General features: G+C 40.6%; 7 protein-coding genes across 9 annotated transcripts; 2 read left to right on the top strand and 5 right to left on the bottom strand.

Annotated features, from left to right (window-relative positions):
- Positions 1-8,218: 8,218 nt before the first annotated feature.
- On the bottom strand, positions 8,219-15,621 carry bloc1s6 (biogenesis of lysosomal organelles complex-1, subunit 6, pallidin). The gene is made up of 6 exons (XM_058089140.2): positions 15,467-15,621; positions 15,170-15,249; positions 13,394-13,553; positions 12,840-12,927; positions 12,677-12,763; positions 8,219-11,217 (listed from the first exon to the last, which is right to left on the bottom strand). The coding sequence occupies exons 2-6, from the start codon at positions 15,225-15,227 to the stop codon at positions 11,098-11,100; spliced, it is 513 nt and encodes a 170-aa protein (XP_057945123.2). The 5' UTR covers positions 15,228-15,249; positions 15,467-15,621; the 3' UTR covers positions 8,219-11,097.
- On the top strand, positions 15,581-22,864 carry slc30a4 (solute carrier family 30 member 4). Its single transcript, XM_058089139.2, has 8 exons — positions 15,581-15,734; positions 15,981-16,502; positions 17,771-17,917; positions 19,547-19,700; positions 19,851-20,067; positions 20,545-20,650; positions 20,736-20,870; positions 22,042-22,864. The coding sequence occupies exons 2-8, from the start codon at positions 16,088-16,090 to the stop codon at positions 22,194-22,196; spliced, it is 1,329 nt and encodes a 442-aa protein (XP_057945122.2). The 5' UTR covers positions 15,581-15,734; positions 15,981-16,087; the 3' UTR covers positions 22,197-22,864.
- coxfal3 (cytochrome c oxidase associated subunit FA4L3) lies at positions 22,304-24,872 on the bottom strand. 2 transcript variants are annotated; one of them, XM_078795783.1, is made up of 5 exons: positions 24,564-24,872; positions 24,401-24,489; positions 24,260-24,320; positions 23,931-24,002; positions 22,304-23,859 (listed from the first exon to the last, which is right to left on the bottom strand). In XM_078795783.1, exons 1-4 carry the CDS (start codon positions 24,600-24,602, stop codon positions 23,934-23,936), a joined length of 258 nt encoding a protein of 85 aa, XP_078651909.1. In that variant the 5' UTR covers positions 24,603-24,872; the 3' UTR covers positions 22,304-23,859; positions 23,931-23,933. The 2 variants fall into 2 exon arrangements, with proteins under 2 accessions (XP_078651909.1, XP_078651910.1); XM_078795784.1 differs by having other exon boundaries at positions 22,304-23,134.
- Positions 24,873-24,966: 94 nt separating this feature from the next.
- afg2b (AAA ATPase AFG2B) lies at positions 24,967-31,065 on the bottom strand. 2 transcript variants are annotated; one of them, XM_058089138.2, is made up of 11 exons: positions 30,828-31,065; positions 30,157-30,722; positions 29,888-30,073; positions 29,486-29,770; positions 29,238-29,423; positions 28,996-29,154; positions 27,473-27,682; positions 27,162-27,389; positions 26,916-27,050; positions 25,366-25,491; positions 24,967-25,152 (listed from the first exon to the last, which is right to left on the bottom strand). In XM_058089138.2, exons 2-11 carry the CDS (start codon positions 30,673-30,675, stop codon positions 25,015-25,017), a joined length of 2,172 nt encoding a protein of 723 aa, XP_057945121.2. In that variant the 5' UTR covers positions 30,676-30,722; positions 30,828-31,065; the 3' UTR covers positions 24,967-25,014. The 2 variants fall into 2 exon arrangements, with proteins under 2 accessions (XP_057945121.2, XP_057945119.2); XM_058089136.2 differs by having other exon boundaries at positions 30,157-31,065.
- Positions 31,066-31,666: 601 nt separating this feature from the next.
- On the top strand, positions 31,667-45,388 carry nnt2 (nicotinamide nucleotide transhydrogenase 2). The gene is made up of 22 exons (XM_058089493.2): positions 31,667-31,826; positions 32,302-32,451; positions 34,057-34,286; positions 34,374-34,573; positions 34,856-34,943; positions 35,029-35,117; positions 35,182-35,369; positions 35,592-35,725; positions 35,795-35,986; positions 36,425-36,575; positions 37,292-37,453; positions 37,944-38,054; positions 38,138-38,283; positions 38,699-38,894; positions 39,660-39,893; positions 40,340-40,500; positions 41,189-41,368; positions 41,473-41,632; positions 44,262-44,343; positions 44,451-44,569; positions 44,851-44,966; positions 45,068-45,388. The coding sequence occupies exons 2-22, from the start codon at positions 32,322-32,324 to the stop codon at positions 45,212-45,214; spliced, it is 3,216 nt and encodes a 1,071-aa protein (XP_057945476.2). The 5' UTR covers positions 31,667-31,826; positions 32,302-32,321; the 3' UTR covers positions 45,215-45,388.
- Positions 45,389-46,090: 702 nt separating this feature from the next.
- dtwd1 (DTW motif tRNA-uridine aminocarboxypropyltransferase 1) lies at positions 46,091-48,215 on the bottom strand. The gene is made up of 5 exons (XM_078795618.1): positions 48,133-48,215; positions 47,377-47,666; positions 47,087-47,224; positions 46,518-46,794; positions 46,091-46,436 (listed from the first exon to the last, which is right to left on the bottom strand). Exons 1-5 carry the CDS (start codon positions 48,209-48,211, stop codon positions 46,186-46,188), a joined length of 1,035 nt encoding a protein of 344 aa, XP_078651744.1. The 5' UTR covers positions 48,212-48,215; the 3' UTR covers positions 46,091-46,185.
- Positions 48,216-53,717: 5,502 nt separating this feature from the next.
- fgf7 (fibroblast growth factor 7) lies at positions 53,718-63,284 on the bottom strand. Its single transcript, XM_058089182.2, has 4 exons — positions 63,069-63,284; positions 61,983-62,554; positions 54,396-54,502; positions 53,718-54,315 (listed from the first exon to the last, which is right to left on the bottom strand). The coding sequence occupies exons 2-4, from the start codon at positions 62,266-62,268 to the stop codon at positions 54,100-54,102; spliced, it is 609 nt and encodes a 202-aa protein (XP_057945165.1). The 5' UTR covers positions 62,269-62,554; positions 63,069-63,284; the 3' UTR covers positions 53,718-54,099.
- Positions 63,285-68,505: the final 5,221 nt, after the last annotated feature.

The following is a 68,505-nucleotide window of genomic DNA, read 5'->3' as shown; positions in this document are numbered from 1 at the left end:
TGAACAGCAGACCATACCTGAATAAAATATATACTGTACTGTATAATCAAAAAATACATAAGCACTCTTAAATTATTTCAGTGTATGATCTATCATGGGTAGTGTGGTCAAGTAATTTTTTCTGCAACACATTTGGACTTTATAATTGAGTTATAAATCGGATGATGTGTTTGTCTGACAACTTTAAAGAGAACATCTGAAGTGCTGTGAGTCACAGCCTTTTGAGGGAGTGACCTTTCCTTCCCTTCAGTTTTTCCTCATGTAGTAATAGCCACACTTGCCAGTACAATCCATTCCCATACAAAAGCTTAATAGAAATGAAAATAATACTCAGCTTTGGATAGTTGTGGTTGTCGGTGGTGTAGAACTACTGAGCTGTTGCTAATAGTTGGGTATAAAATGATTGAGTTGCATATAAAAATGCATTATGAAGCATATGTACCTAATGTAGTAGCCAGTGAGTTTATATGAAAGTAGGTCAGGGCTTTACTATATGAGTCAGGAAGCCATGATTTTCCATGACATCTATATAATAGAAATCTAATTTCATTTGAGTATGTTATGTTGACATTTCTTTCGAGTGGTCACATGACAGACTCAAACGATATGCCAGTACAGTAATTACTCCACCCAGTTCCTCTGTGGTAGGCTACGTGCCAACTTATCTAGCCGTGAAGGCCTGCAAGCCATGTATCGTACAACAGATGTTATTACGCCAAGTTAAGTAATACACACAGTCTACTGCCACTCAAGTGTCGGGTTTATTCTATTGGAGTTTGGTGGGGTGTGAGCGAGCACAAGTGAGTCAGAGATCACATTACAGCGCCATTCATAGGGGAATGTCCTGCAACCTTCTTTAGTTTCGTCTAAAACAAACCTTCAAATGCTTCTCTATTTATTGTACGCTTCAATTTAACGAAACATCATTTTGAAGTTAAGTACTCTTTTACACCATTATACATTGTGTAATTTTTCACAGAGGCCTGTCCACTCATTTTAACATGGGTGTCAGTACATAAAGCGTGCCAGCTGGTCAGAGTAAACTTGAACGTGTGAGATAAGTGCTTACATAACTTCATGGCTGCACTCTCTAAGAAGAAAAATGGCCTCACACTGGCCCACATCTGCATGAATACCCAATCCAAAATGACTGGCGTCTACTTGTGTGCGTGTGGTTTTTCCGGACTTTACACATGTTGCAATATCGTAAGCGAAAAAAAGAAATGTAATTTAAATCCATATTTTTAGCGTAGTAGGCTATTGTGAACTCATCGTCCTCAGTTATTGTGTGATGCTTGTGTATGCTGGTGGTGACAGAAGACTTCATCTTTTGACACAACAACAAACCCAGCAGTTTGCCTGAAACCACACCAACCACCGCGCTGGGGTTAGGTGGCCTCCAGGACTGGATCTCGCTGGATGGTGTTTGTGTATATGCAGGCCACACTCCTGCTCTGTCTACACACCTCTCTGCACAGTGGATCCAAGCAGCAGAGGAAGCAACAGTCTGCTGCGGTGGACTCAAATAGAGCATATAAACAACGTCATAAATCCTCCCTAAGTTCAGACTTCTCACATCTTCACCTCAGGACAGACACTGCAAACAACTGACTCGTCTTGGCACCTCAGGTGACTGAGTGCTTTTATTTTTTTGTGTGCTACTCGACTAGTGAATCTGCATTTCATTTAAGTACACTGGTGGATTTCCAATTTGGTTTTGCTAATGTATTTATTTATAAACAGTGTGCACGTCACATTATGATTGATGGGTGCAAGCTGCTAATTTCCCTCTCATACCGCATTTAATGTTTCGTAACAGTAACATTTCATTTTCACCTGAGTTTTCAGGTAGCTGCTAATGCTTGATTCAATATTGCCATACAGAGTAAGAAAACATACTTGTTTTCCTCTACAACGGAATCCTTCATTCACTGTCTGCAACAAATGTCCCCCCGAATTCAGTATAAATATTGTATAAAGTATTAATGTTGAAGAAATAATAATACAAAATACAGACAATTTTGAGGCAGCATGTGACAAAATACGATAAAAATATAAACAGTGATTATTATACAATAACTGACCAGATAAAGAAGCAGGAGATAAACAATGTACCGAGTGTACCGAGAGTGAAACAAGAGTTGTATGCACAATAGCTGGCAATGCCGTTGGACTAAAAAAAAATGTCACTTGGCTTTCTGACCCAAAGCAGCCAACAATATAACCAATCTAAGCATTTGCTGACCTTATTCTTTCATCACTGTCATACACAAATACACAAGTAATAACATGTAGGTTTATAGAGTACATACAGTATGGGTCTCACTTTTCAATAACACAAAAATACAGTACTTACTGTATAGTCCAGGGTGTACCCCGCCTCTCGCCTGAAGACAGCTGGGATAGGCTCCAGCACCCCCGCAACCTGAGGGGAAAATGGTAGAAAATGAACTTACTGAAGAACTAATTAGGGACTAATGAGTAGTTGCTGAGGATCTGAGGCACATGCATTTAGAGTAGTTAGCAATGAACTAATGGGCGGTTGCTGAGGATCTGAGGCACATACATTTAGAGTGGTTACCAAGGAACTACTGAGTAGTTGCTGAGGATCTGAGGCACATGCGTGTAGAGTAGTTACAGAGGAACTAATGAGTGGTTGCTGAGGATCTGAGGCACATGCATTTAGAGTAGTTACCGAGGAACTAATGAGTAGTTACTGATGATCTGAGGTACATGAATTTAGAGTAGTTACAGAGGAACTAACGAGGAATTAATTCGTTGTTACAGGGGATCTAAGGCACATTCATTTAGAGTACTTACAGAGGAACTAATGAGTAGTTACTGATGATCTAAAGCACATGCATTTAGAGTAGTTACTGAGGAACTAACAAGGAATGAATTTGTTACAGGGGATCTAAGGCACATGCATTTAGAGTAGTTACCAATGAACTAATGAGTAGTTGCTGAGGATCTGAGGCACATGCATTTAGAGTAGTTACCAATGAACTAATGGGCGGTTGCTGAGGATCTGAGGCACATGCATTTAGAGTGGTTACCAAGGAACTACTGAGTAGTTGCTGAGGATCTGAGGCACATGCGTGTAGAGTAGTTACAGAGGAACTAATGAGTGGTTGCTGAGGATCTGAGGCACATGCATTTAGAGTAGTTACCGAGGAACTAATGAGTAGTTACTGATGATCTGAGGTACATGAATTTAGAGTAGTTACAGAGGAACTAACGAGGAATTAATTCGTTGTTACAGGGGATCTAAGGCACATTCATTTAGAGTACTTACAGAGGAACTAATGAGTAGTTACTGATGATCTAAAGCACATGCATTTAGAGTAGTTACTGAGGAACTAACAAGGAATGAATTTGTTACAGGGGATCTAAGGCACATGCATTTAGAGTAGTTACCAATGAACTAATGAGTAGTTGCTGAGGATCTGAGGCACATGCATTTAGAGTAGTTACCAATGAACTAATGGGCGGTTGCTGAGGATCTGAGGCACATGCATTTAGAGTGGTTACCAAGGAACTACTGAGTAGTTGCTGAGGATCTGAGGCACATGTGTGTAGAGTAGTTATAGAGGAACTAATGAGTGGTTGCTGAGGATCTGAGGCACATGCATTTAGAGTAGTTACCGAGGAACTAATGAGTAGTTACTGATGATCTGAGGTACATTAATTTAGAGTAGTTACAGAGGAACTAACAAGGAATTAATTCGTTGTTACAGGGGATCTAAGGCACGTTCATTTAGAGTAGTTACAGAGGAACTAATGAGTAGTTACTGATGATCTAAAGCACATGCATTTAGAGTAGTTACTGAGGAACTAACAAGGAATGAATTTGTTACAGGGGATCTAAGGCACATGCATTTAGAGTAGTTACCAATGAACTAATGAGTAGTTGCTGAGGATCTGAGGCACATGCATTTAGAGTAGTTACCAATGAACTAATGGGCGGTTGCTGAGGATCTGAGGCACATGCATTTAGAGTGGTTACCAAGGAACTACTGAGTAGTTGCTGAGGATCTGAGGCACATGTGTGTAGAGTAGTTATAGAGGAACTAATGAGTGGTTGCTGAGGATCTGAGGCACATGCATTTAGAGTAGTTACCGAGGAACTAATGAGTAGTTACTGATGATCTGAGGTACATTAATTTAGAGTAGTTACAGAGGAACTAACAAGGAATTAATTCGTTGTTACAGGGGATCTAAGGCACGTTCATTTAGAGTAGTTACAGAGGAACTAATGAGTAGTTACTGATGATCTAAAGCACATGCATTTAGAGTAGTTACTGAGGAACTAACAAGGAATGAATTTGTTACAGGGGATCTAAGGCACATGCATTTAGAGTAGTTACCAATGAACTAATGAGTAGTTGCTGAGGATCTGAGGCACATGCATTTAGAATAGTTACTGAGGAACTAACAAGGAATGAATTCGTTGTTACAGGGGATCTAAGGCACATGCATTTAGAGTAGTTACTGAGGAACTAAAGAGTAGAGTAGTCACAGGAACTGAGGCACATACTGTACATTTTAGAGTAGTTACAAAAGAACTAATGAGGAACTAATTAGTAGTTGGTAGGTTCATTCCTCATTAAAGACATATTTCTGTAGAGTGTTACAGTACCTACATATGCCGTAATAATAGTAATAATAATAGTGTATGCATGTTTGAAAATGTATTTTTGAAAATGGCTTCCAGCGTGTGAAAATCTGAAAATGCTGGCTTGTCGTTTCGACACAAAATATTTTCAACCTGCCAAAAAAAAATACAAATAAAATCCCACAGATTGTTCCCGTATGGATAGGGTCTGATGGGTGTTGAGATCAGCAAGTTCCACTGTAGTACATCTAAAAGTACGAAAGAGTACTTGTAGTTTTCCTGTTATGAAGTCAACCTCAAAGTGTACAAGACGACACATGCATTTAATGAATCCACAGCATGCTGCTCCTCAAAACCTACTTAGTTGTTTAGTAAGTCGCTTCTACATTTAGATATTTTACAACAGTCTACAAGGAACCGACAAAACCAGTCATTTGTGCAATAAAAGCTTTCTACTAGAGTTGTCTCACAAGCTTGTTTTGAAAACGTGACCAGCGAGAGGCCACCGCGCTTTTGGACACAAGCGCCGCACCTGTGGGATTGGTGGGAAAACAACTTCTCACCTCCTGTGGTTCACCAGCAGCGTCTGTGTTTACGCTCCATTGGTCTGCCTTTGGGGAGAAAATAGGCCACAATACAGACACAACAAGACACTAGACATGGGATCAGACATACAAGTATGTTGTACAGCTCTTTAAGTCAAAGTGGTAATAACATATGCTAAATTCAATTCAGCTAACTTACCGCTGTATACTTACATGGAATTCATTGAGTGTTAAGGTGTGTCATTTTGTATTTTGTAGAAAGTCCTTCCAAAGCATGGTGGATAACTGGAGGGGCAGAATTCTGGGGCAAATTGGAATTACTTATGGGATTCGTCTGGAAAGTTATGGTATATAACACAGGGTGATAATTTTTTTTATATACCTTCACATTTTTATTTCATGATTTAAAAGTGCTCAATGTGGCCACCACTGGACAACATCAAGCCGATATGAGAATTCTTCCCAAACAGGCTTCATTATGTCGAGGTCCACAGTGATGATTGCAGCTGTTATTCAATCTATCATATCATCGATATTTGCTGAAACATAAACTTTGTGTTTAACATAACCACACAATTGCTGCACGGCTCTCACAGCAACGAGACCCGAGTTCAATTCCACCCACGGCCATCTCTGTGTGGAGTTTGCATGTTCTCCCCGTGCATGCGTGGGTTATCTCCGGGTACTCCGGTTTCCTCCCACATTCCAAAAACATGCTAGGTTAATTGGCGACTCCAAATTGTCCATAGGTATGAATGTGAGTGTGAATGGTTGTTTGTCTATATGTGCCCTGTGATTGGCTGGCGACCAGTCCAGGGTGTACCCCGCCTCTCACCCGAAGACACAGTCAAGCCACACAGTCTGGAGATCTGGGTTTGATTGTCCGCTTGGGTATCTCTGTGTGGAGTTTGCACGTTCTCCCTGTGCATGCGTGGGTTTTCTCCAATTTCCTTCCATATTCCAAAAAACACCATGCATGTTATTTGGCAACTTTAAATTGTCCATAGGCATGAATGTGAGTGTGAATGTCCAGGATGACAGCTAGGATAGGCTACAGCATGCCCCCACGACCCTAATGAGGATAAGCGGCATGTAAAATAGATAAATGGATGCTTATTAAATTTAATGTACCGTTATCTGCAATTAAATTCATTCAAGAATTATAGATGTAGTTGAAGAATCACATGACGTAGTGTATGATTAACCGTTCTCTCTATTTTGTCTCTCTCCTTGGTGGTTGGTGGTTGGTGCTCCCTTGCTCCGAAGATACAGACAACAAAGGCACTATTGCACCTTCACCTTTATCTGCTTGTTATTGGTGGTGGTGAAGCTGGCGATGATGATGCTAAAAGTGGAGCCAAGCAGTGGATCTGCTGTCTACAATAACGGATCCACTTTTCTGATACAAATGATATATTCCGTTGTAGTTGTACATTATGTCATTTTGGAAAAGCCTGTTGATGACACAGCAAAGTGTTTATATTAAATGTCTTTTTTATAGCAGTTTTGAGTCATAGTCATACTGATGTTGTTCCTGCGTATGAAGTTATATAAGCCGTGGCAGCGAGGAGAGAGGCAAAGTAACCTCATCTACTGCCATTCTGGTCAAAAACACCACTAAGAGATATGTTTTCCAGAGCAATCGGTCAAACTCCAACACAAGGCAAACAACATCGTGTACAAACACGCCTCTCCAACCAAATGGTAAAAATCCCAGGGAAATAATTACACCATGTAGTCGTCATCAGTGCGGGCCTCAGGACCATATCCTGTTATGGTGGGTCTAGGGAGAGGCTTGGTGCTGCCAGTCTGAAGCAGACCACAGCCTCCCACTACTCAGCCGTCTCTGAATCACTGTTTACATAGACAGGAAGAAGGTCTGCCCGCTACAACATCATCTCCTCCTCCTGCTCTGTGTCTCTGACATTGTGGCTTTGGAAAAGGGGGGGCTTGTGTTTTTTTCTGACGGCCAACTTTCTAAAAGTGGAAAGGAGTTCAAACCCAAATGCTTGGAGGAGCACAGCCCAGCCTGTCTACCTCTCAGGCCGCCGCCAGCCACCCACTCGTGCAGGAAGAGTGTCTTATTGACTAATTAATGCCAGTGGTGTTTTTATAGGAAAACTTGTATAGTGCACATACCAGGACATGTACTCTACTCTCTTTACTGGCTGGTGTGTAACAATATATTGGAGACTCTAAATCGCCTGTAGAAGTGAATGGTTGTTTGCCTCGCTCGTGGCCTGTGATTGACAGGTAAACACTCCAGGGTGTACCCCACTTCACCCCGGGATAGACTCCAGCTCACCTGTGAACCTGAACTTTGGCTTTTAAAGAAAAATACATCCATACAACCAAAATACATCCGTCTGTGCATGGGAGAATGATATATGGTGCGTTCAGTGACTGTCAAAGTAGGACAAATGGGGATTTCTAACTAATTGTTACAGTATTCATTAATTCATTTTCTACCGCTTAAGGGTCGTGGGAGGTGCTAGAGCCTATCCCAGCTGTCAGCTGAGGGGCGGGGTACACCTTGGACTGGTTGTCTATATGTGCCCTGTGATTGGCTGGCAAACAACCATTCACACTCACATTCATACCTATGGACAGTTTGGAGTCGCCAATTAACCTAGCATGTTTTTGGAATGTGGGAGGAAACCGGAGTACCCGGAGAAAACCCACGCATGCACAGGGAGAACATGCAAACTCCACACACAGATGGCCGAAGGTGGAATTGAACTCGGGTCTCCTAGCTGTGGGGCCTGCACGCTAACCACTTGGTCATCGTCCAGCCTGTTACAGTAATCAAATAATATTTTCTGTAATACAATTATTAATAGGCTGAACTGTGGCCGAGCTAGGAGACCCAAGTTCAATTCCACCCTCGGCCATCTCTGTGTGGAGTTTGTGAGTGTGAATGGTTGTTTGTCTATATGTGCCCTGTGATTGGCTGGCGACCAGTCCAGGGTGTACCCCGCCTCTCGCCCAAACACAGCTGGGATAGGCTCCAGCACCCCCACAGCCTTTGTGAGGACAATGGTAAAATGAATGAATGAACAATTATCTATGTATTGTAATGACTGTATTTTAAAAACAAATTTATATTACAATGAGTTTGCAATTTTGATTGTTTTATGACTACTGCCTTGTGTTGTAGGTATTTTCATTTGTACATTTCATGAAGGAAAGGTGCATTTTGGCAAATATTTAATAATTACTCAGTGGAACTCTGGTTTAAGTAAATCAAATTAGATTTCTACCACATGGATATGTACATTGAAAGGGTGTTGCTAAATATTATGTAAGATTCTAAACAAGACGCTTCTCCTTCATATTCTAGTGACCCAGTTTCAGCCGGGCAGCTATTCCTGAAGAGTTTGCTGTCATTCATACAGAGTTGAGGAAGGGCATTTAAAAATACACAGAAAAATGTAGCATTGTGTTGACAAAAGGCCACAAATGAAAGAATGTTTTTTCACTGCCATTTGCATGGAGTTGGGTGACATGGCTCCCTGCCTGGTCTGGACCCCTACGTGACCAGTGCGGTGCACTTTTTGCTCCAAGCGGGACTGGGCAGGGGGAAACCACGCAATGTAGGTTTTAAATGAGTCTCTTATATAGCCAAGTATAAAATTGGTGCTGTATGTCAAAACACGCGTAGACATTGGGATGCTGAGGAATGTAACTTTTTCCATAGAAGGAAAAATATATTGAAGACTGGAGCTTGAAAGAAGTTGAAAGCAACTGTTGAACAAACTATTGGAGGCAAATACGTTTAGGAGATGACCTGGAATTCCACAAAAAGCAAATACTAATTTCTCAGTAAGAGCCAAATGATCAGGTTATCAGGCCAAAGTCATAAAAGAAGCACTTGTGTTGTGTTTGATGCCTGGAAAAGAGTAAAAGTTGCGTAAAACTATAATTCTATCACCATTTCTGAAACAGTATGCTTCTTAATACAATCAATTTTGGTTTGGTAAAGTATCTGCACAGCACAACTGGACCGAAAGTCAATGCTGACATCTGGTGGAGTGGCATTGTCACTGCACACACAAAAACTGTGGTAGATTAAAACAGTGGTAGATTAAAAATAGGAAAGAGCTGCAGTTATAGAGGGTCTACAGTGGTATGAAAAAGTTTGATTTTGCTTTATAAATCACTAATTGTTTTGATCAGGCATTTGAGTTAAATATATCATATAGCTGACAAACATACTGGTGTATGAGAAGTGAAATGAAGTTTATAGGATTTACAGAAAGTCTGCAATAATTATTTAAACTAAAGTAACTTTGGACACCCTTGTTGTTTTATTGATTTGATTACCTTGAACACTAATTATTGGAATACAAAATTTGTTTTAATAAGCTCATCTGCATACATAAGTGAAGCCAAACGTGGAGTCCTCCTCTGGTGCGGCGCCACGCCCATCTCGGCGCAGTCCAGTCTACCAAATTACCTGTGCACAGTGGTGCGCTGGAAGAAATTAGCACTGCATGGGCTGCGCCACACTCCGCCACCTTGGGCTGCGCCAAGAAATTAGAGCCCAATGACCCTAAACACTGCTCAATTTCTACTCGTTGGGGTCAAAGTCTATGAGCATAAGGCAGACTTGACAAAAAGTACTGCAAATTGTTGGATTTCGGCCATTGACACATACGTACTTAAAATGAGACACTGCATTTTACTTGCTTGGAAAATGTCATTTTTGAACAGCCAAATCCACCTTTGTGCACTGCATCCATTGTTTTTCTGTTTTCCTATTTTTACATATTGGGCATGTATTACATTAAATGTTAAAGTCACCTTTTTTTTTTTACCCCACACTTAAATAATTCCACACAAAAGGTCTATCAAATACATATGAAAACAATGTAAGCTCTGGAAACAGTCAAAGTTGTAAGACATTTTAAACACATACACAAGGTATATTAACACTTTTTTTCTGAACAACAACAAATACAATACAACGATAGTTCTGCCTTGAATAAAGGGGTCATCAGGGGTTGGAAGTACCTTGATTTGTTAAAGCTATCATCTTTGGTTTAAACAAAATTATTGATTAGATAGTGACTGAAATACACATACAGTATTGTACCGCTTAGTTATTCCAAATAGGAATAAACTACAACCAAAGGTTTATCTAATTAAAGCTTTCTGAAAATGTTGACCAATTTATCTTTTTAAAAAAGTGATCTGAATAGTTCAGTGCTTCTCAAATAGAGGGGTGGGGCCCCCTGCTGGGGCACGGGGGACATGGGATGATTACTTTCAATGTTGTTGCAGACCTGGCAACATGTACCAATATATTGTACTCAACACGCAATTTGCCTTTTGAATAAAAAGCTTGTATGCTTCATAGCACTCCTTTATGTTGCATTTTCTCAATTGTATTTCATATGGTGTGTGTCCGTGTGTGTGTGTGTGTTTGCAAACCTTTCTGTCCCCATGGTTGGACATGACAGAAAATAGCTGATAACCACTGGATTAGATCATGCAAGTACTTGTAATGTGTGCTGTTCCAGCCAGGATTGTTTTTTGTCTGATATTAACACTAAGCTCATAAATATCAAATATTCACCACATCTTCATTGCAACTTTTATGGCCATGAAGCCATTTTTACATGAAATTGTCCTGTGCAATTTGACCACATTATGCCTAAAAGTAAAACGCTGGTAGATTTTAATACAGTGTGAACCACAACAGTGGCTGTGGAGAAGGCTGAAACGCCAAAGCCAACACTGTCTGGTGGTCTCGTGATTGTACTGTACAGTAACCAGATCCTACCTGGTGGTCATGTCATCAAAATCCTTGCCTGACATGTCTTCACTAGTGTCTCCTTCTTTAACAAAGCCTATAAATACTAACCAGTTACCTGTAATTATTCTTGATTTGTAGAAAATAGCCTGAAATATACGAGACCACAATGCAGCAGGAGCTCATGTTCTTTTGGCAGGTTTCGCAGTGAGTTGTCGTTCTCTCTCCAGCTCCTTCTCACGTTGGTGCTCCTTCTCGAGTGCCTCCTTTTGCTGCTGTTGCTGCAGCTTCAAAGCTCTTTTCTGAAATGAAACAGAACAGTTAGAAACATAAGGTTTTACACTCCACAAGTAAGGGGCTAGAAACACAAGTACCGTATTTTCCGCACTATAAGACACACTTAAAAGCCTTTCATTTTCTAAAATTCGATGGTGCGTATAATAACCTGATGCACCTTGTGTGCGTACTAATTTCCAAAACGCTTGATAGACTTGATAGACCTTTTCACGCTGATGCAGGACGTAATGCAATCAATCAGAGAGCATTACGTACTACATACAGTACGTACGCTTACATCCGCCACGCCGGCAACATTGCTGAACAGCCTGACACTGACTCCGACAACGGTAAGAGGGAACCCGCCATGTTTGATAGTGAAATTGCCCGACAGAAGATGATAACTTTCATGGATTTGTGGGAAATGAGTGATTAAAATATGGTAAGTGTATTGTTAAATAGTTCAATAAAGTTCAACTAAATTCACTGTTTTGCTTCAGTTAAGTGTTTTTTTTGTGACTGTGTGTTTTAACATTAACACGCCTTATGTGAGGGTTAAGTATAAAAATTGAGACTGCGCCATTTAATCCGGTGCATCTAAAATGCCATTTTACATGCATATAAGTATGCATTTTACACATATAAAACAATGATACAATTGAGAGATAAAGCAAGTCTCAAGCAAAATGAGTAGATAGAATAGAGACAATGAAAACTAAAGGCTTTACTATGCTGGAGGGTCACAACACCGGTGTAAGTGACACTGGCACACTCAAGTCAAGTCAAGTTTATTTATATAGCACTTAATCACAAAAGAGCGTCACTTTACAAGCATGCAACAATAGACAAATGACATCCCCTGATCTGAACCCCCATCCAGGTAAGAAAATAAAAAAACTCTCTAGAACTGTCACAATATCACATTTTGCTGGTCGATAATTATAAAAAAAATATTGTCAATATTCAATATTATCGCAATTTTTTAAAATTCATTTTAGTCATGAGAGGTGTCATTCACATTTGCACCACTAGTGTACCGTGTACCTGTGAGAGACATGAGCTCGCCTGTATGTGTGTATTTTTTTTGTAATGTAGCCAGCGACACCGTCTACTTGGTGGGTGTGCACCATTTTGTACTGTTTTGTTTATATTTGCAGCCCAAATGCCTCAACAATCGCTGACTGTCAGAACCAAGGCGCCACTGCCCGAGCACCGCCATCTTTACTTTTTTTCCCTCAGTTGAGAAAACTGTCCATACCTGTTGTTTAAAACCAAAATATTAATATAATGCCACAGTGTGCTTGTGGCATTTACATTAAAATTGCTTTTGTGTCATCATTGATGTTAGCGTATGCTGGCTCTATGAGCTCACTGCAGAGGGTAGTCAAGATGTCAGAAGGGCCACCTGCGTAACTATGCTACAGCATAATTCAACCATAAGCCTAAGCAGATTTTGCCATGGTTTGCAAAACACTCAAGAGTTACCTTTAGCTTTGTTGTCCTTTCATGGATGAAAATCATCTCTTTCCTGATGTTGACCAGTTTGTTGTGGTAAATCTTGGCCTCTGTAAACTGAAGTCAACAAAGTGTATGAGGGATGATGAGGACAGCCTTTGAATGGGCAACTGGTACAAGTGGTCAAACATACCAATGAATTTAGGTCCAGTAAGGTATTGCAATCGCGGAACTTTGTAACTTCTTGGTCCAGAGCGTCTAACAATATGAGCTGATTTTGTCTGGATGAGACACAAGTAAGGAGCACAAAATAATGTTAAAATGTGTCTGAATATTGAACAACGTCTTTTTAGCATGTAGGCCTGGGTGATAAACCGAAAATGAACTGAACTATTACATTCATATACATTTTCATTTATAAATTTAAATAATGAGAAAATATCTGTGACCTTTGATGGTCATCTGCAAGTTGCAGATTTTCCATTGGAATTAATCAAATTCCAAAAGCACTGCAATACGTATTCCGGGGGGCATAAGGTGGCAGTGTAACCTTGTTAGACACTATAGAATAAAACAACCTAAAGCCAGTTATTGGAAAACAACAGCAAATGGTGTTGCTAAACCAAGTGACTAACCAAACTTATCACAAAACTAAAAGCAAATAGTGGAACATAATATCAACCCCAGTAAAGACCCCTGATCACGTGGACATTGTGGCATTTAAAGTGTGCATGATGAAGTACTCACGTGACTTCTTGGAGTGTACGTTTAGAATTCTGCAGACTGGGGAGGTAGTGGGACAGCAAGCCCTCTGTGAGTTTGCACACAGCATTCTTATCAACACACACATTTTCCAGAGAGGTGCAGCTCTCCACACGTGATTGCTCCGGTGCTGACAGCTGCTCATCTGAAGGGTGAAGGAAAATGTTTTATTTACTTCAGTTGAAGGCATACTCTGAAAAGAAGATACTTTTGACAGTGCACATGAAGAAGCAAGGCAACATATTGTGGCGCTTCAGCTGCTTAATAGGAAGATGCTCTTTTTATTGGGGGCAATAGTCAGAACGGAAATGGCAACCAGCTTAACACACAATGGGAATAGCTACACATGACACTGGTGGTGACAGATAAAAAGATCAAAAAGATAAACATGTCACAGCAAACTTAACACAAACAGGCGTACGGCACGTCCACATAGCGTTTTACGCACGTAGATTTAAAAAGCAATTCACATTAGAGGTTTCCTCCCACATTCCAAAAACGTGCTCGGTTAATTGGCGACTCCAAATTGTCCATAGGTATGAATGTGAGTGTGAATGGTTGTTTGTCTATATGTGCCCTGTGATTGGCTGGCGACCACTCCAGGGTGTACCCCACCACTCGCCTGAAGAGAGCTGGGATAGGCTCCAGCATGCCCAAAACCCTAGTGAGGATAAGCTATATAGAAAATGGATGGATGAATGGACAAAACAATACAGGTGCCTTTTTAAATGTTCATTGTCCACAAATTAACGCTGAACTATATTATTGTCAATATTTCTTGAGACCAAATAACCCATTGTTATGATAATATATATCATAATCATACAATATTTCCTTTCATATGCCATCTTTCGCTCTGTAAAGTTGCAAAATTCGTGACATGCATTTTCTCGCAGGCAAGTCATACTGTCTATGAAACGTCTGCAGCATTTCTTGAAATGCTGCCATTAATGTCAGTATTAATAGTTCCAGCTTGTAGTTGTGCAATGCCAGCTCACTGTTTTTGTCTTATCTTCTTGTCTCTATCTATTTATGTCCAGGCTACCCACCTGTCCTCAGACATTTATAATTAAAAAAAATATTTAGAATAAAAAATGTTATACTCTGTAGCAACATTGGTAGTTCCATCCCTCACTGTGCCTGGACTGCTGTGTCGTTGTGCAGGTAGTTCGCACAGGAACAGCTCCTCTAACCGCTGGTTGGTTATAGAAGGTGCCATTAATGACTATTGTCTTGAAAAAAAGGCATATATTCTCTGTCTAGCTTTTTGTATCCTTCCCCTTGACCATGATGTTGAACAATCTTTGCTTTCAGGTCATTTGACAGTTGTTTTGAGGCTCCCATGCTGCAATTACCCACCTTAAATACCCTGCTCGTGGTTGGCTTCACTTGTGTAAGCAGGTCAAGGGTTAATGAGCTTACCGTACATATTTTGTGTTCTAATAATTAGTATTAAAAGGTATTTAAATCAATAAAACAAGGATGCCCAATTTTATGCACCTGCCTACTTTTGTTCATTTGCTATATGATATATTTAACTGAAATTGCTGATCCCAACAACCAGTCCTCATACTATAACTGTGCTGAACATAAAATAAAGTGGAGTGCAATGACAATAAAGATCTATAATATTCTATTTTGGTAGATTTGATTGCTTAAAAAATGTTTCTCGTGTTTTGATAGTGTCTGTTTAACTTGAACAGCAGAGACTCTTCGAATGGCCTGTGGTGGTAAGTGTAGGTTTGTTGTCACTGTACACACCGTCTATGTGCGGAAGTTCGTCCTGAGACGAGGGTCCTTCATCCTCCATTCCCTCCATAGACTCAGCCAGGCTCAATAATCTGTAAAAGACGAAAGGAAATCACTTATTTTATATATCAGTTCACTGATATGACCATAACCATGTGACGCGTTACGTGCGTCACATGGCGGAGCATTTAGACAGAGGAAGTGTGTCGCTAACTAGCTAACAAACAGTTAGCGTCTTGGTTGTGTGGCCAAAATGGCTTGTTATCCGCCACACGGCCAACGAATGAGTGTCCCAGTTTACAACATTACCTGTTTCGATTTCCTCTCAGCAGCAACTCCAGCCGTATGGAAATTCACGTTCAGTGGATCAGAAGCAGACAAAACACCGACGAGATTTCCATTATGTCTGCTGGAGATGACAAACATCATGTGACTCGTTCGTCACGTGACCAAGGACGGCTCCACCAAACTTGCTTGCTTTACTTCCGACTACGACAGAATGTTACTGGCACCACCTCGGTGTCCCAGGCGCGGCGTTGATGCTGGCATTAGCGTTCCAAAACAAGTATGTCGAGCGGTGAGTTTAAATTCTGACTACGTAATACGCCTCCCGAAAAGCATTTCTGGAAGCTGCTGACACGATATGACCACTCGCCGGCTAGCTAGCCCGTTACTGGTTAGCTATAGCAACTGTTTTAATAATTAGGTACCTTGTGTCGTCTCTTTTTAGAATGCCACTTTGTATGTATGTGCATGTGTATAACTCATGGTGAAAGAAAATGGATAACCCGGTGAGCAGTTTGTGTTTTGTCATCACTTTCAGCTGCCAATGGAGTTAGAAATGCACCCCATCGAGATGTGAATGATTAGCCCAGAGGAAGCGCGTTTAAATGCAGAGCTCACCGAGACACACCTGGGTTACTTTTGAAGATGTCAGGTGGTAATCTGTTGAGCAAGGTGCGCTCCGCCTTCCGGAGGGAACCGGACGACTGGGATCTGAGTGACACTGCTCCCTTTGACTTTTCCGACGACCTGGTGGAGGATGATACGCCCAAATTCAACAAGCTAAAGGTGGTGGTCTCCGGCGAAATGTCGGATTATTCCGCCGGGGCTCCGTCCAACGGAGTGGCAGTGAATACGCTGGTGGTGGCGGCGGATCATCAACGTGATGATGACGATGACTCCCTGCTAGACTCTTCCTCCAGCTTGGGCAGCCCGGGTTTAAACATGGACCCATGTGACAGCTGCACCAAGAAGAGGGAGACCATCAAGCAGAGGAGAGTGATGAAGAGGCTGGTCATTGCAGCTGTGCTCTACTTTCTTTTTATGACCGCCGAAATTATAGGTAACAAGAGATTACATGACATTGCTCACATGCATGTTTGGCTAATTTGACATGCACAGTTGTCCATAGATCTCAATAGCAGTGTGAATGGTTGTTTGTCTATATATGTGTCTTGTGATTGACTGGCAGCCGGTCCAGGGTGTACCCCTCCTTTCTCACAAAAATCAACTGGGATAGGCTCCAGCTCAGTAACCTGCCTGGTGCAGCCAGCTCAAACAAGAATGAAAGTCAAGAGTACTAGTCAGTGACCTAACAACCCAACCTAAACTGTTAACGCTTGCACCTGGTCATCCTGTTTTATAGTCATATTTCAGTCTTATGCAAGAGCTGCTTGTTAAAACATAACCTTCCAAGCAGAGGAAATGACAAGAGAAGAGTAAATCTGGCTGGACACTCACTGGAGTGGTGCACAATGCAAGGTTTACCTTGGGTACTCCGCATCACAAATAGTCTCATTCTCTTTTGCAGCAATGTACAGTTCCCTCCCCCATCATATTAAGAGGTTATATTACTGACATAAGCATAATGTACAATATACAATACAGTGAAGTCAAACACAATCAGTTCCTGTTCACGGTTTGAGCGGATTTGTTCAGATTATAAACCATTCCAATGTTTGCAGTTGGAAATAATGGAAATCAAAATAATCTCTTTTCTTTGTCAAACTTGCCACCATAATAGCAGAATGGTTTAATTAATGCATTTACATATACAAGTGTAAATGTCAAATTATTGTCTTAATATTAGCAGAGATTAACTGCCGTAAAATGAAAAAAAAAACAATAAAATGCTTTAATTTTCATAACAATAAAGAGCATGACGTCAATGCATGATTGCGGTTTGAGCGCCAAATTTTGTGTGGCTTTAGACAAAATGACATTTATTGACTTTAAACTGTATTTTGATTCTTACTTATTGTTAAAAGCTTTGTGATAAATGATAGTTATGTTATCTTTGTAAAGGCACCTTTGTATATTATGGCCAGTGAGTGTATATTCAGTATGGCTCTCCTTCCTTGGCAAGCGCAGCTGCTTATTTTGAAAGAAAATGCGTGCAGGTAATTACCTCTTTCAATGAGGTTATTCCTTAACCTGCAGCTATGCAGAATTGTGCAATAACTTCAAAGACAACTTTACAGAACTGGAGGGGTTTCAATTCTGATTCTTTTGATGCATTTCTTACACTGGATTACATTAGATGTGGATGTTTACCCAATGTTATGACTTTCGAGTTTATGTGTGTCTGAGTTTGTGTGCTTTTGTTTATAGGTGGCTATGTGTCAAACAGCTTAGCCATTATGACTGATGCTGTGCACATGCTAACAGACGTAGTGGGCATCCTGTTTTCTCTGCTGGCTCTGTGGCTCTCCACTAAACCACCAACCAAGAGATTCACCTTTGGACTTCATCGGCTTGGTAAGGTTGTCATTTCAAATTTGCACAAAGCTTCACTGTGCTCTCCCATTTGTTATTTTTTTGAAAGTGATTACCAAAACATCCCTCAAACTAATGTGCTGTAATCAATACATAATGTTTTTTTTCTATTCAATGCATTTCACAGAATAAACACTGCAAAATAAAACCAATACTGCAATAAGCAACACAAGTTATAGCAAAAATGACGAAACACTGTGTGTGATTCAGAGTGATTTTTCCTGAGATGTGATATTAGATTAGATTGAAGGCAGATTCCTTCCTACCCTATTGCATAACTAGCACTCTGTCATGTCTTGCATGGCAGGTTGGACTTAAGTTTAGGCTTTTCTGAGTTTTTATGTAATTTCCTGTTTTTTTTTCTCTGCTTTTATTCTGTTTTTTCTTTTCTATTTGGTGCAATAGCTATTCCTATTTGCTTTATGGTCAATGAAAAGCTGTGTAACAGTACCTGTTTTGTAGTAACCGCTGTTATGGATTAGGTGAAGCCACACTACACTGTAAATTGCATATTTACAATTAGGAATGGGGGATATAAACGATATAAATTTGGCCCATGATAGAGATTTTGCCTATTGCCCTATCAAGCTAATGCATGTTGGCCACATAGTCTAGCCGCGCCTGCAAAATTGAGCGCGGCAAGCTGCAACAAGCTGCAGCACATCACCAATGATCCCAATAAAGGCACATAGTCAAACATGCTTTTTAATCTTTATTGCCGGCCTACATGTCAACAACAGCGCTCGGGTCCAACACTGTATTCTAAAATTTACACACACATTTCTCAGTCACTAGCAACAGCAATAAAAGACACGCTTCCTTATTACCCACCATGTTAGCATATCTTACACCTATCCAGCCTGTTCTCTATTATTTTATTGTTAGAACTTGCCTTCCATGAGGATGTAATGTCGGTTTTGGTCAAGTAGTTTGTAAAATAAATTAGCCGCAAAACATGCAACTTATAGTCCAGAAAATACGGTAAAATGTCTAATACTGCATACAAAAATATTCTCAAAATGACATACTATGTTAATTTATTGAGAAATAAATCCAATAACAGTTTGGCTTTCCTATGTAACCTGTTCTGAAATGGTTCTATTATCATGCAGTATAAATGATGTAGGCCATATCACCCATCCCTATTTACAATTCAAAGGCGAAACATGGAAATAATTTTGACTACTGGGTAGTTATCACCCAACTGAAGTAGGATACACACTGAACAGGTTTAACACTACACACTCCATTTCACAGTTTGGTACCCCACTATACTGAGAGAAAGGGGAACTAAATGATTGTTACGGGAAGCAGATTCTAGAGGGAATAGTTTCATGCATTCATTTCCTCCACCAAGGACGTACTGTATTTATTTTCTTTGCTGTTTCTTGATTAGGATTATATGAACGACTAAACTAATTTCTTTTCTTTTTCCTGCTACTCGCACACACCAATACGCAAATCTTGAAGGGTCAGATGGGTGTCTATAAAAATGTACAATCTGGTGAAGTGCATAGTCTTTGCAGTGATGATATTTTGGTTCCAACTGGAGTGGTTCTCAGTAGTCAGTAAGAGTGCTACCATGTGATCATTGATCTTTTTGTGGTGCAGAGGTGGTATCAGCGGTCCTCAGTGTGGCGCTCATCTACATCCTGACGGCCATACTGCTCTTTGAGGCGGTTCAGAGAACAGTACACAAAGACTTTGATATCGATGGTGACGTCATGCTCATCACGGCAGCTGTGGGGGTGGCGGTCAACATCATGTGAGTTTTTTTTACATGTCCTTTTTTGATGTGAACCCACACAGTCCACTAAGACAGTGACACCGTTCTCTTTGTGTGTTATTGTTTGTCTACAGTAGTGTTAGATGGACATAAGCCTGTGTAATGTTTCAATATAATTTTACTTTTCAGAATGGGCTTCTTATTAAACCAAGGTGGTCACCCTCACGCTCATGGCCATGGTCACTCCCATGGCCCCGCAACTGTGTCAGGGTCACGGTGTGCAGGGTCGGAGCAGAACCAAAGGTCACATGGCAGTCTGGCTGTCCGAGCTGCCTTCATCCATGCTTTGGGCGATCTTTTTCAAAGCGTTGGGGTTCTCATAGCTGCCTACATTGTCCGCTTTAAGGTGCCTTCTCTCTCTTGTACTTATGGCTTTATTACTGTTATTATGAAACAATTGTTGGTTTAGAACAGGGGTGTATAAATATGAGTATTTATGTACATATATACTATATCACGGGTGCACACACATTTTCAGCATGTATGATACAAGTCAAAATGATCTACTCCTAACATACATAAAACTTTGAAACTACGATACTAAATGCTAATGATTAGTATTTTACATTTAGTTTCAAAGTTTACAGGTAATCTAAATAGTTTATCATTCAATAATTCACAATGAAATTCAATTAATTCCTCAATAATTTTGTACATAGCCTTAGTACTATGTTAGTTGATATAGTTAGATAGCGTTCATGAGAATATTTAGTGGAAGCAGCATTCTTGTCTAGCACGGCCTTAATCCTCTTGGGCATGGAATTCACCAGAGCTGTGCAGGTGTTGAAGTTGTACTTAGTATAAATGTATACTCTCTTCACAGCCCGAGTACAAACTGGCAGACCCCATCTGTACGTACATCTTCTCTGTTCTCGTTGTCTTCACCACAGTCCGCATCATACGCGACACTACAATCATCGTGCTGGAGGGCAAGTGTCCCATTTTTTAATTCAAATGTGATGCCTTGCGTTTTTGCCAGAGGATTCAAGTAGTTTTCACTTTTTTTGGGTCCAGGTGTCCCCAGACATTTAGACACTGTGCAGATTAAAGAAGATCTCCTGAAGCTGGAGGACGTCCAGTCTGTGGATGAGTTGAATGTTTGGGCACTGACTACTGATAAGACTTCAGCACTTGTGCATCTTCAGCTCGGTGAGTCCTTGAACACAACATGTATGCATCTAATGTATATTGCAATTTCATGATTAGATTCTGCCATAATAAGTAAGACAAGGTTACACATTTGAAGCAGCGGAGTCTTTGACATAACATTCCAGTGTGCGTTGATTGGAGTCCTCTGAACAATTATATTAATTATGTATTTGGATTCAGATATTTATGGTATGGAGCTTTTGGTTAGGTACAGAGACATACTGAAATCTCACGTATTATGCTTTAAAGTGAAAGATTGAAATAATGGATAGGGCTTGTGTGCACTGTGTAGCGCTCATGCGCACAATTTCTTAAGTCATGTATTTCGCCGTGGGGGCGGAGAAACTGATATGAAGGGCACCTCACAAGCCAGGAGAGTGAGGGAGTGGATGACCGAAGTGTGACACCGGAGGACATATGCGAATTGTGGCTTGTTTTTTTAGGTTCCCATAGTACAATAAATCAAACATTAAAACAGCAAAAATACATAATGTAATGTAAAGTATGGATACTATAGCTAATAACACAAATGCTAGTCTTTTAAATGTATGTATGAAGGTTGCCTTTTTAAAAGAATTATTTTTAAGTGGTGTCTCGCATTTTCTATGCGATTGGACAGCCGTGACGTGACATACCCCGACAAAGACCAGATAAGAAAATACCAGTTAGCTGGCATTGTTCAGCGACACTCTTTAACTCTAACTTTTAATGCCGCACTTTAGCCAATAAGGAACTCGCATATACTAAAAATAAAATAATCATTCACACTGTTTAAACTTTGTTTCTCGTTCCTCAAAATAAATATTGTAAATCATATTTGTTCTTATTCAGGTTTTCTTCATTGGATAAGTAGGTTTACTGGTTTGTGTTGTAAGTGAAATGTGAAGTTTAGTCGCGTTTCTGAGACTCTGATATTCTTCGTTTGGACTCTGACCCGGAGCTTTCATTTTTGATCTGCGTCAGTGCTATTTTTGGCATATGTTACTGACCTGTCAGGAATGGGCAGGTGAGATGTTTATCACTTAAAACAAGCCGTCTGGAATGTAACTTTGTCTGTTTTTCATCTTTTGGCTTTTAACTCCTATTAAAAGTGTCACAATTACTCCTTGAATTTTAAGACAAGTAGGATTCTTCATGAGCTTTTTTTTCCCATTCCCACATCAAATCACAGCGCCCTCCAGTGCCAGCAACTGGGAAGACGTCCAGGCAAAGGCCCGTCACCTGCTGCTTCACACTTACGGCTTGACCAGATGCACAGTGCAGGTCCAGACGCACCGACAGAGGCCAGTGCGCACTTGTGCACAATGTCAGCAGCCTAGTGCCTAAAGACACATTCCTACATTCACTTCCTCTTTATGCATTTCCGTGGAGCTACGTGGCATCAAGGAGTCGAGAAGTGGCTGTTGTACCTCTCTCACAGCTCATTGGCAGTGCAGGAACCTAAGGAAGCATAAGTGGTGCTAAAAGAAACCTGAAGAGTGGAGCAATATCAGTAAGACGATATAAGGATCACTGCAACCTGTGAGGACTGAATGATCTGCAGTGTTGGAAACATTCTCTTAATTCACCATTATTGCCTATATTTAATCTCTATTTACTTATTTTACTTTTTGATTTATGGTGATCGCCACAGCCTCATCATAAGCATCTTATAATTTGAATGTGTTTGTCGACTTATTTTTACCAGGAATGTACACACAACGCTCACTGACTCACTCTTTAGTGTTATGTTAGCCTTTAACCAGAATCACTTTTCTATTCATAATACTGTAAAAGTAGATTTGGTTATAATTTCCATAACAGTATGGCTGAGTATGATAAGAGCTGCTTTCACCTCAATGGTGACTGAGTATTCTAGTACTGAGTGGACTCTCCTGCAATATTTCAAAGTAAACAATGCTGTTAAGACATTTTGAGGAGGGTCTACCCTCTGATGGGACAGAATCATATAAACCGAACTCACTGCTTTCATTTGTAATAAAGTATTTTATTTATTTTTTGTTTCATGTCCAGTGCTTAAATGTTTACTTACATCATATTATGACTACCGTGTGACCGTGCATGTCTGCTGCATCAAAAATAAATGCTCAGTTTTGATTGGCACTATTAGGATGCCAACATGTCAAGTTTGCACTTCATACCAAGGCTCCGTTGGCGCCTTCTGTGGTGACATTTTGTATCTAGTGGGCCATCTTCCCCTCCTTTGTGGTTTCATCTACCTTCTCACTATGGTGGAGGACCATCGGATAGGCTGAAGCTGTGCCCTTTTCATGTGTCACGTTGGAGGTCACCAAATGTGAAGATACGATTCAGAACAAGACAGGAATTGAGGATAATTGGACTTAACTTGCACCGAACAAAGCAAGGCACCACCCCTCGGTTTTTGTTTTAACTTGTGGGTCACCTCATTGTGTTTACTACTGTGGTTGTAGTATACAGTCATGTTACAGTAGCATAACATTACATAATGTAATATATAAAGCAGTGTAATTCCACATCACAGTGAACTGAGTTGTTTAGTGGTAATGTCCGTTCTCGCCACTAGATGGTACACTTTTATAGTAGCTTCTGTGTGACTATAATGAGATAGAATGCATTTGCAGATTACAGTTTGGCCTCCCACTTGTCAGCTCTTCACCCGGAGCATATGCATGCAAGAATATGAAACATTTAAATTGTTTTATGTTTCTAACCGGTTGAATTTCAAATACAGAAAAGGCCTTTGTCACAGTACAGATAATAGGTGTATGTTGCCATATAGTCGTTTGTCTGCTGATAAACACAATTAACTGATAAGGTCTACACAGGGAGTGTCTCAGTTTCCAGGCAACAACTTTGTGACCATAAAACCATACTGTGTGTGTTTACACACACTGACGTGCAGGTCGAAATACAATTTGTCATATCACAGTTTATAACATGACAAAAGTAAACCATTTAGGTGGACTGCTGCCCTTTTGGTGTGCAAATACTGAACAGACAAAAAAACCTGTGGAACAGAAGCATCGCAGTTTGCGCAGAACGGATTCTATTAGACTGAACGGTGGAAGGCTGGCTGACCTTTCACTTGGTGAGACTCTTCACCAACTCCAGTTCCTCCACTGGCTTCCACTGCTGATTGATGGTGATAAGCTGCAAAGAAGGCCAGAAATAAAATGAGCCCATAGGTTGCAGAAACACTTAGGAGGCCCCAAAAGTAGCAGCTCATTGGTGTGCAGACACACACACACACACACACACACATCAATATCCATTTGGTACTTATTTGATAATGTTTCTCCCTCGGTGACTCATCAAAGCTGACCAGCAGTCCGGAAAATTCTGCTCATGTCGCAGCATTAATTTGAACAAACGGCACACAAAAACCAAACAAACTGTGATGGTTTCACCTTTTGGGGCTTGGATGGATCCACTCTCTCCCATGGTTCTGGATTAGAGGTCTTATTCAAACTGAAAACAATAAAAATACTGCATGACGAGTAAAGTAACTGGAAAAAAAATCACGGCTTTGATAATAACAGTACACTCACATGACATCAGATTTGGTTAGAAGAAAGTAGATGGAAGCTGCAGTGGCCCCTGTCGCAGCAAAAGCCATGAACCCGATCAAAGGGATCAGCTGCATGCAATGTCATGAAATAACTGAAATTGTCATTTGAAGTTTCACAAAAGAGCATCAAAAGTCAAACTCACCTCTTTTTTCTTTTTCAACATTTGGAAAAATCCCCTCATTTTTTTTTAAACTTCTTTGATACCTGAAAAGAAACATGCCGTAATTCCACTTGATGTGCAGACAATTAAGTTTAAAATGTCATCTCTGTGTAGCAGCTCTCACCTTTTGTCACAGAGAAGGTCTCAACCTTGTCTTGTCAGGGGAGCATCCGTCCTGCCTGCTCTCGGCTGACATACGTTGGAGGAGAACGAGTACGAGGTGAAAGGCACGTAGACGCGCTCTGCTTCCTGTACTGCTATTCACCAGTGGAGGATTTGTCAAACAGATTTATGCTGCTGATCAATACAATACTGAGTCCACAGTGCCCCCTTGCAGCACATAGATGGAAGTGAAAGAGTGACAAGATAAAAGACACTCAAGCTCTGGTTGAACTGTTTTTAATAAAGTAATTTTATGTTTTCTAATGAGAAATTATCTAGAAGCTGTTTGGTATGTCTGGATTTGCTGGGCTGTGAGAGAAGGTCTCATTTTCTTGAGGGACTGCAGGAAGTATGTGTGTTTTATGGTAGAAGCCTCCATGTTTTCTTCTAACAACGCCAGCAGAGCAGCCTGGAAAACAATACCATGTTTTGAAACATCCTATGTGTTCGAGGAAACCGGGAAGTCGTACATTTCCAACATCCGACAAGGAAAAGGGTAAACGTTCAAAGTTGGAGCCCCTACACGTGGCTGCAGTATTGATGTGTCATTCGCGTCCACTACATTAACTATATTTAGTTTTATATATATATATATATATATAGAAAGAAGCCCCGGAGTTACCTCTTTACAAAGATTTTCCAAGTCAGCTCCAGAGTAAAGATCAGTTCCGGCAGCCAGCTCCTCCAAACATACGTCAGGATCCACAGGCATGGACTTTGTGCACACCTTCAGGATGGCAAGACGTGTCTAAACACAAAAACAATGCACACATATAAATGGACGTGCACTGGAAATCCTGTCAGCAACACTAAAACATTAAAATTAAATAAATGAAGGGCTGTAATTCTGGTCGACACTAATGAGGATAAGCGGCATAGAAAAGAATGAATTGACGGATGGAATTCTGGTTGACACATCACATTATAGCATAACAACAGGGGTCTCAAACATGCGGCCCTGACACTAGTTTGAGGCCCCTGCCTTGATATGAAAGTTTAATGTTAGTGCGGCCCGCACAAGTTTAATATGGATGCTGTATGGTATCATGTACCCAGAAAAAATTATTACGTTTGATTAATGTTCATGTTAAAGGTTAAATAACTGTTAATAGTTATCCTCCCTATCCGTGTGGAAGTGGTAAGTTTTTGGCTATTTAAGTTTAAAGGAAATAACTTGAAGGCTACCGTTTAGGTCGCTAGCTCTCTAGTTTGAGAGTTAGCATGTGTCACAAGACCCTGCAGTTGCGCAATATGTTGTAAATAAAAAGAGTATAAATGTGACTATAGTCGTGTTTTGTCATGTCTACAGGGCTCTAATAATGCTTTGTTAATTTTAATCTGAAAAAAATAATTTGTCTACCCACCAACTATATGTGGTTTCTTAATTTTTAATTATTTGCCGTTTTATTATTATTATATTTATTTATTACTGATTGATTGATATTCTTTATTCTTGATCTTATTTTGTGTAGAAAAATAAAAATTAAGATATTTGAGAACAGTGGAATGTTTTATCAGAGCTTTTCTTGTAGAAAATCGGAACAAAAGCAAAGTTTATTAAATGTATATTTAATAAATGCTTTTTTTTTTTTTTTTGGAAAACCTGATGCGGCCCAGCCTCGCCCAGACCCTAGCTCCAGTGGCCCCCAGGTAAATTGAGTTTGAGACCCGTGCATAACAACATTGAGTTATGCACTTTTGCAAGATAAAGCCAGATCAAATCTCAGCAGATGCTTGCAGAAAAATGTATTATTTTTAAAGCAAAATGTATTTTGGCTGAGAAAATAGTTATATAGTAATATCAAGATATCAAGATATACATGGATCCCATTATATGGACTATATGGCTGCGCTATAATGTAACAAAAACTAGAAGAATTAAACCTATGCTATCATATCATAACAAAATAAAGACACCATGCAATGAATGCCGCTTCGGGGTTGTGAGCAGCCTCAGTGATTATATTAGCAATCTTGGACACTTAGTAAGTGCTGTGATCTTCTGGTGATGTCATGCATCATCTCTCTATGATCTTGCCCATAATGAAGTAAACCACTGGCAGTGGTGCTGTTAATAGGTGTTCTGAATACTAGTGGAAGAATGACAAATATGGGAGAAAAAAACAACATTATGGAGTCATGTCTGTTATTAAGACAGGACAAATAGCTAACCTGCTGGTCAGGTGGTGGTACATAGATAATATGGTCCAATCTGCCAGGCCTCAGTAGAGCACTGTCCAAACAGTCTGGCCTGTTTGTGGCGGCTACAACCATCACGTCTTTGTTACACACTTCCTGGCAGTCCGTCTGTCACAGAGCAGAATATTTAATAGTGTCAACTGTCTGTCATAGAGCAGAAATATTTGTTTACTGCAATGATTAGCAGTCCATTAAAACACATTTAAAAAAATGTCTAACCTGTTCTTGAGTGTGGTCTTCCTCTGCTCCGTGTCTTTGGAGGATCTTCTGCTCTCCTCTCCTTTCCAGCGTCTTCAGTCCCACACCGTCCATTTCATTGAGAAGCACAGACAAGAGTCGAGTCTGAACAGTATTAGCTGCCTGACTGCTGGACCGAGAGCCGATCAGAGAGTCTATCTCGTCAAGGAACAAGACACAGGGAGAACAGGCCCGTGCCTGGCGAAACAGCTGTAGATGTTGCACATATGTACAAATAAGTTTGCAGAAGACACAAATACAGTAACAGTCTCAAAAGTAAAAAGACACAGCACCTGTGACAGAGCCTGTTCTGAGTCTCCCACGTAGGGAGAGTAGAGGTCAGCACCACTGACAGACAGGAAGGTACAGCGAGAGGCGGAGGCTGCTGCTCGGACCAGTGTCGTCTTTGAACATCCTGGAGGTCCATAGAGAAGCACACCACGAGGCCGACCCAGACCAAGACGAGAGAAGGCCTCGGGGTACATCATCGGCCACTCGATACTCTTCAATGAACACACACAGAGGAGTACATAAGAGAGAATATCCAGCAGCACTCACAAGACAAAACATCAGGTAAGAGAAGCATTGTTGGAGACGACCACAACATATAGACTTCTGGATTTTTTTCATACAACACAAATTTCCATTCCAGTTTTCTTCAAACTGAACAGAAAATTCAATGTGTAGGCTGGGGCAGAGGATGACAGAGTTTCATCCGGATGTGATCCAAATTACACATGTGGCTCTGAAACTCTGAAAATGCTGCTGCAGTATCCATGGATCTGACAAAAGCCTGTGATACAATCGATCATGATATCCTAATAACTAAATTAGAAAGGTACGGAATCAGAGGATGTGTCTTGAATTGGGTCAAAAAGCTACTTAGCTAACTGGAAGCAATATATAAAACTAGGAGAACACACATCTACAAGTTTAAATATTACACGTGGAGTACCCCAGGGGTCAATTCTGGGACCAAAGAAGAAGAGTCTTGAACAGGTCATTTTCATTCATTCATTCATTCATTTTCTACCGCTTATCCTCACGAGAGTCGCGGGAGGTGCTGGAGCCTATCCCAGCTGTCTTCGGGCGAGAGGCGGGGTACACCCTGGACTGGTTGCCAGCCAATCACAGGGCACATACAGACAAACAACCATTCACACTCACATTCATACCTATGGACAATTTGGAGTCGCCAATTAACCTAGCATGTTTTTGGAATGTGGGAGGAAACCGGAGTACCCGGAGAAAACTCACACATGCACGGGGAGAACATGCAAACTCCACACAGAGATGGTCGAGGGTGGAATTGAACCCTGGTCTCCTAGCTGTGAGGTCTGCGGGCTAACCACTCGACCGCCATGCAGTCCAACAGGTCATTTTATGATATGTTTATCTTGTTTATTATTTATCACCGTTTTGATTGTTATATTTATGATAATTATTTATTATGGTTGTGAAAATCATCAAGCTTTGCTTCTTCCTAATCCTTTTGGACATGTGGAACTGTGAATTGAATTATGCTATGTATTCTATTGTAACTTGATGCATGTTCAAATAAAATTAAACCATGACCAAAATCATATGCTTATGTCACACCGTGTCAGGTTGTAATTTGTGATTTGTGATGTTAAAATGGAAAGCAATATTAATGATGTATTTTGGGCTAAACAATCATTAATCAGTATTGAAGAGCTCTTAGATACACAGTGGCCATAATGCAGTTGTACATCACTGCAAAATATAACCACAACAATAAATATATGGTTACAAATATATTACATCTCAGTCACAATAGAACATGTTTGTATTTTACCTGTCTTAGTTTCAGTTTGATCTCGTCAAGGCCTCCGATTTGTTCCCACGTTACTGGAGACAGGTCTGTCCGCCCCAGGCTACTCCGCAGGCAGGAGGGCTGCACCAACTTCAAAGCTTCTAGGAAATGCTTCATGTCCACTATCTGCTCTCCTGAACCCTGCATACAATAAAACAACTTCAGTTTGATGACACCACATAAAGATGTAAAGAATTCCCCTCTTGATGCACCATTGGTATAACCTTTGCATTTTCTCGCATAGCGTGCATGGCGGCCTCCCTGCACAAGGCGCTGAGGTCCGACCCAACAAAACCTGTGGTTCTTTGTGCCAGCTCTGCCATATCCATGCTGGGACACACTGGCATCTTTTCACACAGAACAGACAAGATATCTGCTCTCTGCTGCAAAGTGGGAACCCCAATGATGACCTAAAGAAAAGACACAATTTCAAAAAATGCATGTATTATTTTGTAATTTAACATTCGTATACCTCTCTGTCAAATCTTCCAGGCCTGCGCAGTGCTGGGTCTAAGCTGTCCGGCCGATTGGTGGCGCCGACAACCAGGAATCGATCCGACTGGTCCACCCCGTCCAATAGTGTAAGGAGCTGAGCCACCAGGCGGTTCTCTGGTGCAGATGTGCCAGTTCTTCTCGGACACAGAGAGTCCAACTCATCTAAGAACAGCACGCATGGACCCTCCTCTGCTGCAGCACGAGCCTGCACAAACATTGCTCGCAACATCTCCTCGCTCTCACCTGGTCGGGGCCGCACCACCTGGAACAGTCAGGTACATTTTTTTAAAGCTTATGAAATGCAGAAATTCACTTACATTTGATGTATCAAGCATTATACAAAAGCATAACTGAGTGCCAGTATATATATACAGTATACCTCTGGCCCTCTGACCACAACAAGGCTGGCTCCCACTTCTCCCACCACTTTCCGGACCAGCTGGGTCTTCCCAACACCTGGAGGCCCAACCAGCAGTATGCCCCTGGGACAAGACACACCCAGAGAATTTAGGGTTCCTGGATAGAGCAGTGGCAGTTGCAGCATCTCTCTCAGCAACGCATTCACCTAAGCAAAAAGGAAAACTTCACTGTACAGTTATATGCAGTGTGGTGGAAAGCAACACATTATTCAAGTGTGTGAAGGCTAACCTCCTCCAGACCCCCCAGAGGCACCTTTCGCTGGTCCTGAAGATGGGCTTGGAAGTGCCTGACAGTCTGGATATGAGCAATCTCCATAGCAGTTTTGGAGGTGACAAGTCCAGCCGTGTTACTATCCGGATAGATGTTTTCTATCACAACATATCTTATGTCTGTGTCGAAATCCTCAAGGTTCACAACATGGTTCCTCTGCACCAAGACACCCTTCAGCATGTCTTTCAAGAGCTCATGAACAAATCGAGGAGGTGTGTTTCTTTTAAATTCAACACTCTGGACGACTACGCTTAACTTCATGCCTTTCAGTTTGGGACAATGTACGTGTGTGAGCTGCTCAGGCTCCAGGGTTAGGCGTGATGGTGGAAGACGGACCAGACCTGGAGAACAGCACTTCATGTCCACCTGCAGGAAGCCTTCAGCCAGGTCAGGCCGAGGCCACGCGGTACACAGACAGCTTCCCCCAGGAAGAGACACCAGCAGCGGGGAGCCCAAGCTCAAGCCCAACGCTGACATCAAACATGGTCCTAGTCTGCATCTCTGCGAGCCCTGATCTGACGTGTCTACTGACAACAGTTTCAGAGACATTGTTCAGATCTAACGTTGGAGACTGGCATGTAAACGTCGATGAAATTTCACAATCCAGAGATGGATACATTCACACGTACCGAGGTGGTAAACTCCGGGCTTTGCTGTGCTACTACGAGCTAACGGAAATGGCTACTTGCCTCGTCGAAAATGTCGTCGGTAAGAAACAGTTTAAAAGCTATGATAGTGCTTCATACAAATTAAGAGTTTATTGATATTCGCACATTATACAGATTATATAGTTTACGACATACATACTACAGCGCCGACAGCTAATGTTTACTACATCCATGTGGCGTACAACTAGATGGCCAACAAAAACATTTTCCTGTGTCGATGTCGGTGACTTCCGTTTTACATATTTTAACACCTTATGACGTTGAAAACCATAAAAAATCCCTTATTTCTAATTTATAAAATGTCTAAATTAGTCGTGTTATTCTAGAAAGAAATGTACGAGTAGTATACTCCTTAGCATTTTCCAAATTAAAACAAAATGATGTTATTTTAAATATATATTCCGGTTATTTAGGTATCATTTATTGTTGATAAATAAACATCACTATTTGAGCGTTATTTCCTAAAAACAAAAACAAAAAAAATACAAATTTCGGTTCATGGTTTGTTTATGGTTGGCCAACAGGATATGACTCGTGTGTCACTTCGGCGGCTTGTCTCTTTGTATTTAAGAAAAACTCAGCAAACTTAAAAAACTAAATACGCTCAAACAGCAATTGTATAACACCCAAATAGCCTGTCGGTTTAAGAGTTGTAGAGATAACTAAATCAAGACGGTTACTTCATGAGTTTTGACTGACGCTAAACCTTTAATTGGGATTGTATTATGGTTGTATTAAGCAGCGTGTGTTTAGCTGTACTTGCAGGGGTGGTCATGAGTACATGTCACGTGGTTTGCTATTTATATATAAATAGACTCAGACAGCGGAAGGTCGTTGCGTCTGCGTGTACGTGCAGGGAGGTGTTTAAGTCGAGTGTGGCAGCAAGTTGCACGGCTGACCCTGCTCCTGTGAGAAAGTTGAACTATTAACCCCGGTCTTCTTTCGTGGAAATACTATAAGGCAAGTCTGACAATAATAAATATTCTATGCAGATTTTGGGTGAATTAGTGCAACTCAATGCAACCCGACTATAACATTGACGTGACGTGTGAAAGAGTGAGCGCATTCTGCAAAGAATAAATGACATTTAAGCACAGCATTCGTAACATATTTCTTGTTATACATATACTTCCATTCAGGTCATTGTGATAGCTCAGAATCAAATGTCGGCAAAACATTTCACTTTTTGTTTGTGTTGGCAAGTGTGTCTGTGTGCGCGCGCCGTGTGTGAACCCATTTGATTGGCACATTTGATTTGCCTGCTTAACTTCCTGCCCACTGTGTGTGCGTGTCGTGTCCTGCAGGGGTGAAATATAACTCCTGTAGGCCTCGTGGAAAACACACGCATCCATAGTGTGTGTCAGGGCTATCAAGTATTGTTAATTTATCAACCAAATCAGTGTCATCTCTGGAATTGACCTTGTTCCTATCAAAGGAGTCTGAGGGCAGACGGCCATGACGACCCTCCTGCACTGCATCTCCAGCTCTTCTCTCACTTTGCTCCAACGAGGGGTTGGTCGGACATTACCAGCAAGAAGGAATTTCAGGACTTTCCCTGTGCTATGGGACCAACAGGCCTCCAAAGGTAGGAATTGCAAACATATCTTTGGATTTTCCTTTACAATCTAACTTTAGCAGTGATAGTTCACTCAAGGACAAAGTCACACACAAATGCCAATAGTGTGGAAAACCCACTGCTCCCTGAACGGGAACTGTTGTAAAGTAGACTGTTGCTCTGCTAACATGTGAGAGGTCAGATAAAGGTGACCTGTAAAAAGTCTGGCCCATTCCCACGGCCAATTTGTTTGTTGTGTGATCTGTGTCGGAGTATTTATTACAGAACATTTTAAGGTGAGTTAGACAAGTTTTCCCCAGAGCACTTTTAAAAAACTTATTCAGCTGTCTGTGTGAGAGTGTTGTAGGAGAGTGTTGTAGGCCTGAGCCACACTGGCTGTGAGCCAGTCACCTGCTAATAGTGTCTCCATGGCAGCGAGGTCACTGTACCATTTATGGAGAGAAATGTTAACCTGACACTTGTCTTAGCCACTGAGGCACCGCTGTTCTCTATGGTCAAGGAAACACAAAAAAACGACATTATTGTTCATAAGTTGTGTTGTGTAGATTAGCATGTGTGGTTGGTTAAAGTATAGCCCAAATGGCTACTGCGGGAAAACAACCATCTGTTTATTTAATATATATATGTACATTTAAATCATTGTTAAAATTTGATTGCCAACAAAATTCAAACAGTTGACAAGATAGTTATGAGGGCTACAGTTAATGTAGCCAAGTCCATGCCAACCATAATCCAACTCCAATTCTTTGCACTGCAGGAACCTGTGATTTATATTTATCATTCCATCCATTATCTGTGTTCTACTACTCGAGCCTGAGTCGCACACAAGCTAACTCCCGCTAGCTTATTGCCAATTCAACCTGTTTAGGTTGGGAGGAGATTGTTCAGTGTTTTATAATGATTCATAATTATTTGAAACATGAACACATTTCTTTCCCTTTTCTGTGCATTCTAGCATGCGAAAGTGAGTTAATATGAGCTAGCTAACAATGGATCATAGCTATTTTGACGTGATGGCACTCACAAAAAAACTGACCCTTTTACATAACTGACTTGTATATTAGCAAAGTTACAGCGATATTATTGTAGCAGCTAACGTGAAAAAGTATTTTTATCTGGAGGACTAACACAACCCCTTGCTAACTCCTAGTCTCAGCATCCTTCAGACGTAAGAGTGGACACCTAGCTCTCAATTTCGCTGCAAAGACTCCCACAAGATCATAGTCGAAATATGACATGTATTGTTGGGTAGCTCATATTAATTTGTTTTCTTGTGTTATAGTACACAGAAAAGGGAGGAAATATGTGTTCATGTTTCACATAAGGATTGTTAATGATGGGGGAAAACTGGTGCAATTCCCCTTTAAAGATGCAGGCTGCAAATTGGCTGCACTTTGGACACTCCTGCTGTAGACATACAGCCATTCACATTCACTGTCATCATAACCATAGAATATCTGTCTATAGCTGAGACTTGTTTGGGTATTTCAGTTTTGGGCTAGTATTTTGTTTTTTTTAATAACTTGAGAAATCCACATGGACCAAATAAACTGTCATCTACGGGGATCCAGTTCTCTAAGAAAGCTTTATTAATGGTCTTGATCAATGTTCAAGGCGTGCTCTACAAGGAATTGGTGGTTGGCGTTCCTAAGGAGACGTTCCAGAATGAGCGCCGTGTGGCGTTATCGCCTGTTGGCGTCCAAGCGCTGGTCAAACAAGGCTTCAGGGTGCAGGTGGAGAGTGGAGCCGGTGAGGACTCAAAGTTCTCTGACCAACAGTACCAAGATGCAGGTGCCAGCATCACTGATGTCAAAGGAGCCCTTGGATCAGACCTGGTCCTCAAGGTTTGTAGATCTGCACCATGTGATCTTCATTCAAACAGAATTGATCTCAATAATAAAGTTAAAGTACAGCGTTCTCTACTGTTGTAGGTCCGGGCCCCCAGTTTGAGTGAGGTTGAGCTTCTGAAACCAATGTCCACTCTGGTGAGCTTCATCTATCCGGCTCAGAATCCAGAACTGATGAGCAAGCTGTCTGAGAGGAAGAGCACTGTGTTAGCCATGGACCAAGTGCCCAGAGTCACCATCGCTCAAGGCTATGACGCTCTCAGCTCCATGGCCAACATCGCTGGGTGAGGGTGAAGAGAAATTAAACTTACTCTGATGACATCAATATAAAAAAAAAAATCAATTTTTGTATTACCATGAACTCTAATCAACTGGAAATAAAGGATGTTGCTGCCATCTACAGGGCATGTTCCAATACCACAAGAGTCATTGTAAAAACAGGATCTTTGACACAGCTCTTGTATCTAATCCCATTACATTGTGTAGGTGTGCATTATGATGGCTATATTTAAGACATGTGATTGTTCAAGAGTTTCTGTCAGTGATTTGAATGTCTTGGTTTGTAGGTACAAAGCTGTGGTTCTGGCTGCCAACCACTTTGGTAGGTTTTTCACTGGCCAAATTACTGCTGCCGGAAAAGTACCACCAGCTAAGGTAAATGCAACATTGAGGTATTGTCTAATTTAAAGTGTGAAACATTTAAAACCGTATCGTTCACATGAAATGTTGCTGTTTTCAGGTTCTTGTCATTGGAGGAGGCGTAGCTGGTTTAGCAGCGGCAGGAGCAGCCAAATCAATGGGAGCAATAGTGCGAGGATTTGACACTCGGTATGAGCTTGAGACTGGCTGACTCTGGACCAAATGAAAAAAATTTTTTTTTCATAACTCTCAGACCAGCAGCTCTGGAACAATTCAAGTCTTTCGGGGCAGAGCCTTTAGAAGTGCAAATCAAAGAGTCCGGCGAGGGAGTTGGAGGCTACGCCAAAGAAATGTCCAAGGAGTTTATTGAGGCTGAAATGGAGCTATTCGCCAAGCAGTGTAAAGAGGTCGACATTGTCATCAGCACTGCCCTGATTCCAGGTTGGTCTCGGAATCTGGTACTAAACTTTATCTATTTATTGTGTGATTATTTCATTTACTATCATCCCAGGCAGAGTACCCACAATACTTTATCCTGAGCGAGAAATCTTGTCATGTTTTAATCTTGTGAGATCCCTACTGATCACTCACAGGACTGACACGCAGCCAGTTGCCTCAAATATCTGTTCAAACCATGTCTTATGTTTCCTGTCCTGTTTTTAGGGAAGAGGGCTCCTATTCTGATTAAGAAGGAATTCATAGAGTCCATGAAGGATGGTTCTGTGGTGGTGGATCTGGCCGCGGAGGCTGGGGGCAACATTGAGACCACCCGGCCAGGAGAGCTCCACATTCATAAGGTAAGGTTCTCTCCTGACAAGTTTTGTTTAGCATTTCAAAAGGCATTAATATTGCTTTTTCTGGGAAAGAATGTGACCCACGTTGGCTACACGGACCTGCCCAGCCGTATGGCCACCCAAGCCAGCACCCTGTATTCCAACAACGTACTGAAGCTGCTGAAGGCCATCAGCCCCGATAAGGAGTACTTCCACTACGAGCCCAAAGAAGATTTTGACTATGGAACAATGGATCACGTCATCCGTGGGACGCTTGTGATGAAAGTGGGTTTAATTTTCACTCATTCCTGTTTTTGACTGAGATGCTCTCATGCTAGCATACTTTGCCAATACCCACCTAGGAAAAGCTCACCAACAAGAATGTTATAAATGATGCATCATTTACTTTTTCCAAGAATGCTGCCTTTGACACATAGTTTATGGCAGGCAAAGCGTGCAACCTCATTGTTATATATTTGCTTACCCATTTGTATAATAAGCACTATTCAGGCCGTCCCACAGAGAAAATTTGTCTTTCAAAACCACTGCTAAGTACTTCTTGATTGCCATTTCTTCATGTTGGTGTTTGGAGTACTACCACCCTTCAGGCGAGGTCTACCAAAATACAAATTGATGTTGCTCTCTCACGCAAAAACTGTTTTGTTTTGGGTTTTTTTTCGTCATCCACTCTCACACTATTGCATGTTTGTGGTGCATACACAGGACGGCCGGAATATGTTCCCGGCACCCCTCCCTAAGACAGTACCACCACCCCCAGTGAAACAGAAAACCGTTGCCGAGTTGGAAGCTGACAAAGTGGCTGCAGTTTCTCCCTTCCACCGCACCATGACTTCGGCTGGTGTTTACACTACAGGTTGGGAAAGGACATGCAGTGCTGAGCACTTGTGTTGATACTGTAGTATGAATATGTAAATCATGTTTTCTTCATGACTAATAATCATTCTTCCTCGATACTCGCACCAGCTGGCCAATATACCACTGAAGGCGTCAAATCAGACCATTATCATTAAGTATAGACTCAACTCAAACAGTCCTAGTTATGCAAGAAAAAATACAATTCATGATTTTTAAAATTTATGATGTTGACTTCAAGAGTCTGTTAGGAATTGATGTTTGCATTGACTTGGTCAGGGGCGTCGAACTAAATCGCACATGGATTACTTACTGATTCTATTTATGATGATTCATTGGTTGTGTATTGTTAAATTAGGGATGGACATTTGACCTGTTTATAAACATTCTATAGTTTTGATAAAATAGCATTCTCTCTCTTTCTGAATGTTCTGAACGCCCATTTCTACACCAGTAGTAAGAAGATAATGCTGCCTGGAGTTGTGCCATAGTGGAGTCTATAGTGGCTATGTCTCAGCTTGCCATAGCTGATGTCATAGCCATCTTTAGAATGCAAACCAGTTGTGACAGCGCCTCTGCTGGTTAATTCAACAATTGAGTTAATTGTGCCCATCACTAGACTACACTCCTACTTGATATGTTAATGGTCTTGTGTGTATGTGTGTGTATTTATGTATATGTGTATATGCTTTAATGCTACTCTCCTGATCCCTGCAGGTCTATCCACCTGTCTGGCCCTGGGGCTCATCTCTCCCAACGCAGCATTTACACAGATGGTGACAACCTTTGGGCTGGCCGGGATTGTGGGATATCACACTGTGTGGGGCGTGACCCCCGCCCTGCACTCTCCTTTGATGTCTGTCACCAATGCCATCTCAGGTCACCATTTTAGCCTTATCACCAAATATTAAATGGGCGGGGTGTTAAGAGATCTCGCAATACTAAAACGTGACAATATTTTTACCGTTGGTCAAATATTTTGTCGGATCAAAACATGGTCACTGTATAATACTTCTATCAAAACATAATAGCATCTATATCACTACTTCCTGTGAGAGCACTCTTAAGCATCACACAAACTTTTACATAAGCACATCAACATAAGTGAAAAGTAGCAGCAGCGACCACTGCGGTCATTATTTTAACTTTTTTTATAGTTGTATGTGTTTGTGAGGTTCAGCATCATGCAACATTTCAAAGCATTGTTTTGTGACTTAGTAAAATAGTCTTTGTCCAGTCCTATATTTTGTTATTGGAATTTTCTTAAAAGTAATGTCTCATCTTATGAGCTGAGTTTATTGTAACACCATGAATAAATGGTGTTTAGACTTACTACTTTGATTCTTACTGTTGTTGTGTTTTATAACAGGTCTGACAGCAGTCGGTGGTCTGGTTCTGATGGGAGGCGGTCTCACACCTTCCACACTGCCTGAGAGTCTTGCCTTGGCTGCTGCATTTATTTCATCCATTAACATTGCTGGTCTGACCTTTTTTTTTTTTTTACCAAAACCTCAAACAAATATCCACACTTTATATACAGCATATAAATATGTAAATCTTCAGGTGGTTTCCTGATCACCCAGAGGATGTTGGACATGTTCAAGCGTCCCACTGACCCCCCTGAGTACAACTACCTGTACATGCTGCCTGGGGCCGCATTTGTTGGGGGATACGGCGCTTCTGTAGCAGCTGGATACAGCATTGAACAGGTGAGCTGTACTTGAGCGATGCTCTATAGAAGATAGTACATTGTATAGTACTCTTATAGGACATCAGTCAGCTTTAAGTGTCCCTCCCCGATTCGCTCTTGCTCCCTCACAACAGTGATGACAGATGACTCAAACTATGCATGGAGATGCAATTTTCATCCTTATTATTGGAATTGTAGATAAACCAACTCAGTGGTAAGATGCCTATATTGGTACCAAAATTTATTCACTTGAAAGAAAAAAAAAAAGTGAATTGCTTTGCTTTGCATCATGAACTGAACTATAGAAGTGTGTGTTTAAAATTGTTTCGCAGAAGTATATTTGGAAATGTTCCTAATGTTGCACATCTTGAATTTGTTGGTTTGGTCTTCATTTCCATTAAAGAAGCACAACATTTGTTTGTGGTCGTCCTCAGATGATGTACTTGGGCTCGGGTCTGTGCTGTGTTGGTGCTCTGGCTGGCCTTTCCGCACAGGGCACCAGTCGTCTGGGGAACGCGTTGGGCATGATGGGAGTTGCAGGGGGCATCGCCGCTACCCTCGGTGCCCTCAAGCCTTCACCAGAACTGTTGTCACAGATGTCCTTGGCCATGGCCACTGGAGGAACTCTGGGTAGGTGGCTTCTTTCTTTCATACTGACCGATCTACAGTAGGCAGCCCTATTGATGCGTCATGGTCCAGATGTTTTTCTTTTTAATATTTAATGGGATATTTCTTGAAAGCTATGGAATCAATCCAAGTTTGAGTTTCATGTAATCATGTTTGTGTGCCTCTCGCTGATCCTTAAAGTAAAAAATGAAAATCTATAGAGAACATCAGTCATTCTACACAATGAGATAGGTGTGTTCCATCACTCATTCATTCATTTTCTACCGCTTATCCTCACGAGGGTCGCGGCTGTGCTGGAGCCTATCCCAGCTGTGGGCGAGAGGCGGGGTACACCCTGGACTGGTTGTCAGCCAATCACAGGGCACATATAGACAAACAACCATTCACACTCACATTCATACCTATGGACAATTTGGAGTCGCCAATTAACCTAGCATGTTTTTGGAATGTGGGAGGAAGCCGGAGTACCCGGAGAAAACCCACGCATGCACGGGGAGAACATGCAAACTCCACACAGATATGGCCGAGGGTGGAATTGAACTCAGGTCTCCTAGATGTGTGGCCTGCACGCTAACCACTCGAGCGCCGTGAATATTGTAATAGTATTCAACACAATAGTCAAGCTCATATTTTATTTGTTGTGAAACTACTTTCATAAATTTAAGATTTAAGTTTGAATGTTCTCAATACTGGCCAATGCAGGAAAGTTATCATGGTGACATGTAGAGCTTTACTGAAACGTCTGAACTTTTCTCTGCTGGCGTGCAGGTTTGACAATCGCCAAGCGTATCGAAATCTCTGACCTGCCTCAGCTTGTGGCGGCGTTCCACAGTCTTGTGGGGCTGGCGGCGGTTCTCACCTGCATTGCCGAGTACATGATAGAGTTCCCCCACCTTGATGCCCACCCGGCCGCTGGTGTGCTCAAGACGGTGGCGTATTTGGGCACTTACATCGGAGGAGTCACCTTCAGCGGATCGCTGGTGGCTTATGGCAAGCTGCAAGGTATGTAACTTGCTGTGTGTGTGTGTGTGTGTGTGTGTGTGTGTGTGTGTCATTTGAAGAACATAATCACATTGCTTATTTTACATGTCAGGTTACTCTTTTTGATTTTTGACACACAATCAGCATTCTTGTCGAAGAGAAATGTCTGGTCTTGATTGCTGCTTTCATCATCCCAAAGCCAAAAAAAACATATTTGAGGAAATCCAGGGCTGGATTGTGAGTTTGTAGCAATGGTCATATGTTTTCATTGTTGTGTGACTGATTTTAAAAGGAACACATGGGAAGGTTGTGTCTGACTTGTGGGTATACTAGATTAGACCATTTGCGTGCATTTAGACACTGACTAAAGAGCATGAGATGTTGCATTTCATCATGTTCTTCCCGTCAGACATGCAGAGAGAAACATCAGTTCCAAACCTTTTTGATAAAAACCTATGTATTTATAGGCATCCTGAACTCTGCTCCTCTACTATTGCCGGGACGTCACATGATGAACGCCGGACTGATGGCAGCATCGATGGGAGGCATGGTGCCCTTCATGCTCAGTTCTAGCTACGGCACTGGAATGGGATGTCTATTGGGGGTGTCTGGTCTGTCCACTGTTATGGTGAGTGTCCACTAACTGGCAGCACTGGAACAAATAATTGCATATTCAAAGTTGGTGTTGAGAAATGCTGTTGCTGATCCTAAAAACCTAAGAAAGAAATTGAGGACTATCAAGCTAGTGAATACATAGCATGTGAGACACAGAGGGGATTACATCAGCCCAACCTGATTGGGCACTTTAGTGAACGCTATCCTCTTCTAACCCACAATTACCATTACTAACAATCATATTGTTTGTCTTCAGTCATGCAAATACAAGAATAGGATCCAAAGTAAACCCTGGGGACTCTTAATGTTACAAATACATGTAACTACATTGCCAGATATCATGCACAAATATATATATTATTGTGTATAATTATAACATTCGTGCTGCACGGACAAGGGGTTAGCACGCAGGCCTCACAGCTAGGAGACCAGAGTTCAGTTCCACGCTCTGCCATCTATGTGTGGAATTTGCATGTTCTCCCCGTGCATGTGTGGGTTTCCTCCCACATTCCAAAAACATGCTAGGTTAATTGGCGACTCCAAATTGTCCATAGGTATGAATGTGAGTGTGAATGGTTGTTTGTCTACATGTGCCCTGTGATTGACTGGCAACCAGTCCAGGGTGTACCCCGTCTCTCTCTCCCTGAAGACATTTGGAAGCATGGGACAAGAAGCTTTAATCTGATTCCATGTCCTTGCAGGGTGTAACCCTGACAGCAGCCATTGGAGGTGCAGACATGCCAGTGGTCATCACTGTTTTGAACAGTTACTCTGGTTGGGCTCTCTGTGCTGAAGGCTTCCTACTGGACAACAACCTCATGACCATCGTTGGTGCTTTGATCGGCTCCTCCGGTGCGATCCTCTCCTACATCATGTGTGTGGTGAGTACACACCCATGGCACTAGTTTACTCATATGCTTTTACCGCCATCACACTACTTTTATAAATCGTCATAATGATAATGATGTTCCTCCTCTTTTTCAAGGCAATGAACCGCTCACTACCCAATGTTATCCTGGGTGGTTATGGTACCACTTCCACAGCAGGTGGGAAACCCATGGAGATCGTTGGCACTCACACGGAGGTCAATGTGGACCAGACGATTGACATAATCAAGGAAGCCAGTAACATCATCATCACCCCAGGTACAAAGCTCTCACAAGTTTAATTTGATTTGTAGGAACTTGCAGGATTCTCCATCATTCATCCAGGTACCCGGTTGAGGGGTGTGTGTCTTTATGCAGCTCCAAGCAATATGAAAGTGGGGGGGCTGGAGTCGATCCAACCAATCTCAACAGAATATGCATGATCAGGGAAGAAAGCCACAGAATCTGTGCATTTCGGCCAATAGGAAAATAATGCATTTTATTTTAGTACTTAGAAGTATTTTATTAAAATAAACTTATCATAGTGGCCTTTTGGGCTCTAATATAATTTTAAAGACCCTAAAATGAGTAGGATAGGGCCTTTTTAGACTAGTCATGCCTGGTTGTGAGCCACATGGGGGAGCACTTAATCTGTAGTTGCACTGTAGCCTTCCAGTCTGTAGTACCACCCCAACTTACATACTGGGGTTGGGCGATACAAAGTATTGTAAATACCAAACTAGTATTGCTGATAATACTTTTTGCTTGAAGGTAGGTAGAATAATTGAATGATGTTGAATTATGCTTTTAATTGTTGCTCATGATTAGAATCAGAATAACACATTTTGGCCACAATATATTTTGTCAACAAATTTGTGAACAATATATGAATACAGTATAACAATATTAAAAATAATACAATTTGGCCTACTAGCTCATCTCCTTTTTATTATATATTTTTGCAAAAAATAAAATCAGTCATGCAAAATCTCATTAAAATCAGTTGACTTTTTGCCCCTCAAAAGCCTCCAATGTCCAAATATGTATTCCGTAGGTTTGTAAATAACACAGACTCAAAGACAAAAGGCCAATTTTTCCTCAAATATTGTTCACAAATCTGTTAGTCGTTGTCGCCATCCACCTCACAGGTGTGGAATATCAAGCTGATTAGACGGCATGATCGCTACGCTGGCCACAATAAAAGGCCACACCAAAATGTTTAGTCTTACAACACACCACAATGTAACGGATGCCACAAGTATTGATCGGGCATGCAGTAGACTTCACGCTGACTTCTAGAATGTCCACCAGAGCTGCCCATGAATGTCGTATTCTGTTATTCTCATTGGAGGGAGGGGGGGTCTTACCAAGAATGCAGTTTGTCATCCTAACCAATTTCAGTGGCTACATGATCACATTATATGGCGCCTGGCACTTTGCAGGGGTGTTCTCTTCACTAATGAACTAATGAAAGCCAGTTTTCACTGTACAGGACACATGACAGACTGTGGGTGAGCAGTTTGCTGATGTCAACATTGTGGAATAAATGACCCATTGTAGTGGTGGGGATATAGTATGGGCATACACAAACACATTTTATTTTATTGATGATCCTTTTGAATGCTGAGAATGCCCATTATTGTGCCATTCATCCTCAAGTAGCATGACAATGCATAGCCCCATGTTGCAATAATCCGTACATAGCTCAAAACATGAATGATGAATTATCTCAGGCGGTTTTGTGAACAATATTTGAGTTGAATAGGCTTTTTGTGTTTATAGCAAAACAATTATCTTTCAGTTGAGCTCACAAAAGTGTGTTTTATTGTAAATGTATAAATGTACCAATATTGTATTGTAACTATTGATTGTCCTGTGGGACCATGCAGCCAGTTTTATCATCTTGGAGATACCACAGTCAACTAGTCCACTAGCCACCGCAATTTGCTTTTGTCAGTGTCACTCAGATGTCTATTTTTCCTGCCTGCGGCACAAAAACTTTGCCAACCACAAAGAATAACTTGGCTACACACGACTGTTCTCCTGTGGTTTTTAAACTAAAACATGTACAGATGTGTGGTCCAACATGAGGGTTTAATTTTAGAAGGAGGAAAAAAAAAACAGTGAAATGTCAAACTTATGCAAAGTCCGTGTTGGCAAAGAATGGCGGTGTTGAATGAGAAGGCTCCAGATTTGAAAATATATTTTCTGATAACTGGAAATGCACGATTTTACATGAGCACAATATGTCCCACCAGGCAATTTTCCAATAACACTGTGTGTGTGTTTTTTTTTATCATGGCAGATTCCAATGTAAAAAAATAATAATAATTCATAGTTTTATCTTTTAAACTCTGCATCAAAATTTTGCCAACATTTTCAGTTCTATCAAGCGACTGTGGCATGGATGCTTCTCTCCGGGTCACTAATACCGCCCTCTTCCTGGTTGCGACCATGTTAGCAATGCCTCACTAATACACAAGCACGCAGCAAAAGCATATTGTTACAAAAGTAGTGTTTGGAAAGGCATATAGTTTCATCCACCAGCCTTATAACCGCAACGGGTATATAGCAACAATCATAGCATCAGTTTTTTAATCTTTTCATTCTTGAAGATTTATTATGATGTGCATTTGTGAGACAGCCCTGATTGACAGATGTCGTATTTGGCCCAAATGGCAATTTAAAGAAAGTCTGTTCTATTAGTAACCAGTTGGTGGTATTCTATTTTTTTGTTTTTAAAAAAATAATAATTTTGAGTCAGTGACATACAGCAGGTATTAGGTACTGAACACCATCCAAATAACTGCCAACTATAAATCCTGTGTATATCCTGATGGTATACAATTGGCCAAGAAAATTTGTGAAAGTTTATTTTTTGTGTTTTTTTTTTTTTTTTAATATTTAGGTTGGGGGTTATGTGCAGCAAAAGCCCAGTACCCAATTGCGGACATGGTGAAGATGTTGAGGGAACAAGGCAAGACTGTCAGGTGACTATCATCACACTTGCTGCATGAGCATATTCTGATACGTTCCCTCTTTAGTTTGCAATAAAGTAATGTATTTGCAACAATAATCATGTGCATGTTTTCCTCAGGTTTGGTATCCATCCTGTGGCTGGACGTATGCCAGGCCAGCTGAATGTCCTCTTGGCTGAGGCGGGTGTGCCGTATGATGTGGTTTTGGAGATGGACGAGATCAATGAAGACTTTCCAGGTAAGCTTTTTCATAGTATACCACAGGGGTAGACTGGTTGCCTCTTTTAACAGCAAGGTGTTGACTAAGTTTATATGAATTTTGTAGGACTCGCCACATTTTTTTTTTCTATCTTTCCTTTGATCAGCCTGTTGATGCAAGTAATCAGGGTATCCAGGCATGCTGTGAGACACATGGTTGTGTTTATGACAGAGCTAAGTTAGTGCAGGGGAATTTACAAACAGAGCGTTTCATCTGCGTCGTGGTTTGCGTGATCTCATCTAAATGTCTGTGGCCCATAGAGACGGACTTGACTCTGGTCATTGGTGCCAACGACACTGTCAATTCTGCTGCTCAAGAGGATCCAAACTCTATAATTGCTGGTATGCCGGTTCTGGAGGTGTGGAAGTCCAAACAGGTTGGTCCAGTTTTAAATTATATATTCTACTTGATAAGAATTTCTCATTAATCATCTCAGTGTGTATCCTAACCACCATATTTGTTTTCCTGTTACTTCAGGTAGTCGTGATGAAGCGGACCTTGGGTGTGGGGTACGCTGCAGTAGATAACCCCATTTTCTACAAGCCCAATACATCTATGTTGCTGGGAGATGCTAAGAAGACATGTGACAGCCTCCAAGCAAAGATTAGGGAGGTTTACTACTAGGGAGCCTTCACCAGAGGACTACATGTAGTTCCTTCTTTCAAAACAAATATTTTTGCTTCCATACCTCAGTATTGGCTCTCTGTATGAAATGCAATTGATAACAGTGAGATGTACAGTAGATGAAATTTAATGAACAAATGAAGGATGTGTACTGGTTTGTAAATAAAGATATTTAAATGTATAAATCCTGTGTGCTTTTTAAATTTAAATGGTCATATGGACCCAAATAAGACAAGCCTTTTTCCAAGGCATGATTTTATAAATATTTTTAAAAATTACAGTAGGACCTCTGTTTACATTCTGATCCAACCAGAAGTGGAGCTAGGGTATTAAGTGGGAGGGGTAGATCGCTATTGATGGAACTGCTACTACTGATGGGGATGCCATACAACTTCATATCAGAAAATCCAAACTCCATAACAAAGCGGGGGCACCACTTCCACACTGAATATGAGAACTTATTTTCACTCTGACATGTTACGGCTGACTACGTGCATTGACAATGTGATGTAATGCAATGACTCAATAGTATACAAATAAGACAGGTGGGTGGGTTCGGTATGAGAAAATATCTTGAAATGATATTGCTGCTTTTGGTATATTCACACTTCTAAAGAAAACACTTTTTCCTGGGGTTAAAGTTTAATTGGTCTACTGTATTTTCCAATGAATTTTAGTTTGTAATCAGTTTTTCTTAGTCTCTCAAATTGGTGTAACTTGCAATTTGGTAACAAAGATCATTTAGTACGCAATGTGTTTTGTGGTTTACAGAACCAAGAAATAAAAATAAGCTACACAAATAGCACATGCAAGTGTTAATCCAAAATTGTTCACTCTCAAAATCTGTCTCATATTCACATAACCAGGCTTAGTACATGTCATTGTAAATCCTCTGCATTTTATTCAACGACTCAACTCAAAGTTACTGTCCCAAACATGAAAGGAAACTTGTCCAAAGGATTTACCGTCTCTTACTGTTTTTCCCTTCTCTTCACAGCTTCCTTCTTTCTATCCATCGACTTATTGACAACTGTGTGCAGGTAGGAGTAGAAGAAGAGAAGGTTATCATATTCTCCGTTGTACTCTTGAGCAAGGCATTGCTCATGGAAGTCCTTGAGAAAATAGTAGATGGCTTCAATCGTGGCCAGGTATGTGTCTGGTTTTCCTTTCTGAGAGCGCCAGAAACATGTTTTCCTCGTCTTCAGCTCAACTTGGAGCAGGTCTGAAAGGCCAGAACATGGTGTGGTGATGTTAAGACTGCTGTGTGAATTTACCTGTCACACAAAAACTATCTTAAGAGTACCTTGTAACCGCTCATCTGTGCTGATTTTGTTGGTCTGGTTCCACGTGCTGTCAATGAAGACCACCCTCTGGAGGGGATGTGCACTTGATTCTGAGCTCTTTCTTTTATCTGCGGTCCCTGACTCATGGTCCTCTGCGGTGTGTGTGGCAGCTGGTGCATTTTCTATTTTCCGTCTCTTTAACCAAGGTTCACCAGAGGGGTTACGTGTCCTCTCGTGCAAACATTGCATCATGTCTTGCACTGTGACAGCACCTGGTCCAGGGAACACCAACACAACCTGAAAAGAGTGCATTAAATTAATGACTGTTTAAATCGGACAACTGTCTAAATCTGTAAAGAACGCAGAATTTAAGGATATACTGTAAGTTTATGGTATATGATACTTTGTCATATTCATCCCATTTAAATATAGCAAGCAATTATATGACATTGGCAGCTTGAAGAGGAAAAACAGATGCAAATTAAGTATGTCTTGGAACATCCACCATATGAACGACAGTGGACAAAAATTAAATGTGACAAGTATCCCACATTACCGTACTGGCCAGCAAGTTAAAGTGGCAACAAACCTTGTCTTTATCAAACTCTGGAATGCAGGGGTATGTGTATATGGTGACATCACCGGGTGCAAGAATCTTGGCATGAACAGCAGTGCTCTTGCCATCCGTCTCATTGGGGTGCTTGATGATGTCTATCTTCACTGGAAGCTAAAAGACAAGCCATGTCATTCATCCTCACCCAATGCGCCACTAATAGAACTGACTTAACTCTCATAACATTTCCAGTATATTACAACCATCGTGAGGACTTTTGCTGAAGGCCACAAAGAACAAACAACCCCAAACCTTTTTATACCGACCTTGACGTCAGGAATTTCTTGCAGATTGATGTCCACTAATAAGCAGCATGTGTAGCAGAAGAACATCCTTGATCCTCCGCATTTAGCACACTTTGACCTGCCCCTCTGCTGCACTTTCTCCAGCACTGCATGTGATGCTAATTTCAGTCCTAGAAGAGGTTGTTGCTTGGAGAGCTCCTGAGTGTCTGCAGAATCACCGGAGACTGTTGTTTCATCACAGCAACAAGCGTGAAGACTCAGGCCTTGAGCCAAGCTGCTCATGCTTGCTCTTTTTTCCAAATATTTAACTGCTGTGCAAGAGGGACACATTTTGCTTTCAGTTGACAGACTTACACACAAAACTGTATATGAAGGCTACATTCTCACATTTTTACACAAGTGGGTGATTTATGCTTTGTCATGTTGAAGGAATTTAGCAATACGGAAAATACACACTTTAAAACCATATTACCAATGCATACTTGTCTGATGAATGATTGAGGCTATGTAAATACAGAATTAGAAGTAATGATAGTGGCTAGTGGTGGCTGTATATGCAGCTGAAGCTGAAATACAGTCGCCTACATTCACAGTGCATGCTTATGTCACTGTTTAATTCCACGTTGAAGAACAAACATAAAGCCTACTACACTACCAGAGTGGGTCACATTGGGCTAGCACGGTCAGCTAACAGCATGGAAAAACGCATTTGTGTGACGGCCACGCTGTCACTGGCGCACGTCACAAGAGTGTCTGTCACAGGCGTGTTTCACTTACTTGTCACACAACAAACCACGAGGTAACACAAATCACCGCTCAAGATGAGAACGTACAGCACGGCATCTTCGTGTACCATAACTGTACACGACTTCCGGGTGCACTACGGTGGCCGGGAAATGCCACAACACTACATAAATATGTAGTGTAATATGTAATATGTATATCATAGATATGACGGCGAACATAATAGAGCAAGCATGGCCTTTTCTCATATCATACAGAGAATAGAGTCACTCTTTTTGAACAAAAAAGGAACTTGAGAGGACGAATGACTACGTTTACTGAACACAACAACACTGCCAAAAAAACTCCCGCCAAACTTCCTACTACAGTCGCATTACCTTGACGTCATCCGTGCACCCACTCTCCAGGTACGACTCATCAATTTACACCAAATTACACGACTAGTAAGTCCCCGGATGCTCCACATCGTGTTTTCATGTGTCATCGTTTGAAACAACGTTAAGAGGTAATTTTATGAAAATTATTGTGGATATGAGTGCATTTGTCCAGACAAGTTGTATTAGATAGTTATGATTTAAACTTAAACTACAAATTGCATTAGGCTACAAAGTTAGCTAACACTTTGTGAAAACAAATCTCCTATTAGTTTATAGCCTTAGTGTAGGTTTATGCTAAAAACTAATGTTTAACATATGTATTATAATGAAATGTTGATTACTATTCTAAATTGTCCACAGACTATAAATAAGATAATAATAAGAAAATATCAGTGAACTCCAATTTTTTTATTGTATTTTTTTGTTTTGTTTATTGGATCTAGATTTGAGCATAGCATTTCACATCTTATTATTTCCCCCCTCAGATTATTCAAAGCCTAAACAGATCAGTTCAATGAAAACAAGCGTAAAATTTTATTTCATGGTACTGTTTTCCAAAGACATGCTGGTGGGTGTCAAGTTATTTTGGTCAAAAGCCAGCCTCCACTTGCAAAGCCTGAGAAAACCATCAAAGATGCTTTATCAACTCAACTCCAGTAGATTTATATAGCTTGAGTTTTATTTCACACTTCAATAGTTGTTTTATACCAGTAATCTTTCCGGTCACCACATCTGCTGTGGCGACTCCGTAATACTCACGAAAAAAGCAGAAAGAAACAAATTTATTCTGTACAACCACCTTGTGTCATATGGTGATAAGTGACTTTTTGCTGTCTTGTGCACAACCAGACTTACAGAAACACTGACCATACATTCACATATTTACCCTTTTGAACAATTAGATGGAATGTAGAAGAAAGTTGGACTACCTGAAAAAAACAAACTCCAAACTCCACACAGAGATGTTCCAACAGAGAGTGAAAGTTAGTTAAATTTAAAAAACACATCAATTTTGAAACCTAAATGTGTTACCAGGCTCCAAAACACTGCTGTCATGAAAAACATGTTTAAATGCAAAATGGCAGCTATACTTTACAGCAGTTTAAAGTGTTTGCCAGTGATAGACTCACAGTCTTGTAAAAAGATATAAAAGGATCATTTTCACACACAAAAAGGGGCAATTTTTCACTGTGGGAGAAAGTGTGATTTTTGTGGTTGTGTTGCTGCCTCTTTCACAATGCTTTGTTGTTCTGTAATACAACCCCCCCATGTTGTATAACCATAGATTTCTTGAAATTAATGCCCTAATAAGGCCCTTATTTCAGCTGTCCCCCAGCCCGCTTTTCCTTCGCCCCTGCCTTTCCACCGCTGCCCCAACACCACCTCTCCACATTGCCCCAACACCACCTCTCCACATCGCACGAGACTCAGCGGCCTACAGCCAAGTTGATCTGCACTTGCCAGCACTTTCACAACCCCCCACTTCCCAGGTCTCCATGTTTGTCTCCCTCCCTCCCTCCCTCCCTCAATCCCTTCCCAAGGTGCTGCTCACCGTGTCAGACTGCCCTTGTCTGCACAGGCAGTTGGTAATAAGGACCACATGTGGCTCTCAACTTTCATGCCTCTACACAAATGCTGTGATACTTTGTAAATCTATAATGAGTCATTGCTGCAGCATCATTATTATGTAACCTCAAAGCATTAAAAAGCTCTCAAGATGATTTGTTGCAATGAACACAAGAGTTTCAACCTCTGACACTTTAGTATTTAGAAACACTTAATGTATTTCCTATTGGAAATAGTAGAGACAGAAATAATTTATTTCCAGCATAAAAACCTAGGTACCACATGGGGTGTTTTCTTAGTTGATTAAGCTAGTAGTCGTTTAAATGAATATGAACCAATCAACTAGCGGGTTGGTCCACAGCATATCAGTAAAGAGGCAAAAACAGCAAAAATGTCAGTCACTGTTTTCCAAAGTCAGAGCTAGCTTGTGTAAATATCTTGCGTATTCAGACGTTTATCCAGATACTCACCAAAATGTAATGGGGTCTTTCTTGGACTATGTGCCATCTGGGGTTTTCTCTTGTGTTTGATTTACCGTCACGTGATTTAGCAGCAAAAATGTATGCTACTTGAACAAGGAATTAGCTTTAAATCTTTTACAATATTTGTATTATTCATTCATTCATTCATTTTCTACCGCTTGTCCTCACAAGGGTCACGGGCATGCTGGAGCCTATCCCAGCTGTCTTCAGGCGAGAGGCGGGGTACACCCTGGACTGGTCGCCAGCCAATTACAGGGCACATATAGACAAACAACCATTCACACTCACATTCATACCTATGGACAATTTGGAGTCGCCAATTACTGGCCCTTTATTTACCTGGTATCGGATCGATACTAAATCTCGCACTATCGCACACCATTACTAATCAGTACAGATTATCCTTTCGCATTGTTTTGAACAGCAATCGGTAGTAGCGTGAGGTGTAGAACGCGCAGAAAAGAGAAAGACGTGGTCATGTTCCACATAAGGATTGTGGATGATGGGCAAAATTCCCCCCCAAAATAAAGTTTTCCTTTTCTCTTTCACTGGTGCTGGCTCAGGCCGCTCTTTGGTCCACTGAGAATACACGGCCTTGAATGTGAAATGTGTTTACATTTTAAGTATGTTACTAATTATCTGCTAAGACTAACTTTGCGTGACTTGGCAGATGGCTTCACCTTGCTCAGATGTTGTTTGGGTCAAATTTATTTCAGAGGTTTGCTTTGTCAATTTGATTGTCTTTATCTGACAGGGGTCCTCCGAGCCAGATGTGAACCCAGGCAAAAGAGGTAAAACTATGTGCATATGTGTGTGTTCATGCATGCATGACGATGGATGGTGTGGGAACTCTGCCAGTATGCCTGTGTTATTTTGCTGCCCTGACAGGATGCAATGTCATCTAAACTCTGCAGGAATGAAAATAAGAGCATGCCTCATATTTGGATCCTAGATTAATTGATGTATCCTCTAATCATATTTCAATCTCCCCTATCAAACTGAGAGAACATGTAATCGGTCTGCAAGACTCTAAAGCCAAAATGTTTTCCCACATGTTTCTTACCAAGTGCAATAAATTGGATTATATTAAAAGACGATTTGATTATCTTGTCCAATATGTCACCTAATCCGAGAAATCTCCAGAGAACTTGCTGAGTGCTTTTGTCTTAATTCAATAACCTAATCACAAAAAGGCTTTGGATCAATGTCAAATAGCTTTTTTCATGTGATGACAAATCACTCATTTTACTATTCCCATATACTGCAAGAATTCAAACCAAAAAATGGAATGGCCTGCAATTATATGATTGTATTCAAAATCAAGTGTACGAAGTTACGTTCACACACACACATATATATATATATATATATGTATGTATAAAAAACAATATCATACAAATGATTAATTACTGTACCTACTGAAATGTACTAAAGCCACCAATCAAGTTAAATTGCACTAAAGCAGTCGTGTGCAGATACCATCTTGTGTGTTACCGTATAAAACTAATCTGCTCCCGGCCATCGGAATCAGAAGTGCTGGTCAATGTCAATTAAAACACTGTTTTACCAAAAAGGTTTCAGATTCGTAGACCAGGTGCAGCCCCGCCAAATTGCAAATTTGGTGAGCAGCGCAGTCTGGCGCAGCGCCGTGCACCCACGCCTCAATCAGAATGCTAAGCAAATAACCTCAAAAAGTAATGGAACAAGAAGACAAGCCTTTGTCAGCGGTGGAAAACACCGGGTTTGCTCTCTCACTTGGAGCCCACCTATGCGCTGAACTGGAAGCCCTGCAAGAGTGCTACCAATGTACTCAATCCCACATCCAAAGTCTCCTTAAAGAAGGGGTATCACCCTCTGTAAGTTTCATGAGTCTTGTATGTTCTCTAGAAAACATAAGTCAAGTATGTTTTGCCTAATTTGGCTAAACAGGAATTCTATTCGCCCCTCCCCTTTTTTTATTAATCATAAACATTTATGATATAGAAAATTATATACAATGGTGTGGAAAAAGTGTTCCGGACTTCTTATTTTTTTCCATGTTTCTCACACTTAAATGTTTCAGATCATCAAACTAATATCAACTAATGACAACACAACTGAACCTCAAATGCTTTTTTTTTAAATTAAGCTTTTTATTATTTAGGGAGAGAAAAATACACACCTACATGGCCTCCCGGTTAATATCTAACATAACTGAGATCAATTCAGATCCATCAGTCTGGAAATGTTATGAAGGTCACGAAAGACCCCACAACATCCACACAACTGCAGGCCTTACTTGCTTCAGTTAAGGTCATGGTTCATGACCCCAACATAAGATCTCAATTTTCTCAACAGCACAGATAAAGAACATCATACCAACAGTAAAATATGGTGGTGGTGGTGTCATGGTCTGGGACTGTTTTGCTGCTCTAGGACCTGTAAGACCTCTGGATGGCTGAAGAAAAACAAAATAACAAAAAGACTTTTGCAGTGGCCTAATTAAGATCCTGACCTGAAACCTATTTAGATGCTGTAGCATGGCCTTAAAAATGTGGTTCATGCAGCAAAATCCTCCAAAGTGACTGAATTACAACAATTCTGCAAAGATGAGTGGGCCTAAATTCCTCTACAGCACTGTACGAGACTCATTGCAACTTATTGCCAATGCTTGATTGCGGTTGTTGCTGCTAAGGGTGCCCCAACCAGTTATTAGGTGAAGGGGGGCAATCCCTTTTTCACACAGGGACATGTAGGTTTGGATGTTTTCTTTACACCCTTAGTAATGGAAAGTTTCATTTAAAAACTGCATTTTGTGTTCAGTTGTGCTGTCTTTGATTAATATTTTAATTTGTTTGATGATCTGAAACATTTAAGTGTGACAAACATGCAAAAAGGTAAGAAATCAGGACACTTTTTCACACCACTCGTAGTCTAGTCAGATGTGGGATTAAGCATTTTTCTGGCCTCTGGTGGTAGAAAACTAAATGTCAAGTCCATGTTACTAATTCTGACTCTGCCTTATGTTGAATGAGTTTTTTGTATTCACGGTTTGTGTGTGTTGTTCAGACAGATCCCCGCCCCCCCCCCCAACCCCATCTAGCACATTCTCTTTGTAAAGGATATGGTCCTTAGGGAGTGTCATTGTAACAATACACACAGGAAGCTATTTTATAAAGAAATATAACATTTAATTAAAATAACAATAACATTGAATAGTGGCTTATATAAAATGCTGTCCTGATGTGTCATTTCAGTTTGTCAATATGATCTTTCCCTTCTTACCCATACTGTACACTATATGGACCAATGTTGGGACACCTGGCCATTACAATCACTGGAAGCGAATTCGGAAGGAAGCATGGAAGACAATGGGATTTTTTTGTCCAAACTTCCATATCAACCGAAAATTATTCCATTCCAAATCCTGATTGATTAAATAAGAGGTGTGTCCCGAGTTTGTCCATATTGTGTATAATAATAACTTACACAATATACATCTTGAGAAGAGTGGAGTGTGGTTGGTGATACTGTATGTTTAATTATCCATTAACATATTTGGTAACAGAATTCATACAAATAGTGAGTCCTCTGTCTCAGTCCGTCCGTCTCTCCTCCTCCTTGCATTTCATCGGGATGAAGTGCGATGCTACGTGCTCCCTCCTCGTCTTCTTCCCTCGCATTGGCCGTCCTTTCTGAGACAGCGCTATGAACATTTCTTTGCCATTTTTAGTCCACTTCGTAGAGGAATATGCATTGAAGTAGTTTTCTAGGAAAACCTCCTTGAAGTTGCAGTTGTCGTTGTAGATCCTCTGTAAAGGGTCATATAAGAATGGCAGGTTAAGTTCAAGCCCGTGCTGTTGTCATAATCTTTTCAACATTGAAGAATTACCTTGCCTTGCAGCTGTCCAGCCTTGTTCATGGAGATGTAATGCTGACTTTTTACGCCTTTAATAGCCAGTATACCCCCTTCAGACACTGTTCTGATCTCTAGGATGCCTATCAAGCAGTATGAAAACAGACAGAGGACAGACTAGGTCAAATGTTTTAGATATCCAGCGTTCCTTCCTAAAAAAACCATTCCACACTCATCATTTGTCTTCATTAGGAGAATAAGATGGTAGTTCCTGTCTGGCTTCATTCAAACTTACTAGTTGACCTGCTTGGCCTGCTTGACACAAGCCACAACCTCCAGTATATCCCATAGCACATATGGGAGACAGATTAAGGCTCATTCCCACAGTGACTGAGAAAACGACGTCCTTACGCCATATTCAAGGCCCAAATGTATGTGCATGCAGGTATTCATTGTCAAGTCATCCAAGCAACTAAGAGGTACTGGCTGTGTATTTGTATGCAGTGCAGTGCATGCAGTGCAAAATGTACTATGAATCAACTTTTAATGTATTCTGTGCAATCTAACAATGTTTATTATTGTAGTTTGAGATTGTGTTAAACTGCAGTGTATCATACTGAGAATTAATACAAATTTTTTTCAGCTTCAGGAAAGGGCTACAATGACAGGAATAAACATATTTCTCAACGAATACTTCTCTGACATTGACAGTCAGTCCTTAGCGTCATTATCAGCGCTACTGCATTGTCGCCAGTTTTTTCCATCCATTCATTTATTTATTATTTTGTGTTAGGTGTTCACACTTGCTCATAAACAATTATAATGGGACTATCTGCAAATGTAGCTTGTATTTACAACTCCATACAGTAGATGGCATCATAACGCTCCTTAACACACTTCACATGGTGTGAGGGAATAAGAAGCTGCAGCAGGAAGGATCAGCATTGCAACAACTTTGGTACTATATTTCGTGAGCATTCTGACCCCCTTAGAGTGTGTTTTTCAAAAGCTACCAATTTTTATTGGTCACTTTTGGAGGAAAAAAAACCCCCACCCTGCTTTGTATCCCTCCAATCCATCTAAAAGTACTCACAGGTGGCTCTGTATTGCTTGTGTACTGGCAAAAGAAAGTTAATTTGTATTTGTAAATATACTATATGCGTTGGTTTTAATGTTAATTGGCCACATTTTTTTTCTCCCAAAGCATCCATAAAAGTTACATGCACATGAGTAATGGCCAGTTATGCAAATTTGATGTCTACTGCCTCTGTTTTTTATTTGCATGCCTAATGTAAGAATGAATTGATTATCATTAATTTACTTGATTAAGCCAATATGTTGACTAATCGGTCCAGTTTAAAAGGCAGTGCATAATAAATAATGCATTTTTACAGCAAACTCTTAGTAAAATAATGACATTTACTATAGTGGTGTACATATACAGTGAAGAAAATAAGTATTTGAACACCCTGCTATTTTGCTATTTCTCCCACTTAGAAATCATGGAGGGGTCTGAAATTTTCATCGTAGGTGCATGTCCACTGTGAGAGAGATAAACTAAAAAGAAAAATCCAGAAATCACAATGCATGATTTTTTAACAATTTATTTGTGTGATACAGCTGCAAATAAGTATTTGAACACCTGTGTATCATCTAGAATTCTGACCCTGAAAGACCTGTTAGTCTGCCCATTAGAAGTCCACCTGCACTCCATGTATCATCCTGAATCAGATGCACCTGTTTGAGGTCGTTAGCTGCATAAAGACACCTGTCCACCCCATACAATCAGTAAGACTTTAACTTGTAACATGGCGAAGACCAAAGAGCTGTCCAAAGACACCAGAGACAAAATTGTACACCTCCACAAGGCTGGAAAGGGCTACGGAGCAATTACCAAGCAGCTTGGTGAAAAAAGGTCCACTGTTGGAGCTATCATTAGAAAATGGAAGAAGCTAAACATGACGGTCAATCTCAATCGGAGTGGAGCCCCATGCAAGATATCACCTCGTGGGGTCTCAATGATTCTAAGAAAGGTGAGGAATCAGCCCAGAACTACACGACAGGACTTGGTCAATGACCTGAAAAGAGCTGGGACCACCGTTTCCAAGGTTACTGTAGGTAATACACTAAGACGTCATGATGTGAAATCATGCATGGCACGAAAGGTTCCCCTGCTTAAACCAGCACATGTCAAGGCCCGTCTTAAGTTTGCATATGACCATTTGGATGATACAGAGGAGTCATGGGAGAAAGTTTTATGGTCAGATGAGACCAAAATAGAACTTTTTGGTCATAATTCCAATAAGCGTGTTTGGAGGAAGAAGAATGAAGAGTACAATCCGAAGAACACCATCCCTACTGTGAAGCATGGGGGTGGTAGCATCATGCTTTGGGGGTGTTTTTCTGCACATGGGACAGGACGAGTGCACTGCATTAAAGAGAGGATGACTGGGGCCGTGTATTGTGAGATTTTGGGGAACAACCTCCTTCCCTCTGTCAGAGCATTGAAGATGGGTCGTGGCTGGGTCTTCCAACACGACAACGACCCGAAGCACACAGCCAGGAAAACCAAGGAGTGGCTCCGTAAGAAGCATATCAAGGTTCTAGCATGGCCCAGCCAGTCTCCAGACCTGAACCCAATCGAAAATCTTTGGAGGGAGCTCAAACTCCGTGTTTCTCAGCGACAGCCCAGAAACCTGACTGATCTAGAGAAGATCTGTGTGGAGGAGTGGGCCAAGATCCCTCCTGCAGTGTGTGCAAACCTGGTGAAAAACTACAGGAAACGTTTGACCTCTGTAATAGCAAACAAAGGCTACTGTACCAAATATTAACATTCATTTTCTCAGGTGTTCAAATACTTATTAGCAGCTGTATCACACAAATAAATTGTTAAAAAATCATGCATTGTGATTTCTGGATTTTTCTTTTTAGTTTATCTCTCTCACAGTGGACATGCACCTACGATGAAAATTTCAGACCCCTCCATGATTTCTAAGTGGGAGAAATAGCAAAATAGCAGGGTGTTCAAATACTTATTTTCTTCACTGTAACAGAAGGCAAATCAATAACATATCTGAAAATAAATGTAGAAATGTTTGCACCTGACAGCTGGAAGAGAGGGACAACCTCTATTAGAAATTTCCAGACTGACATTGAGCATGCAGTGTGTTGATCTCACTAGCTAGATCACAAACAGATGACTCCCAAAGTCTCCCAATCATGGAATGTTGTTTATGCGCAGCACTCTGACTGACTATAACTGCCCCTTCAGTGCATGCTGGGAGTTAGTCATCCCTGCTTTGTTATTGTTCAGGCACTCCCAAAGTACTAGTAGTTGTAGCATGTTTACACATTTTATTTATTTTATTCTTCCGTAATTGGTGCAAACGATTGATGTTCCTGAATGATTGCTTTCAGAGATGCTATTTATAATACGTGTACAGTATTTGAGTTTGCGTCATGCTTTTAATAGCATGTTCCAATAACACTGTATTTTAATAGTTGTCTGTCTCTTATACATGTCGCCACATGCATACATTAAGAGAGATAATCTTTATTCATTTTCTAGTTTCTAGCGTCAAAAGAGTGATGTTGTCAGAGCCGCTAAACATTACACTTATAAACCCTGTAAAAAACAGACATGCAGCGTGTTGGCCAATATGAAATCATTTAAACATTGAACTCAGATTTCTGCAAATCAATGTTGTTTGCTCAATAGCGTTTACACCTGTGCTGAATTGTCATCAATGACCATTCTGTTTGTCCTGTCCTTGACTGTCTTTGCAGTGATTCTTTTATTTTTTTAAATAATTTATTGTTTTTTTTTTAATCGCAAGAACAGATGCTGTGATATTTTCATGAATAATTTTTTGCAAGGCGGCACAGTGGTCAAGTGGTTAGTGTGCAGGCCACCCAGGTAGGAGACTCACGTTCGGTTCCCTGCTCAGGCATCTCTGTGTAGAGTTTGCATGTTCTCCCCGTGCATGGGTGGGTTTTCTCCGGGTACTCCGGTTTCCTCCCACATTCCAAAAACATGCTAGGTTAATTGGTTACTCCAAATTGTCCATAGGTATGAATGTGAGTGTGAATGGTTGTTTGTCTATATGTGCCCTGTGATTGGCTGGCGACCAGTCCAGGGTATACCCCGCCTCTCACCCAGCTGGGATAAGCGGTATAGAAAATGGATGGATGAATTTTTTGCGATTTTTTTAAACAAGTGTTAATCGCATACTCACACTAACCAGCATTTTAGATGCATTCACTGACTTACAGCAAGTCGGATATTTGACTTTTCTGAAAATTTTCGTCTATTTTCGTCTTACAAAAAACATCGCGCTTAGCCAAGGGAGCCGAAACAAGGAGGCTGAAGAGCTGCATGCCGATCCAGAGCCAAGGGTTGCCGACCCTTGTCTAGATGATTGGTTTTTTTTTTAGTTTCAAAGTATACAGTACTTTTTACTTGTATGAGTAATTTCTCAAAATACCTTTTTATATAGTTGCACCTGATACCAGGCTGAGTGTGCAGCAATCCTGCTACGGCCCCCTCAAAACTATAAAACGCATAACGTCCATGTTTTTCATTTGTCCTCTTGTGGTTTACTTTGTTCTTAATCAACCTGGCAACAGTTTGTCTGCCTTTTTTATTGCAATCACTATCGAATTGGCTGCAAACTCAAATGAAGCACTGCCCATGAAGTTAGACTTGAATGTTCATGTGTTGACAATTACTTTTTACAAGTTTGTTCAAAGTAAAACCAGCTGCCATCTTATTTGTCCCACCACTTTGTTTGTTTTTTTGGATTACAGAGTCAAAAATAAATTATCCTGGACTAACTGCTGCAATACCTGATATATACCAGAGTGTGCACATGATATTTGTCAAAAATAATAATAACCATAATTCATGATTGCTACAAGATTGCTTTCTTTTTCTTTGAATCCCAATAGGACGTGGCACCTAAGATAACAGTAGGCTTTCTCAGAAATGCCAAAAAACACACACCAAAGGCATGCTTACAGTTCAGGATGTAGAAATCCAAAACAATTGTAGTTTCAGTTTCACATTGTGGTTACTTTTGTTTATGTACAAAACAATGCATTTGCCATACTTACAAATGATATAGAAATTTGTGAACTGATCATCAAATTAAAGGCTTATGTGCTAGATACAGTCTGTCTTCTTTGCGTGCAATTGTTAGCCACAAGAGGCTGCATCATTGTTTCTCTCTTGGTTGCCAACCATTGCACAAACATCTTTCCCACCATCCTCTTTGAGGCTTTGTCATACCATACCAACATTCCAGCGAGAACATCCTCAGCGTGACAGAAACTCCCGTTAGCGCCTGAAAATATGAATTTTCCGAACACTTCACTCAAAGGCAATCATTTTCAAATGTGAGCAACAGAATGTCCCTTTTTTGATGACACTGTTTCTGTTCTATCAGCATTATTAACTGATGATAGCCACAAATATATGTAATTCCACTTTAGACACGCTACTAAAGCACTGCCTGTGTCATGTAAAAATAATCAGGTCATTTCAGTTCAGCGTTGGTGCCCATTTCTTTTTTCCTCTCTGAATATTGGAGCAGGGCCTTCAACAGAATTTGAATATTTTATTTGGAGCCCCATGAAGCCTATTGAGACAGTGCAGCATTGACAGTGTTTCAGTACCAAAAAACTTGTCAATTAATTTACACAACCAGGAAATTCATTCATTCATTTTCGACCGCTTTTCCTCACGAGGGTTGCGGGGGGTGCTGGAGCCTATCCCAGCTGTCTTTGGGCGAGAGGCCTTTGGACTGGTCGCCAGCCAATCACAGGGCACATATAGACAAACAACCATTCACACTCACATTCATACCTATGGACAATTTGGAGTCGCCAATTAACCTAGCATGTTTTTGGAATGTGGGAATACTCGGAGAAATCCCACGCACACACACAGGAAAAACATGCAAGAATCGAACCCAGATCTACTGATTGTGTGGCCTATCTGCTAAGTGCTCGGTAACTCTTATGAGCTATTAATATTAATAAACAACTTTAGTAATATCAAGCATTAAAATGAACAAGAAACTGAAGAACCAAAGTGGTCTAATAATTTTTTCCATGACTGTATTCTCTTGTTCTGCCGTGTACTGTCGGTCATTGTAGCAAAGACCACAGTGTCAGATTACTCGTCTCTTTTTTTCTTTCCTGCCTCGTGATGACTCACCGCGGTGATGCATATCATTCGCAGAGAACGCTGCAACTTGTGCAAAAATGGGTTCCCCCATGCCTTGCGGGGCCCACACGTGTGTTCTGCATGAAGGGACGAGCAGCTCTGTGTTTGAGGGAGAGTAAATAAAGCAGAACGAATGTGCAAGGTCACACATGCTTGTCACCCAGCCGCTCAGTTAACTTCATTACAGACTTGTTATGGTTTTGACAGGCCTCCGTTGCCACCTGCTTTGTTTTACGGCTGTCACTCAGGCTGCGCTAAAAGAGACACGACGCATTATCGCTGTTATTCAGCGACACTTTGCTAGGCACCTTGACAGGCTACATAATCTTTACAACTAATCCTGCATGCCAGATATAAACAGTGCAGACTTTTAAACTCATCTCTTCCTTTCATCTTGACCAACACTTATTGAGTGTGAGGACTATAAATCTGCTTCACACTGTGCAGTACATCATAGTACATCAGATACCATGCATGCAAATATTCCCACGAGACATTGTGAGCAGTATAGGAATGATGTAAAAACAGTCATAGTTGATCTAGAGCAGGGGTCTCAAACACCCGGCCCGCGGGCCAAATGTGGCCCGCAGGACACTAGTTTGAGGCCCCCGCCTTGATATGAAAGTTTAATGTTAGTTTGATATGGATACTGTATGGTATCATGTACCCAGAAAAAATTATTACGTTTGATTAATGTTCATGTTAAAGGTTAAATAACTGTTAATAGTTATCCTCCCTACCCGTGTGGAAGTGGTAAGTTTTTGGCTATTTAAGTTTAAAGGAAATAACTTGAAGGCTACCGTTTAGGTCGCTAGCTCTCTAGTTTGCGAGTTAGCATGTGTCTCAAGACCCTGCAGTTGCGCAATATGTTGTAAATAAAAAGAGTATAAATGTGACTACAGTCGTGTTTTGTCATGTCTACAGGGCTCTAATAATGCTTTGTTCATTTTAATCTGAAAAAAATAATTTGTCTACCCACCAACTATATGTGGTTTCTTAAGTTTTTATTATTTGCCGTTTTATTGTTATTATTATATTTATTTATTTATTTATTACTGATTGATTGATTTTCTTTATTCTTGATTTGTTTATTTATTTTTCATCTTATTTTGTGTAGAAAAATAAAAAGTAAGATATTTGAGAACAGTGGAATGTTTTATCAGAGCTTTTCTTGTAGAAAATCGAAACCAAAGCAAAGTTTATTAATTTTTCTGTTTTTAATAAATGTGTTGTTTTTTGTTTGTTTTTTTTGAAAAACCTGATGCGGCCCAGTCTCGCCCAGACCCTAGCTCCAATGGCCCCCAAGTAAATTGAGTTTTAGACCCCTGATCTAGAGTTAGTAAGTGCACAGTAGCCTTCATGTATAAGCAGGAGCTCACATAAACAGTCATCCTTACTGTAACAGTTGGTCGGGTCTTGAGTCCCATTGATGTTGCCGTCATCATCAATTGTCAGGAACCACTGGGTGCGGCTAAACAGCTGTCGGATCCGTACATCACCTCCCTCCATATAGTCATAATTCCTGGTGTGACGCTCGTGTCTAGAACAGTTCATGATGGCGGCAAGTTGCGCCGGGGTGCAGTCGCTGTAGACCACACACACACTGCTGAACAGGAAGATGGCATGCAGGTAGAGTCCCGAGAAAACATTTGGAAGGTTCCATGTCAGCATCCATTTGTGCATTATAATACAATGCAGTCGGGATCAATGAACAACATACTGAAATGGGAGAAGAGATTGGTGCCGTATCCCTCAGACCAAGCGAACTCCCTGAACCCTCCAGTCATTCCAGTTAAACTTTGGGATCACTGTTCTTGCAGCATGGAACCCTAGCGGGACGTTGACTCAGGAGGAAACGCTTCTGAAGGGTGATGAAGTTGAGGTTGGAGAACAGTCTTTTTATCTGATGGTTCTTCCTAGTCTTGAGTGAGGCTACACATTGTCTTCTCCATCTTCCCGAGACCACAGTCTGTCAATGGGCATAATAGCGCATGTCAGGAAATGTTATGCAAACTTGTCCATTATCCACTATATTGGATTTTGTATCATTCTTCACTATAAATACACACAGTTTGCTGGGGTGTCCGATGTTCCCACTCTTTTTTTGTTGTTTTGTCTTATGTAAGATTCTGTGATTATATGTGTGGAAAAAATCACTTGTTGAATTGGTAACTGCTATGGCGTGGAGAAGGGGTAGGATTTAATAAGCTTTGCTTCTTCCGGCTCCTTTTCAGACATGTGTAGTCATGAGGTGTTGTATGTGTGTATGTATATATATATATAGATAGATATTGTAAGTGTATTGTATTGTAAGTGAGGAAGAATAATGTAACATAGTATGCATGTCTGAAATAAATTAAGAAAAGAAAGAAAGAGTTTGGATGAAATTTGATTTGTTTACATGTGTGTGAAAAAATCGCATCACTGTTTTGCAGACACATGCTTTCAAATCAAGAAACAAAGTATAAAATTAAATGACTTACATGCGATGCAGGACTTGCCGGTGATATGTTTCCATTTGAAATTGAAATTTGAATTAAAACACCAAAAAAAAAAACAAGCCCAGCAATGCAGTCTAAACAGATGAGAGCTTCACTTCCCATGAATGTCTGTCTGCTTCTGGCACAGAGACTCATGTGCACCCTCCACTGTCGCTTAAATAAATGCCTCCCGCTGACCTCACTTGAGAGCAATTAGATCCCAACCACTCAGTTGTCCCTGGCTGAGATGCGGTGGAGAAACACCCTCTGTTTGCTTCTGGCTGTCTCTCACACTCAAGACATGAGAGGGAGCTATAAACTCCGAGACGTGTGCACCCGAGTGTGTTGCCTTGCACACTCTGTTGGAGACTCACTATAACCTCTGCTTTTTCCCGAGAAGCATGCCAGGGACTTCCTTATATGCAGCATGATAAAACGTCAGGGGACATCTTAAGATGCCACAATTAGTGTTTTTTTTTGTACCAAATCTGACAAAAAAACGCTTCAAAGACTAGCACCAACTTTCTTTCTTATTGTGTGTTTTATTGGGAAGCAATATGTTATGGCTGGCAGGTATCCATCCAAGAGGAGAAAACAGAAGATGTAACCGCTCGGAGGTAGTCATTTAAGCGTCAAGGGTTGTACACGCCTTCGCTTTTCGTGTTTGTATTTAAAATCACAATTTATTACCTTACATACCTGGCATTTCCTACTTCAAAAGTTTATATGGGCCCTGAATGGTGTGCTCCCCCTGGGGAGGTCAGGGCTGCCGGCCTGAGAGAGTTGTGCTTCTGTCTCCTTCTCATCTTTAACTAATAGTCGTAAAGATCTGATCTATTAGGTGTCACTCTGGTTGGTTTGTTTGCCCGTTGAATCACCTCTGTGACAGTTCTTGCTTTGGTGTGCACATTTGGACATTTCAATTAATAGACTGTGATTCTAGCATTGATGTTTATTTAAACATTTGCTTTGATGTGAGGTTTTATAGGACAGATTTGTGGATTTTTTTTCCCGTTGCTGCCACCAATATGGGGTCCTGGGAAGGTAGCACCTCACTAGATTCCTCGAGGCTCTCATGGGAGGGGCCAAGTGGTTCAAAGGCTCTGTTCATCCTGCGTGATTTAAACATATGTGGGCGATTGTTGGTAAAAAGAGTGGATATATATATAATATAATATACTAAGTTCTATGTGAAGTATTTCTATAATGCCTCATATTAACTCATTAACAAGATCTCAGTGTATAGACTGGTCATATATCTCATCTCGTTTCATATTATCTACATACTGTATTGTATATAACTCTGGGAAAAACTGTTGGTTTTAATACTTGGGATGTTTATATTGTTATTTTTCTATATTGTGTATTTTTGTACTGCTTAACTGATTCTGTGCAATGCAAATTTCCCCACTGAGAGACGAATAAAGGCATATCTTATCTTATCTTATCTTATGTGCAGTGATAATGAGATTTGATTGGTCATACTCGACACCACATTCATGAAACTGATCATTTTCAAAGTGCTTATTTGTTGTTATATAACATTGTCAAAGACCATGGTTGAACATTAGCCGTAATTTTCAGGTCAGGGAATTGGACCCAGCCTGTCTCTCTGTGTTAATGTGAGCTATAATTTATTATAATTTGTAAGACTGAGTGTCACTTTGATGGGCAATAGTTTAAGTATAGGCTAAAAGATCATTCACACGAGAACATATAATAATGGGAAAACTGTTTGTGTATAGAACAACAGGGCTTTTGGAGAACTTTTGAAAACCAGTATCATGGTGCAATTTAAAAATAATACAAATATTATGTTTTATTTGTAGGCACCTTTCTGCATACTCAAGGAAACTGGTCAGAATAACGGGAGGAATTGCTAATTGCTAAAAAATAAAAGGTCCATTAAAATGATTAATAAACAAACAAAGTGAATTAACCATTAGAAAGAAAGAATATGCTATTCTCAACAGAGAGGTTTTGAGTTTGAATCCACACAAAAAAGGATGTCAAATAGATGTCAATTTCCATGATAATATACTGTACACTCAAAAGTTACAGAAATGTATTTTTTCCATTTGTAGTCCTTTGTATCAAGTTAAAAATCAACAAATATAGCTATTGGAAACTCAAATTGCTGCAGAACATGCTAATGACTACAATAATATTTTAGATTATAGATGAACCTGAGCTTCTGGACTAGAAAGGACAACAGAACCACTGTATCAACAGTACTTGACCCAGGGGTCTTGCCCTTAATTAGGGACGAACAATCATTAGAAAATATCTCAGCTCCTAACCTCTGAGCTCATAAAAATGCAAGCCACAGTTTGACCGAGTTCTTAGAAAGCACTAATTTAATTGGAGGCACGCAGGACTTGAGAGGAGTCGTAGGAATCAAGTCATGTTTCAGTCCCTTAGATTACTTCCAGAACTGTTGGCCCTAACTTCTTTCACTCCAGATGACCATGAATGACCATCAGTGGAGAAAGATCATATTTTGTACAAACGTCCTGGTCTTGGTAACAATCACCAGATCCATACTTCATGTTATTACTTTTGGTCTCTGATCCAAGGTGACAGTTGCTTGGGACTGTTATGTATGTGAACCAAAATACAATTTTGGTTGTTTTGATAATCAATAAATAAATGCAGATGAGATTCAGAGATGACATTGACCAAGAGTACTTTAATTGCATTTGTAGTGTAGCAGAACATTTCGAGAAACAAATATACCTTCTACACACACATAATAAAAATGAATACAGTATGTTTATAGTATTGCAACTCTTATCGAAAACCCAATACGTTTTCCACTGTTGTTGGTTAAAAGTCACGTCAGGTTAGAGTATAGGAAAATTATGTTAATAAATATAAATGTATGCATGCACAACTTGAGCAAAAGTCCGTAACATAGAACAACAAGGTGAAATGGAATAAAATATATGCCTTAATCACCCTTTTGGGGGCAATCAGTGCTTGAAGAAAAACAATTCCTACAATGTTCGAAGAATAATAATAATTGTCCAAATTGTCTTAGACGCTAAGAAACTAAGGAGTCTAGCCCAACCACTGATTTGATTAATTCATTTCTATGAATTAATGTCAGGGCTGCACGGTGGATGGGTGGTTAGAAAGGCCACACAGCCAGGAGATCCGAGTTCGATTCCATCGATTCACATCTCTGTGTGCAGTTTGACTGTTCTCCTTGTTCGTGCGTGGGTTTTCTCCGGGTACTCCAGTTTCCTCCCACATTCCAAAAACATGCTAGGTTAATTGGCCACTCCAAATTGTCCATAGGTATGAATGTGAGTGTGAATGGTTGTTTGTCTATATGTGCCCTGTGATTGGCTGGCGACCAGTCCAGGGATAGGCTCCAGCATGCCCGCGACCCTCATGAGGATAAGCGGTAGAAAATGAATGAATGAATAAAGAGCTATGTCCCGAGCCTGATATCAGGAGTCACATTTGGATATGCCGTTTTAAAAGTTGCGACAACTCACGTGTCTGTGTGTGTTTCTGTGCATACACACACACACACAATTCACTTGTCACATGGATATGCATGCACACAGACACATGACAGCCTGCTGCATGGATCAAAGGCCCCACACAGTCAGGAGTTTACAGTAGAAAGGGAAGCTCAAGTGTCCTCGTGTAGACCCAAGTAGCCTTTTTACTCAATATGCATCCAGTCCCATCTGACCACCACAGTGGTTTCCCCGACTTTGTTTTGTTTTCTTTATCTGTCGGGTGCTCTTTTGTTGGATGTCTGTGCTGTAAATCTTGCAGTTCTCTTTATTGGTTTCAAGGCTGAGTGTTATTTTGAATGCCGTTGATGTAGCCAGTGCAATCTGTGAGGGTTGAAATGATTTCAGTGTAACACGCAATCACGCAAGCTCTCTTCAATCCTGTTCCAACTCCAAATTCAGACTGTCCTCCCATTGCATTCTGACAGGCTTGCTACAACACAAAACACATTTGCATAGTTTTTCTACAACATACTGTACAAGGTTTGGCTTACAAGTACAACTTTTGGTTTTGGTTCATCCAGTAAATGGTAGTAAATCTCTGAAGTGTTTGAAGGCTGGATGTTGATCAGGTTATATTCTTGTTTCCCATATGGGACGGGAATATTGCTTCATGAATTATCGCCATCTTCCTCCCTGTAAAGGATCCCTTAGAGTGCTTAGGGCTCGCAAAATCCTGTCCGCAATTTATGATAGTTTCCACTATTACTGGAAAGACATCTGCCTCCAAACAAGGTAACCTCTCAACACCCTAAAAGCATTCCTGAAGAGACAAGAGTCACTGTGTGTGTGTCCGTGCGTGGGCTTGTCACTCCATCTTGCAGCGATATGACTGCATTCATGTTGGGAGAGTGAATTATGACTAGGTCAGTCTATTCTTAGCAGCGTTTTACACTGTTTGGGTTTAGATTTTGCTTTCTGAATTCCATTATAATTGGGGATCTCTAGGGATGGAACCTCACAAGGTTAACGCCCACTAAAAATATCTGTGACTGATAAACACACGCACATTCTCACGCAGCGACACAATGGTGCACGCTGGTTTCCAAGAGGGATTTTTGGTACATAAAAGTAACCATGCCACGCCTGTCACATCAAATCAGAAATCAGCACTAGTCCTGTTTACTGACTAATCCCAGCAAATTGGCATGTCTTGCTCTTGCACAAGTCCGTTAAATCAAACAGCATTTTATACATCATTTTAAAACACAGTCCCCTGTTCCAAAAGAAAAGAAAAAAGTTCTAGAACAGGGGTCTCAAAAACGCGGCCCGCGGGCCAAATGTGGCCCGCAAGACACTAGTTTGAGGCCCCCGCCTTGATATGAAAGTTTAATGTTAGTTTGATATGGATGCTGTATGGTATCATGTACCCAGAAAAAATTATTACGTTTGATTAATGTTCATGTTAAAGGTTAAATAACTGTTAATAGTTATCCTCCCTATCCGTGTGGAAGTGGTAAGTTTTTGGCTATTTAAGTTTAAAGGAAATAACTTGAAGGCTACCGTTTAGGTCGCTAGCTCTCTAGTTTGCGAGTTAGCATGTGTCTCAAGACCCTGCAGTTGCGCAATATGTTGTAAATAAAAAGAGTATAAATGTGACTATAGTCGTGTTTTGTCATGTCTACAGGGCTCTAATAATGCTTTGTTCATTTTAATCTGAAAAAAATAATTTGTCTACCCACCAACTATATGTGGTTTCTTAAGTTTTTATTATTTGCCGGTTTATTATTATTATTATATTTATTTATTTATTACTGATTGATTGGTTTTCTTTATTCTTGTTTTGTTTATTTATTTTTCATCTTATTTTGTGTAGAAAAATAAAAAGTAAGATATTTGAGAACAGTGGAATGTTTTATCAGAGCTTTTATTGTAGAAAATCGAAACCAAAGCAAAATGTATTCATTTTT

This window comes from Doryrhamphus excisus, linkage group LG13 (genome assembly GCF_037039965.1).
Source record: "Doryrhamphus excisus strain RoL-2023G ecotype Guam linkage group LG13, RoL_Dexc_Guam_v1.1, whole genome shotgun sequence".
Classification (NCBI taxonomy): domain Eukaryota; kingdom Metazoa; phylum Chordata; class Actinopteri; order Syngnathiformes; family Syngnathidae; genus Doryrhamphus; species Doryrhamphus excisus.
This window is presented reverse-complemented; position numbering and strand designations above follow the sequence as displayed.

What these genes read in the sequence shown, in the direction of transcription:
- bloc1s6 (XM_058089140.2), bottom strand. Translation starts at nt 15,227, where the DNA reads ATGGAGGGAATGGAGGATGAAGGACCCTCGTCTCAGGACGAACTTCCG. An exon ending in CGTACACTCCAAGAAGTCAC is followed by an intron (nt 12,928 to 13,393) that starts GTGAGTACTTCA and finishes TGTCTCATCCAG; the next exon opens with ACAAAATCAGCTCATATTGT. An exon ending in AAAGGACAACAAAGCTAAAG is followed by an intron (nt 11,218 to 12,676) that starts GTAACTCTTGAG and finishes GTTTCATTTCAG; the next exon opens with AAAAGAGCTTTGAAGCTGCA.
- slc30a4 (XM_058089139.2), top strand. Translation starts at nt 16,088, where the DNA reads ATGTCAGGTGGTAATCTGTTGAGCAAGGTGCGCTCCGCCTTCCGGAGG. An exon ending in TATGACCGCCGAAATTATAG is followed by an intron (nt 16,503 to 17,770) that starts GTAACAAGAGAT and finishes TTTTGTTTATAG; the next exon opens with GTGGCTATGTGTCAAACAGC. An exon ending in TACAATCATCGTGCTGGAGG is followed by an intron (nt 20,651 to 20,735) that starts GCAAGTGTCCCA and finishes TTTTGGGTCCAG; the next exon opens with GTGTCCCCAGACATTTAGAC.
- coxfal3 (XM_078795783.1), bottom strand. Translation starts at nt 24,602, where the DNA reads ATGAGGGGATTTTTCCAAATGTTGAAAAAGAAAAAAGAG. An exon ending in TGTTGAAAAAGAAAAAAGAG is followed by an intron (nt 24,490 to 24,563) that starts GTGAGTTTGACT and finishes CATTGCATGCAG; the next exon opens with CTGATCCCTTTGATCGGGTT. An exon ending in ATCCATCCAAGCCCCAAAAG is followed by an intron (nt 24,003 to 24,259) that starts GTGAAACCATCA and finishes CCTTCTTTGCAG; the next exon opens with CTTATCACCATCAATCAGCA.
- afg2b (XM_058089136.2), bottom strand. Translation starts at nt 30,747, where the DNA reads ATGTCTCTGAAACTGTTGTCAGTAGACACGTCAGATCAGGGCTCGCAG. An exon ending in CTCTGGGGGGTCTGGAGGAG is followed by an intron (nt 30,074 to 30,156) that starts GTTAGCCTTCAC and finishes CTTTTTGCTTAG; the next exon opens with GTGAATGCGTTGCTGAGAGA. An exon ending in AAGACCACACTCAAGAACAG is followed by an intron (nt 27,051 to 27,161) that starts GTTAGACATTTT and finishes GCTCTGTGACAG; the next exon opens with ACGGACTGCCAGGAAGTGTG.
- nnt2 (XM_058089493.2), top strand. Translation starts at nt 32,322, where the DNA reads ATGACGACCCTCCTGCACTGCATCTCCAGCTCTTCTCTCACTTTGCTC. An exon ending in GTGGGACGCTTGTGATGAAA is followed by an intron (nt 35,987 to 36,424) that starts GTGGGTTTAATT and finishes GTGCATACACAG; the next exon opens with GACGGCCGGAATATGTTCCC. An exon ending in TCTCCTACATCATGTGTGTG is followed by an intron (nt 41,369 to 41,472) that starts GTGAGTACACAC and finishes CTCTTTTTCAAG; the next exon opens with GCAATGAACCGCTCACTACC.
- dtwd1 (XM_078795618.1), bottom strand. Translation starts at nt 48,211, where the DNA reads ATGGTACACGAAGATGCCGTGCTGTACGTTCTCATCTTGAGCGGTGAT. An exon ending in CGTGGTTTGTTGTGTGACAA is followed by an intron (nt 47,667 to 48,132) that starts GTAAGTGAAACA and finishes CCTCTTGCACAG; the next exon opens with CAGTTAAATATTTGGAAAAA. An exon ending in CAGAGTTTGATAAAGACAAG is followed by an intron (nt 46,795 to 47,086) that starts GTTTGTTGCCAC and finishes CACTCTTTTCAG; the next exon opens with GTTGTGTTGGTGTTCCCTGG.
- fgf7 (XM_058089182.2), bottom strand. Translation starts at nt 62,268, where the DNA reads ATGCACAAATGGATGCTGACATGGAACCTTCCAAATGTTTTCTCGGGA. An exon ending in AGACCCGACCAACTGTTACA is followed by an intron (nt 54,503 to 61,982) that starts GTAAGGATGACT and finishes ACTGCTTGATAG; the next exon opens with GCATCCTAGAGATCAGAACA. An exon ending in CTGGACAGCTGCAAGGCAAG is followed by an intron (nt 54,316 to 54,395) that starts GTAATTCTTCAA and finishes GACCCTTTACAG; the next exon opens with AGGATCTACAACGACAACTG.